The sequence below is a fragment of the Diadema setosum genome, chromosome 8, assembly GCF_964275005.1.
Source record: "Diadema setosum chromosome 8, eeDiaSeto1, whole genome shotgun sequence".
Lineage (NCBI taxonomy): Eukaryota > Metazoa > Echinodermata > Echinoidea > Diadematoida > Diadematidae > Diadema > Diadema setosum.
The window spans coordinates 19,699,151-19,771,239 of record NC_092692.1 but is presented as its reverse complement, the minus strand read 5'-3'; the positions used below and the strand labels follow the sequence as shown (position 1 = coordinate 19,771,239).

At 39.7% G+C, this 72,089-nt stretch overlaps 1 protein-coding gene across 1 annotated transcript; it reads right to left on the bottom strand.

The window, feature by feature from the left end:
* Positions 1 to 14,808: 14,808 nt before the first annotated feature.
* Positions 14,809 to 38,484, bottom strand: LOC140231524 (coiled-coil domain-containing protein 40-like). The gene is made up of 19 exons (XM_072311658.1): positions 38,454 to 38,484; positions 37,606 to 37,685; positions 35,944 to 36,020; positions 34,564 to 34,996; positions 33,953 to 34,098; positions 32,809 to 33,112; positions 31,977 to 32,134; positions 31,135 to 31,275; positions 30,457 to 30,560; positions 29,186 to 29,429; positions 28,203 to 28,385; positions 27,350 to 27,595; positions 26,405 to 26,618; positions 25,679 to 25,848; positions 24,989 to 25,080; positions 22,350 to 22,470; positions 18,778 to 18,966; positions 18,062 to 18,220; positions 14,809 to 16,715 (listed from the first exon to the last, which is right to left on the bottom strand). The coding sequence occupies exons 1-19, from the start codon at positions 38,465 to 38,467 to the stop codon at positions 16,467 to 16,469; spliced, it is 3,324 nt and encodes a 1,107-aa protein (XP_072167759.1). The 5' UTR covers positions 38,468 to 38,484; the 3' UTR covers positions 14,809 to 16,466.
* Between the last annotated feature and the right edge of the window lie 33,605 nt (positions 38,485 to 72,089).

Sequence of the window (72,089 nt, the reverse complement as noted above, 5' to 3'; positions counted from 1 at the left end):
ACAAAACAAAACAAAACAAAACAAAACAAAACAAAAAAAAAAAAAAAAAAACCCTGATTACATCAAACCTTTTGATAATATTCAGGGTATACTGTATGTATTCTGATACTCACTCTCTAAATACTAATTACCAACAACTTTCCTGTCAAATAGGTAAATGCTGTATTCCATTGAGACTATTCACAGTGCTGAAATTGTGCCTATGATGAAGACTTCACGCTTTTGAAGCCCTAATCTTTCACACACCACTAATATGCTGAGAAAGGACTTCTTGCTGAAATCAACCACACAAGTGTCCAACACAGTGAAGGGCATTTATTGTGCAGCCAACCAATATCGTACAGATCTGCATAATTTGCTCATAAAGAACAGTGTCAATGAGCCATTGGAATGCAACAAATGTGGACCAACTATCAGTGGTTTATCAGGGAAGTGGATGAGCCACCTCCCTGCTACATGTATGCACTGTAGATCTCTCAAAAGACACAGAATTGTGGCAATTGCACCTTCTGAGAGTGATACAGGGTACATTAGAGTTCTTGAAAACAATGGCATAGCTTAGTTTCACAGGTAAGAGGTTGCATATAATCTGTAGTATGTTTGACACCCAGAGAACACTAAACTTTTCTAATGACAATTACAACAATTGATAAATAAAACAGCAGCTAATGCAAGACTGCAAAGTTATAATAAAACAACAGAATGTGTGCTACCACATAGAAGACAAGTCAAGACAAAAAATTTTCATAAAATTATTGTTTTCGAATTTCAGCCTTTTATTTTCTAGTTGTCCAAATGACCACTCCATTCTGGATAGTATGTATACGACAGTAAATGTTTGCAAACCTAAAATCAGAAATAGCAGTGGACAAGGTTTGCACGTGTACAGAGTGTCTAAGTAAGAGTATAGGCATGTTGCGAATGAAACACAAATATTCCATTGACACCCTGACTTCTACACTCAGCATAGACATGTCTACACTAGAGAAATAGAGGGGTAAAGCTGGAATGCAATTCAAAGTATTCTATTTACATGTAGATAGACCTATAAAGACATAAATTGATAGTGCCATGTAACGTTAGGCCTAGATTTCTATAGACTTGTGGAATTTATTGCGGTCCTTGAGCAGACAAATGAATAGAAATCTAGCTGTCTAATTAGGCCTACTCTGGAAAAAAAAAAAAAAAAACCCACATACTAGATATCACACTGAACAAGGATAATGACATCTAGGACTCTACGTAGGAGGCTTCACAATAACATCTAGTAATGCAATTCCACAATTACTGTATGGAGTGTATAGAATTTATGCTTTTTTCTTTTGTTCTGCTTCAATGACTCGAATGAGCACCCAATCATCACCTTTGAGTTGACTTGGTCACTGTGATTTATTATGAATTTTGAAACATTCTTTAATAGTACTCCTCATCTGTAGATCTATGCAGCATAGAAAATCTAACATTAACAAGTTAGACTTTACAAGATATTGTAGGCCCTACCTTTTAATGTTAGGCCTATAGGCTATATTGAAATGCAAAAGTCCGACTATCATCCGATGGTCTCCTTTATTCAACATGTAAGATCAGACCTCTCTCCCTCCTTCTTCAGTTCTTGGGACCCGCGTTGACAGTTGTTTTACTTTAATAAACATCATATAGGCCTAACGTTACTACTTAGATCTGTTGTTTGTACTTTTTAGTACGCAAAAGGTATCGTCTGGTGATCTGGCCCGTTTCCGCACGAATTTACATTCAAAATGTTTATTTAGACGTTCTAGTCCACACGTTCTACCCTAGTCCACATGTTCACTGTTTCAAACTCATCTCATGATCTACTAGTATTAGGTGCCTCCAACAAAGACCTTACGAAAATGATCCTGATTATATTACTGAGTGGCGATTACTAGTAACTGTTACTGCGAGAACCTATTTTGCATTGAAAATGGACTTACCGAAAAAAAAAAATTAAGCTTCGAGAGCTACAAAGTGTAGCTCGAGAGTTGAGGTAAGTGTGATCAACAGACAACGATGTTTATGACGATGGTCCATGCGATGCGTACGATGGATGTCAGATGAATCAAAATCCAAGTGCAAGCTTGCGACATCAAAAAATAGTCTTAGCACAAAAAGTCATAATTTCGATCATCACAACGGCAACTACGAGTCGGGCGACATGCGACATCAACGATACATTATTCCAAGTATAAAGTGGCGAACTGTGTGGCGTCCGTGTCGACGATCGAGTAGTCCCTCCCTCTTAGCTCTCTGCCTCGCTCACATGCTGGCCTAGCCTCTCTCCGCCGTGATCCGCCAGATCCGGATCCGCGTACCGTACGGTGGCCGCAGACACCCGGTTGGCGTTTCAATCGAACCTCGATTATTCTACAACAAGCTCGAAACTGATAAAATTCAACTGCGCCCTCTTCGTACAACTCTTGTAGACTGTGGACGAGCCAAACGTCATATAAAATTTTTGTAGTCGGCAAAATACCGACCATGCTTGCTGACGAAAAATTTACTAAATTTACTTAATCTTTCCTCTCCTTGGGTAGAGATCAGTGGAAGGACACTGAAGAGAATCTCTTGTGTGACGCCGAAGAGAGTCTAATTTTGTGCGGTACACGGTTTGGGAAGTTATCATTTTTGTATGGAAATAAGTAAACTATTGATTGAAGTTATGAGAAATATAAGATTGAAACAGAGACGTGAAAACTTCCAATCTCCCCGAGAAATCATTGAAATCATTCGTTCATGTTTCAGTCATGTTTTGAATGGTTTACCATAACTCTTATTAATGTTTCGTGCTTCTCCCCGGCTATTGAATAGTATGTGAATCCTAAACTACACCTTTTTTTGCCCCCTCCCCCCAGGGGGGTCGAATCCCCCCCCCCCCCCCCCTTGAGAACTACCTTGAATTCATACACGTCAATGTGTTAACGCACAGACGAACGCCGACTGACTCAGATCGCATACGGTCTGTGAATTATTATAATGATACTCAATTCTAGTTGAGAGTTCTTTTCCATTTGTATCAATTCTTAAGTACATGTCACAAGAATGAGAATGGCCTTCGGAAAAATTGGTAATAGGCCTAATCTATTTCAAGAAAATAAACATGACTTACAGTTTCTAAACAAACTTTAAATGAATCAAATTCATTTCCTTACCAGTGTTTACAATAATTCAAATTTCAGGTGCTTTACAAATACAGTGTATTTTGATTTGTCTGTTCACCTATCTATCTGTCTACCTCTTTTTTGTCTGCACCGATCTGTCTTTTTATTTAGTTTTTAAAAGCCTTTTAAAAACATCCTATTTCCAAACTCGAGTCATATTTCAACTCGAAAGCTATGTCCTCATTGTTCAGTCTCGCTCGTGGTTGATAATATACAATCGTGTTTTGAAATTTTCTCCTAGCTTTTGATGTTTTCTTTTGTGTTAGGTCTAGATATAATTAACTTCTTATCCACAAGTTTTATTTCAAGATGTTCAAGACATGCATGTCTGTTTCGTCAGGCCTATAACCTATGAGTATACACTGTACTTTTCTACTACGGTACCATTTTATCAGTTCATAACTAACTTTTGAACGCCTAGAGTTGACGAAACCTGTATAAGGATCCCGACGAATTTTTGGTTGTTTTGACAGCGTGCTCACTTTATTATTTTGATCGTCATTGCTTTAACTGCCTTTTTGATTAGACTAGGTTTGTCCAGTAGAATTGGAATTGTCTCATGAAGCAAATGCACGTTGTTGGGTTTCTGATGAACTGACGAGGAATCAACTATCTCGGTCGTGGAGGAATAGTGCGGATGTAGTGTGTTGTGTGTGTGCGTGCGTGTTAAAGTTCGATTAGTTTAATTCATTCCTTCGTGCGTGATTTAACATTCCGTTAAAGTTCGATTAGTTTAATTCATTCCTTGTCATATTTTCATTATAACAATGTTATCAACGATTATATATCAAAAGGATAGAAAAAAAAAACACGTCAAAACTAAATAATTATCAAATTCTGTCAATATAGGGCCAAATATATGTTTACAATAATTCAAATTTCACGTGCTTTACTGATACAGTGCATTTTGATTTATCTGTTCACCTATCTATATCTGTCTATACCTCTTGTCTGTACCGATCTGTCTTTTTATTTTGTTTTTAAAAGCCTTTTAAAAACATCCTATTTCCAAACTCGAGTCATATTTCAACTTGAAAGCTATGTCCTCATCGTTCAGTCTCGCTCGTGGTTGATAATTGTCACAAATGTACACACAAGTAGTTATGTACATGTTTAATGTATCAAGGCTGTATGCAGGGTTGTTTTAATGTGTACATTGTACGTACACAGGTAGACCAGATTAATGGAGAACATTGATGATATAGATATAGTACATACAGGCTGACCAGATCAGTGGAGAATTTTCTACGTGGTATAAAATGTAGCTACAGTACATGTATGCATGTGACAGGAAATACATTATAGCTCACTCAATCTAGAATGATTTAACCCATTCCAGAATATTCTGGGAAGTGCTTATATTTAGCTGAGTGAGGCACTGCCCCTGTAGCCCAATGTGATTGGTAGTTAATTTTGGCAATGATGTTATGCACATAGTTAGGCAGTGAGTCATCCAGGATTCCTGGAATTTGGACTTGCTAGTATGTTCAGGTATGTGGCCCCAGGTTGGAGAAAATTACAGAATGTACTAGAAGGGGGTGAATGGATAGTATATAAGCTGGAGAAATTCTGCAGTAGGCAGAGTACCCAACACCTCTGCTCTGAGAGTTACGTCACTTCTGGCTCTGAAGCGACTTGTTATATAGTCAGTCCTGTGTTACCTGCTGACCTGATACAAACTGTGTTTGTGGAGATAAGGCCTGGGAGACATTTTGCCTGTAGAGAATTAATTTGCCTACATTGGAGATAGACTCCATATTTTAGTGTCAACGGACATTATTACGGCAAAGCTGTGACGGGCTGGATTCTTTGCTGGACATTATAAAGTGAATCATCGTTCAACGCATCAACTGGACGTGGTCGTCATAACATTTGGATTCCGCACATCTCGCCGTGGACATATATCGTGGATTTTACCCCGGATCTATACCGTGGACTATCGTAACCTGTGCCTCTGGAATTACGTCGGAGAAATCATTCATTGGTGCGTCACGGGTCATTCATCTGTGCATCGAACATCAGATCTGAACATTTTCAAAGGATTACTTGATAACAAAATATGTAAGTGACTCCATTACTGATTTGTAATTGTTTTATTGATCATTATTGTACCGATGTAAAAACCAATTACGAGTCTGTACCCACAATATCAGTTAATAAACCGCCTGAACATTAGTTGATTGTTTCTTTTGTGCGATCATTCTCAGAGTGATTTTGGTCGTAACAAAATTGGGGGCTTGTGTCCGAGATGTGAATTTAAGGCCAAAACTTAGAATTTGGAACGTTCCGGAACTTAGAATATTGGTACAGACAAAATACCAGTGAGTTGATTGTTCAATTGTACATTGTGTGTAATACATTGTGACAATCCCAATCAGTACAATGGATGTTCAGGCATTTGTTCAGAGGACAGATTTGTCCCTCAAAGATTTGCAAAGGTTACGCAAATGTGATTTGACCGCTATTGCACAGCATTTAAATGTAGATGTTCCACAAGGTGTAAGAAAGGCAGAGATTCTTGACTTGGTAGCTGGTCACATGGAGCTCAAAGAAGAAATTGACACTCCAGATGAAGCTCAAATTTCAGATCAAACACGGATTGAGCTTGCAAAATTGGAAATAGAGAAAGAGAAGATGAGATTAGAGAGGGAGAAAGAACAAAAAGAACTGGAAATGAAGAAACTTGAAATTGAAGAGAAGAAAATGGAGCAACAATTGAAATTACGTGAGATGGAATTGACTCATGCACAGACTGTTGGAAATCGTGAAAGGGCTCCCTCTGAATTTGATTTGGCCAAGAACATTCGATTGGTGCCAAAGTTTGAGGAAAACAGAGTTGATGCATACTTTGTGTCATTTGAGAAGGTGGCTAACAGTTTGAAATGGCCACAGGAATTTTGGCCCATGCTCCTTCAAAGTGTGTTTGTCGGCAAAGCAGCCGATGTGTACTCATCTCCCTCTGAAGAGCAATCACGTGACTATGCTACAGTCAAGAAGGCAGTGTTGAATGCTTATGAGTTGGTGCCAGAGGCGTACAGACACAAGTTCAGAAAATCGTACCGCAAACCAGGCCAGACACATGTTGAGTTTGCTCGTGAAAAGAAATGATGTTTGATAGGTGGTACAGATCCCTGAAAGTGGATCAGGATTTTGATAACCTACGTGAGGTTGTTCTCTTGGAAGAATTCAAAAAGAGTGTTGCTTTCAGTGTGAGGTCGCATTTGGATGATCACAAAGTGACAAGTTTGCATAAAGCAGCCTTGATGGCTGATGAGTATGAGCTGACCCACAGAAATGACAACAGACCACCTTTCAGGAATTTCTCTGGAAATAAGAGAGACAAAAATCAGTCGAGCAATCCAAAGAATGCTGGTTCTGAAAAAGGCACGAGTTCTGAAACTTCATCGGCACCAAAGCCTCAATCTGACAAAGGGTCCAGTACAAGTGCAAATGTCATCAAATGTTTTCACTGTAACAAGACAGGGCATGTAAAGTCACAGTGTTGGAAGTTGCAAAACAAAACAAAAAAAGGACATGGGATTTATCATGTCAAAAAGTGTCCTACCCGAAAATAGTGTCCCGTTCAGTGAAACACAGGCCATTGAAAGTCAATCTCCCAAATTCAAAGATAGGCTGAAGCAGGTGGATGAGAGCTATCGTAGCTTTTTGTTTGATGGTGAGGTGACCCCATGTACTTCTGGTGAGGCAGGTAAGCCAGTAGTCATCCTGCGGGATACGGGGGCCTCTCAGTCATTGATGGTGGATGGTGGTATGACTTTTCCACCAGATAGTGCAGTGAATGCAAAAGTCTTGATTCAGACTGTTGATGGCAGTTATATGTCAGTACCACTGTATATAGAGTGGATTTGAAGTGTGACCTAGTTTCTGGTCCTGTTACTGTTGGAGTTGTTCCCGAGTTGCCCATGGTAGGCATTGACTTCCTGTTGGGGAATGACTTCCTGTTGGGGAATGACTTGGCTGGGGACAAGGTGGTTGCGTCTCCAGTTGTTTCGGATAAACCAGTGGTGGTTGCTGAAACTGAGCAGTTGCAGGAAGAGTTTCCTGGGATTTTCCCAGATTGTGTTGTGACTAGGTCTCAGGCTCGTAGAGCTGTTCAAGATGATGCGGATTATGTTGATGTGGAGGAGAATTCCGGTGTTTGGTTGGCAGAAACCTTTTTCAAGGATTTGAATGATGGGGTTGCTGTATTAGGCTCCGAGGCTAACAGTGATGGGCTGTTTAGCAAGTCTTCCTTGATTGAAGCACAGCAGGCAGACTCTGAGTTGAAAGGCTTGTCTCAGACGGCGTGTTCTGAGGCTGAGGCTGAAAAGGTCCCTGAGTGCTATTATGTCAAAGATGGCATTTTGATGAGGAAGTGGAGACCTCCCCATAGGCCAGCTGATGAGGATTGGACGGTGGTCCGTCAAGTTATTGTCCCTCCCAGTTACCGCGGTGAGATCTTGAGGATTGCTCACGATCTGGCGGCCATTTAGGCGTCAGAAAAACAAAGGATCGGATCATGAGGCATTTCTATTGGCCAGGGTTGAATGTGGATGTGGCTGAGTTTTGCAAGACTTGTCACACATGTCAGGTGGCTGGTAAACCACAGCATTCAGTGAAGCCGGCGCCATTGATTCCGATACCTGCGTTTGAAGAACCATTCAGTCGGGTTCTAGTTGACTGTGTTGAACCTTTGCCTAGGACTAGGTCGGGTCATAAGTACCTCTTGACAATCATGGATATGTCTACACGGTTTCCAGAGGCTATCCCATTGAGAAATATCACTGCTAAGACTGTGGTAGATGCTCTAGTGCAGTTTTTCACTAGGTATAGGTTGCCCAAGGAAGTGCAGTCTGACCAAGGGTCAAATTTCATGTCAGGCATATTTCAAGAGGTGATGTATCGTTTGGGTGTGAAGCAGCTGAAGTCGTCAGCTTATCATCCCCAATCCCAAGGTGCGTTGGAGCGCTACCACCAGACCCTAAAGACAATGATTAGGGCATTTTGTGAGGAGTATCCCGAGGATTGGGATAAGGGCATCCCTTTCCTGCTGTTCGCAACGAGGGTTTCAGCCCATTTGAGTTGGTGTACGGTCATGAAGTTAGGGGCCCACTGAAGCTCATCAAAGAGAAATTCATGACTGAGGATGATGAGGTCCACCTACTTGACTATGTGTCAAAGTTTCGTGAAAGGCTTTCAAAGGCTTGTGAGGTAGCTAGGGAGCACTTGAAAGTGTCACAAGACTCAATGAAGAGAAAGGCAGACAAAAATGCCAAAGCCCGAACCTTCAAACCAGGTGACAAAGTTCTTGTACTGCTGCCCATACAAGGTGAACCACTGAAAGCCAAGTTCAGTGGCCCATACTGTGTCAAAAAGAAACTCAAAGATGTGAACTATGTGATCAGTACACCAGACAGACACAAAGAAGAGAGAATGTGTCATGTCAACATGTTGAAAGAGTGCTATGACAGAAAGTCAGTTGGTGTGACATAGATAGTGGATAGCACAGTAGAAGTTAAGGGTGAAAAGTTTTCACCGCACCACTTACAGTGTATGTGTTTAGCATATTCATTAATGTATGCAAAACAGTTTGACATGATTGTAGAAGCTCCGAGAATCCAAGCAATATCAATGTAACTGGTATCCATGAAAAGAGAACATGGAAGTAATTATCTATTCAAAAGGCATGTGATAGCATATGATTATTGTTGCTTGATTTGGATTGTACCTCACATTCGTTGTAAATAACAATGAGAAATTGTGAAGGTAAAAGAAACCCTTGCTACGGCAAGGCTTTCTTTTTCCCATGGGGGATGGTGTCACAAAATACACAAGTAGTTATGTACATGTTTAATGTATCAAGGCTGTATGCAGGGTTGTTTTAATGTGTACATTGTACGTACACAGGTAGACCAGATTAATGGAGAACATTAATGTATATGATATAGATATAGTACATACAGGCTGACCAGATCAGTGGAGAATTTTCTACGTGGTATAAAATGTAGCTACAGTACATGTATGCATGTGACAGGAAATACATTATAGCTCACTCAATCTAGAATGATTTAACCCATTCCAGAATATTCTGGGAAGTGCTTATATCTAGCTGAGTGAGGCACTGCCCTTGTAGCCCAATGTGATTGGTAGTTAATTTTGGCAATGATGTTATGCACATAGTTAGGCAGTGAGTCATCCAGGATTCCTGGAATTTGGACTTGCTAGTATGTTCAGGTATGTGGCCCCAGGTTGGAGAAAATTACAGAATGTACTAAAAAGGGGTGAATGGATAGTATATAAGCTGGAGAAATTCTGCAGTAGGCAGAGTACCCAACACCTCTGCTCTGAGAGTTACGTCACTTCTGGCTCTGAAGCGACTTGTTATAGTCAGTCCTGTGTTACCTGCTGACCTGCTATACAAACTGTGTTTGTGGAGATAAGGCCTGGGAGACATTTTGCCTGCAGAGAATTAATTTGCCTACATTGGAGATAGACTCCATATTTTAGTGTCAACGGACATTATTACGGCAAAGCTGTGACGGGCTGGATTCTTTGCTGGACATTATAAAGTGAATCATCATTCAACGCATCAGCTGGACGTGGTCGTCATAACATTTGGATTCCGCACATCTCGCCGTGGCTATATCGTGGATTTTACCCCGGATCTATACCGTGGACTATCGTAACCTGTGCCTCTAGAATTACGTCGGAGAAATCATTCATTGGTGCGTCACGGGTCATTCATCTGTGCATCGAACATCAGATCTGAACATTTTCAAAGGATTACTTGATAACAAAATATGTAAGTGACTCCATTACTGATTTGTAATTGTTTTATTGATCATTATTGTACTGATGTAAAAACCAATTACGAGTCTGTACCCACAATATCACTGTTAATAAACCGCCTGAACATTAGTTGATTGTTTCTTTTGTGCGATCATTCTCAGAGTGATTTTGGTCGTAACATAATATACAATCGTGTTTTGAACTTTTCTCCTAGCTCTTGATGTTTTCTTTTGTGTTAGGTCTAGATATATCTTCTGTCATCCACAAGTTTTATTTCAAGATGTTCAAGACATGTCTATTTCGTCAGGCCTATAACCTATATATGAGTATACACTGTACTTTTGGGAGGCGGAAAAAAAAATGCGTGTATATGCATGCACATGAAGCGGGTCTCCTTTGCAACCTTTCATGAAATAAGATCATTTTTTTTTTTTATATTTCACTCAAAGTGTGCACCAGATCGTTGAATTTCAATTCAAAATATATATGCAAAATCTCTCGTGCTTGGGAGGGGGTATCCCCCTCCTAAAACCCTCCCCCTCTGTGACTCTTTCCCTAGCTTACTATACACTTTTTAGATTTACACAAAATTATGAATAATTCTGAGTTCATAAGAATTATCACTTATATTCCGAAAACTCAAAGTTCCCTCATGTACAAGGGGAATTTCCCCTTTAATCGACCCTTTCCTCCCTTAGTCTCCCCCATCAGTTTTTTTTTTTTTTTTTTTTTTTTTTTGGATTTCCAAAATATTCCATCAAATATGCGTATACGAGATCAACCTTGAAAAGGCAAGAGCTCCATAAGGGAAGGACGGAGATAACACTCGCCCTCGCCTTCTCCCTGCCCGCCCGCCCCTCCCCCCCCCCCCCCCCTGCCATGCATAGAAGTAGACTGTGGCTACACTTTGAACATAAACAGTTTTCCAAATATGACACAAAATGTGCGCACCAAAACGTTAAACTGCATCATTAATCTCCTTCCACAGACTTGCTTCACTTCTCTTCTGATTGACAAATTTCCAGATATTCCAACAAAAGTGTGTGCCAGATTGTTGAATTTCAGTTCTAAAAGCTTAAAACTGAAAAAAAAAAGGCTCCCTTGAATATGGGAGAGGTATCTTGCCACCCATTCATTGCTTGTTACCCACTATAGACTTGGTACATTTTTGGGAATGACAATTTTCGAATTTTCCACAAAAAGTGTGCCCCAGATCGCTTTATTTCAATTCGAAAAACGCAAAAGCTCCGCGAGCGGGAGGAGGAATCCCCTAAGCTCTACCTCACTAGACTTTGTACATACACACAGATGATGCAAATTCGGAATAAGAGCTAAATTCCGTGATTTTAACACTTCGATGAAAAACTATTGCACCGAAAATTTGCACCAGATCGCTGAATTTCAGGTCTGAAAACGCAAAAATCACTTTCGTGTGGGAGGGAATATGCCCCTATCTACACCCTCGTGTGCATGCTTTTTCTGTTTGATGGCTGAACAGACAGCGTTCATGATATTCAGTGTAAGAATTAATACAAGAAGATTACTTAAATAATACCATTTTATAGGCAAATTGTTCAATAATAATATACACTAAAATATGCTGCAACCTTAAACAAGTGGGACTGTTTCAACTCGTTAAAACACGCAAAAACATGCATCAAATTGCACAATTTGCAACATCAAAATGCAAAAAGTTCTCACCGTTGGGGGGGGGGGGCAGCCCCTCCAACACCCTCCCCTCCCCCCTCGCTCGCTCCGCTCGCTCGGGTTCAGTCTCGTTCATGATATTCAGTAAAAAGAATTAATAGAAGAAGTGGATTTAAATTATACCATTTTATAGGCAAATTGTTCAATGATAATTTACATCAAAATATACTGCTACCTTAAACGAGTGGGACTGTTTCACGTCGATAAAACGCGCAAAAACATGCATCAAATTGCACCATTTACAACATCAAAATGCAAAAAGTTCTTAACGTCGGAGGGGGACACCCCCCACACCTTCCCCCCCCCCCCCCCCTCGCTCGCTCCGCTCGCTCGGGTTCAGTCTCGTTCATGATATTTAGTGAAAATAATCAATACAAGAGGTGTATTTAGATTATACCATATTGTAGGCAAATTGTTCAAATGATAATCTAAACTACATCAAAATATACTGCTACCTTAAACAAGTGGGGCTGTTTCACGTCGATAAAACGCTCAAAAACATGCATCAAATTGCACCATTTGCAACATCAAAATGCAAAAAGCTCTCACCGTGGGAGGGGGACACCCCCCTCCAACACCCTCCCCTAGAGATAGAGAAAGAACTCACTAATAATTGAAAAAACATGCAGTGAACATGATATGTGAGTCAGTGTGTGAGTATGTAATTTTGTGAGAGGTTTTTCTTAATCAATGATTTAATTGTGTATAATGTTGTGTATGTATTCAAGATGTATGTTATCATTTACAGGTCACCCCATGCAGTGATTGTTTTGATAAATGACTGTTGATTGCATATTGTGTGTATGCATTCAAGATGGATGTTTGGTTATGTAGAAATCGAGTTAAGATCACTGAAAAACGAAAAAAGTGTGTGTGTGTGTGTGTGTGTGTGCGCGCGCGTGTGCGTGCGTGCGTGCGTGTGTGTGTGTCTGTGTCTGTGTCTGTGTCTGTGTGTGTGTGCGCGCGCGCGCGCCCTATACGTTATTTTGTAAAATGTTACAAAGGCAATCGCCAGCAGCATCTCAAAGCCACCTATAGGCCTCTATCTGCGAGAACTGGGTAAGATGGCGTATTCTGAATTGAGTCTTGTTCCTTTGCTGTCTGTTTCATGAAATCATAGCCTGAGGTATATATTGAACTAAGAATAATAATAATAATAATAATAATAATAATAATAATAATAATAATAATAATAATAATAGTGAGACTCTTATAAAGCGCACAAGTTATGAATTTTTAAAGTTTTGGATGCTTTAATATGAGTGTACAAGTAAATTGTATTTCCTTTCCTATGATTTCCTATCGGGAATATATATGTAAAACTTTGTTTGTTTGTTGTTGTTTTTTTTTCACTCTCATGCTGTCTTCTGCATAGTCATCATTACTCACGGTGTTTTACTTAATAGTAATACATTACCAGATTATGATACTCAGACTTTACAGCTCAACAGCCTATCTTTTCGAATCTAACATTGATCATCTATTCCTTCATTCTTTTCTTTCATCATGAATTAGATACATGTTTATCTTATTGTACTTCAATTTCTTCACTTTCTTTTTATAGGGATGGCAGGAACTATAATTTTGGTTGAGATGGGTGTTCAAGTTTTAACTTCTTGGAGATAATTAGGAACCCCTTTTCTTATATGAAACATTCAAGAGTATGCAATTCTAAGAGGACTTAAATTTCATTTGCTAAAGGTCGGTTTTGAAATAGCCGAGATATCCTAAAACAAAACAAATCAAAAGAAAGTGGCCCTCATAAAAGATGGGTTCCACCTTTTGTTTCTTTCTCTCTCTGGCTCTTTTTTTTTTTTTTTTTTTTTTTTTATCTCGGCCATTTCAAAACCGATTTTCATCAAATAAACCTTGAATTCCTCTGAGAATTTTATGCTCTCTAATATTTCATATAAGTTGTTCCTAATTATCTCGCAAAAAGCCAAAACCTGAATACCCATCTAAACCAAAAATATAGGTCCTTCCATCGCTTAAAAAAAAAAAAACTGAAGTACGAGAAGATAATCCTGTATTTGATACATAACTAAATGAAAGAATGAATGAATATAAGATGATCGATACTAGATGCAAAAAGATAGGATGTAGAGATGTAAAGTCTAAGTATCATATCCATTTTGGATATGCTCGATCACTTGTAACTTTGGAGGACTGATAATGTCGAGTAAAGTCTACTTGGCATTTTATCCACAAGCATCAGTTACTAGAGTGCGACCGAACGCTGGCGGGCGCTAGACAAAAAGGTTCATCAACATCTTTGGTGCTACAGCATTTAAATGATTAAACATCATATTCTGGGTAACATCATTTAAAACAAAATCATAAAAGTGAGTAAACTACTGATGTTTCCCAAAGTATCGTAATTCCTCTGGGTAACATCAAACACTCTTGGAAAATATCTTGTCTTGCTTCGTCTAATGCATACATATCTACTTTTTGTTTTTTGTGCCCTGAACCAATAAATTGACAAATGTCACAAGATAAAGGTATTGATATCAGAAATTTACTTGAACTAACAAAGAAAAAAAGGAGTTAGAAGACAGATGTATGCAATACAACTTTGCATGCATGTTAATGATTAGAAAATGAACATTAGCTAATTTCCTCAGTCATGTGAATATGACAGTCTATCTCTGAACTATTAAAAGGAAACCAAAACCCAAATAGAAATACGGATTGAGTGAAAGCAGCAACATTAGTAGAACACATCAGTGACAGTTTGAGGAAAATCGGACAGTTGAAGCAAAAGTTATGAATTTTTTAAGTTTTGGTGTTGGAACCGCAGGATGAGGAGACTACTCGAGTTCATGACATCCTGTGTGGATGATGATCATAAAGAAAATATAAAGAAAATTCAACATGTTTTCACTTTTCTAGCATAATGAAAAAGCACTTGACTACCCGCCTTCAGAAAGTAGGGGGAGTAATTACTACCCTTGACATATGTCAGTACCTAGTTGATGGAATGTGTAATTTTCATGAAAAATGAATTTTTGTGGAATTCCCTTTATATTTTCTTTGTTGTCCACACATGACATCATAACCTCTAGTAGTCTCCTCATCCAGTGGTTCCAACACCAAAACTTTAAAAAATTCATAACTTTTGCATCAATTGTCCAAGTTTCCTCAAACTTCCACTGATGTGTTCTACTAATGTTGCTGCTTTCACTCAATGCACATTTCTCTTTGGGTTTTGGTTTCCTTCAATGCACAACAATGAAGTGTTGGCTTTGCCAGTAGAGTCTGTCTACTCTCTTGTGAATCTAACCTGCTGGATTTTTTTTTGTGCTTTTTTTCTTCTCCATAAGTGTGTGTAATAGTTGTGGGTGTGAGAGCGAGATTACGGGTGCGTGTACGATTACCTAGTATGCTGATAGTGATAATAAAAACAAAGATATACAGTACATGCCCATTCAAACAAAAGCATAATAAAGTGGCACCTAGCATAACATTAATATATATTCACAAACAAAATGAGGATAACTACATACAATGCTGATCAGAACAACAAATGACCAGATAGGTATGTATTTGTGCTGATATTTATTTACACATCTGAAATACAACATACAAATGTCTGTATATGTACAAATTGATATCTTTCTTGCAAATAATTATTACAAACATATGGAATATCTTTTGACATAAACCACACTTAGAATACATAAACTATGTACATAAAATATCTAGTAAATTAATATATTGGATCTTAAAAACAATACAATCCACAACTTTTTCTCATTGCCTGCTGTATTCAGAAGGGGAAAAAAGGAAAGAAATATTCAACTTCCATTAAACTTTGCTGAAACTATCCCTTTGCACGTGATACGGGATATTTGTCAAGTGTATGGAGCACACAGTACTCCTAAAAACTAGATCAAATAATTTGTGTAATTCTTTGGAATAAGTTTATATGGTAAGAATTGCAAACATTGTAGAATATTGACGGTTTAGCCTCATTGTGTACTTGGAAAAGTATCTAATTAAATGGCAGTGTACACATCTAACTTGCCTTGTGTATGTTGAAACTTTGTGAAAGTTACCAAGGGATCATTCCAATTTTCTTTTTGAAAGCCATAAAGACTCTGGGTGATGATCCATCACTGTATTATCTTTTCTGTTTGTTTGTTTTGCTTACTTTCCTCTTTTAAAGCAATCAAAGATGCATCACCCAACTCAACATTTCCTTTCTTTTTGTCATGTCTAGATGAAACAACCCTTTGCCAAACTAGTGCAAATCTAAGATGTGTAAGTATCACACCTTGCCTGATACAAAATTAGGAGGTAAGGCAACCAGAAAACATTGTAATTGTGACATGGTGCTACTTGATCAGAGACTAATGTGACAGACATCACATCTGTACAATCTGAATAACTTTGGCCCTCTTTTAACCTAGCCCATGTTCTAAAAACCAGATGTTTGAATGAAACGTAAGCAGCTGGAGAATAATGAGGCTAGGATGTTTCTTGATCAAAGACTAAGATGACAGACGTCTTCTTTATATGATCTGACTAAAAATTGGTCCTTTTTCAACTAGCACATAAACTTAAAGAAGAGACTGGAATGAAGATTTAAGAGGAATTGGAGAACAGCAATCGTGCACGGTAGGGTGCAATTTCATCACAGAATAATGTGATAGAAAGTTTACTTGGCTCACACAAGTCCTCCATAAGGGGGCCACATGATAAGTGGGTTCTTTGCAGCTGACCCCTATCCCCCCCCCCCACTCCATCTGTTGCTGGGCCACCACCACTCTGCCCCACTATTCAGCGATTGACCTACAAGTCATCGTCTGCTGCGCCCCTTGAGCTCAAGGTGAGTGTTACGCGGCGCATGGCCGGCTGGATCTGGGGGAACTCGGTGTTGAGCCGGTCGGCGATGGTGGCGATGGTCTGCATCTTGTCCAGCTGCTTCTGGGACTCGGCCGAGAGGGCGCCCTCCGTCTTACACAGCAGCGTGTACTTGCCGTCCTTCAGCGCCTGGTAGTTCTTGACCTTGCGCTGCTTCGACACGATGTCTGCCAGATGCTGGGGAAATATTGTGTTGAGAAAATCAGACGATGAATAAAATATTGCTTCAATCAGTCACAGGTTAATTACACTACAGACATAAAATGGGTCAGGACAAGAGGAACAGCATATTCGTACATCATCTTACAACAGTTCTTACTAACAGCTATTGTAAATGCAGTGCAAATAATTCACTTTGTCACAACCAAAATAAGATGGAAAAGGTTTACCTCTTGACATTTTAGCAGCTACTCTAGATGCTTCTTCAGATTCTACTGAGGAAGCGTCTAGCCTAGCGCAATAGAGAAGAATATCTAAGACTATTTTCAGACCGCATAAATTTGCTTGACATTTACAGGTAATGGCATTCTTTGGCAATCCATTACAAGCTTCATCAACTGTCTTTTTCTCCTTTAAGGTGGTTAAAACTATGAGAAGAGCATGGACTCTAACCAATTTTCTAGTCATGTAATAGTATACAAATAATGACTGCTATGAGGGGCACAGTTGAAATTATGGGCCCAAGGTGATGTGAAAACCGTAACTATGCCCGAAGCGAAGCTGAGGGCATGGTTATGGTTTTCACATCACCGAGGGCCTACATAATTTTAACTGTGCCCCGAATATCAAGCAGTCATTATTTGTTTTATATACCGAAAATATAGATTCCGAAAAAGATACCGAAAATATAGATTCTAGTCTCTTTTACAGCACTCGTAATCAATGCTGATCGACAGCGCGGCGGTCGTATCATTGGTGCGTATGAGTGATCAATGTGTACAGTGTGCAGCGTTCCGACTGTCTCCAAAAACCTATTTACATGACAGGGCACAGTGACCGCTAGTCTCTTTTACAGCACGCTGATTGAATGCGCGGCGGTCGTATCATTGGTGCGTACATATGAACGATCTTTGTGTACGGGGTCGCGACTGTCTCTAAACCTATTTACAGGGCACAGTTGATTTACTGTGCCCCGGTGACGGGCACAGTAAATCAAAAATGGGGCACAGCTATTTTCATGACTCCGCTTTTAACCAATCAGATGAGAGGATTCTATATATGAGGTATATAATGAGCCATGGTGTCTTTCAGTGACCCATGGCTCATTACCACATCACAATCACATGTCCAATCATATGATGTAGGAGTGCACATTTAATAATGTATTACATAACTTTTGGATGAAATGAATTTAATATGGTACAAGAATTATAACTCTTCTCATCTCACAGCATTAAACAGGAGAGGTTTTTTTTTGTTTGTTTGTTTGTTTGTTTTTTTAAACAGGAGAGTTTCTATCTGCCATGAAAGTCCTGACTTTGAATTCTATGGTCTGGTTGAATCTTGACAAAAAGGCCAGTTACCTTCTGCTTGAGTTCAACCAGTCTCTCGATGTCTCCGTCGATGGTGTCAGCCACACTCTGGAGCTCGTGGAAGTCACGTTGCTTGTTGTCAAGCTGCTGGTTGAGAATCTGTTGATGGTTCCGGAGCTCAGCAATGTCATTGTCACAGCTATTAGCATCCTATAGTGGTAAAGACCAAAAATTAAAACAATTAGCATCACGATTACAGAACAGAGAAATGTGTCCTCAAGTGCAAAGATTTTTCTAAATGTAGAAGAAAAAGGCATTGACAACATTGACATGATTATTATCAATATCATAGAACAAATTTATGACAATTAATTGACAATAATCAATGTCGATGAATTTATGAATGAGCAAGTGGGTTTTTTTTTCTTTCAGTTTTTGTTACGTAAAACAGCTAATGGTGACTACTATCCCTTTGTGTGCTTTCAATTATGGAATTGATTATGAATTGATTATGAATTATGAATTATGAAATTTCATCTATTTACATTTTTTAGGACAACACAGCAAAAAAGTATTACAGAGTTCTTTCAGTGCAGTAGGATATATAGATATACAGTAGTTTTTGCGTTCAACAAATTATTTATTATCATCATAATCAATAATGTCGATTGGCACAGAAAATGTCATAGCATTATACAGACTACTGTCCAAAGTCTGTAGCACACAAAGAACAAATCTTTTGAAATCATACATCATGAGTGTCTGACCTGCTGTGTCTCCTTGATCTTCTTCTTGAGTTCAGCCAGCTTCTTGTGGAAGGCCCCCTTGGTCTCCACCTTCTTGTTCATCTTGGACTGCGCGTCGCCCCGGGTCACGATGGTGTCCCGGCGAGAGACCGCCTTCTCCATGTCCTGGATGAGTTTCTCCTGGAGCTTCATCAGCTGGGTGTGGCGCACCTGTTGAGAAAGAGAGATGAATTGAAAAGAGGGGGGGGGGGGGGGCAAGGAGAAAGAGGAATGATTGGCAGAGGAAATGTTACCTTGCAATATGTACAGTACTTCCTCAAAAAAAAGAAAGAAAAAAACTAGAAATGTCGCTACGGCGACTGGTGTATGCCTCCGCCATAATACATGGTTCTCCTAATAGGTCTATAGTACAATGTCTTGACAATGTGTGATGACAGTTTCACACAATTGGCAAAATATTAAAATGACAGGTTTGCCACAAATGTGCTGAATGTTCACTTTCCTAGAACTAGGTTCAATTGGATGAATGATTAAAACATCAAGAGTGCAGGTATTTGGGGGAACTGATGATTTTAACTTGACTTTTGACCCTTTTACAAGTTTATGCATTGAGTAATTTTCAAGGTATTGAGAAAAAGTATAATTTCAGTATCAAATGGTAAAATAGTATTATCGAAACCTGGCCTTTGACCTTTGACCCCACAGTTCCAAAGAGAATCACTGTTAGGTAGAACATGCATAAATATGTAAGTTTCATGACAATACCTTGAGTTATTTTTGAGATATGGAGGAAAAAGTGCAATTTAGCACTTTCACTTGACCTTTGACCTTTTGACCTTTGACCTTTTGGCAAGAAACTTCCCACAGAATATATATTGGGTTATACATGCATACATCAAGTTTTAAAAAAATCCTTCAGGCACTGCATAAATATAAGGAAAGTAGTTATATTTTGAGGAGTTGACCTTAACCTTTGACCCCTGACCTTTGACCCATGACCCCCAACTTCCCTAGATAATCACTGCCCATCGGTACAAGCATATATACTAAGTTCCATGAAGATACCTTGAACCATTTGCGAGATATGGAGAAAAACATGAAATTTCAATTTTTTTTTTCACAAAATAACCTGTGACCTTTGACCTTTGACCCTGTGACCCTAAAATCCACACAAAGTATCATCCCCCAAGGATATACCCTCATACCAAGTTTGATGCAAAACCACCACACGGTTCTTGAGATATCGACAAAAACAAAACGGGACGGACGGACGTACGGACGTACGGATGTACGGAAGTACGGAAGTACGGACGTACGGAAGTACGGACGTACGGACGACCCGAAAACATAATGCCTCCGGCCACTTCGTTGGCGGAGGCATAAAAAAGACCACTAGGAACTAGGATGTCCATCAACCAGCTGGAGAGACCAATTTGAAAGTGGCTTGAGCTATCCCCTGAAAGAGGCTGAACATCAAGCCCAAGACCAAACTGGAAAAGGATCACTCATAGGAGAGCAAAGGGACACACAGTCCTATGCAATAAACTTCAACTTACTAACTTCATGTACAGATGTAATCAGGAAAAGCCTGCATGTTGGTTTTTATTCGTTTTAATATTCTGTCGAGCAAAATTAGTACAGTATGATTATATGTTCTAGGGTTTTCATACTCATTAAACATTTACATATTGAACTGATTTAGAATAGTGAAGCAAAATAGCATAGTTCAGGAGCTCTTGCAGTGCATTAGAATAATATAAAGACATAGTTTCTTCACGAAAAAAAAAAAAAAACCATCATTATTAATATTTTTTGCAAGTATCTCAATTGGCATGGATAGATCATGAACCATTAAAGACTGGAAGGGTTCCAGTGGTCACATATTAACTTACTCACAAAACTCTGGATATGTTGAAAGTGGTGTGAACACATTAAAACAGAAAGAACAAGAGACTGACTTTCCAGAATCCACAAGCAGTTCACACATTTGCTCCAGATTACATCACTTGAAGTGGGAGTATAAAACTAGAAATGTCGCTATGGCGACTGATGCCTCCGCCTTAATGCGTGATTCTCCCAATAGGCGTATAGTACAATGTCTTCACAATGTGTGATCCATGACATTTTCACATAACTGGCAAAATATTGAAATGACAGGTTTGTCAGAAATGTCTTGAACTGTGTTTGCCATAATTTTCTAAGAGTGCAGGTATACATATTTGGGGAATTTTGGGGAAGTTTATGCATTGAGTAATTTCAAAGGTATGAAGAAAGAGTGTAATAACGGTACAAAATATATATTTTTATTGGGGGGGGGGGGGCATTGAAACCTGGCCTTTGACCTTTAACCTTTGACCTTCAGGCTGGAAATTTCCTGGAGAATCTCCATTAGGTAATGCATGTACTAAGTTTTGAAACTAATAATGCAAGCATTGCATATACTAGTATATGGGGGAAATAGTAAAATTTTGAGTTGACCTTGACCTTGACCCCTGACTATTGACCCATGACCCCTAAATTCCATAGAGAATCCCTGCCAGACAGTACATGCGTATGTACCAAGTTCCATGAAAATACATCGAACCATTTGCGAGAAAAGTGATATTGCAACATTTTCACCTAACCTTTGACCTTTTGACCTTTGACCTTATGACATGAAACTCTCATTGGAGAATCTTTATGCAGTAGTACATGTCCACACCAAGTTTCAAGAAAATACCTTTGGGCATTGCATAGATATGGGGAAAATTGCAACATTTGTAGAATTTGACCTTGACCTTTTGACCTTTGACCTCTTGCCAATGTCACTAAAATTTACTCAACTAATTGTCCCATCATACATCATCCTTGGACCAAGTTTGGTGAAAGCTGCTTCATCCAGTTTTGGGTTATCACGTAAACAGATAAATTTTAGGATTTGACCTTGATCTTTGACCTTTGACCTCTGTCTGATTTCACTGAAAAACTAATCAATTAATTGTCCCATCATACATCATCCTCCAACAAAGTTTGGTGAAATTTGCTCCATCCAGTCTTGAGTTATCGCGTAAACGGATAAAATTTCATGATTTGACCTTGACCTTTGACCTTTGACCTTTAGCCGATTTCACCAAAAATCTTATCAACTAATTGCCCCATCATACTTCATACTTGGACCAAGTTTGGTAAAATTCCAGTAAATATTACTCAAGTTATCGCGTAAACGAAAGCGGACGGACGTACGGACGTACGGACGGACGGACAACCTGAAAACATAATGCCTCCGGCACCACTTCGTGGCGGAGGCATAAAAATCCTAGAAGGGGCTATCATAGAATTGACTATTTCAGAGTTGGTTCTGTTTGTAATGATACATCCTGTAATGTTGCTGTATATAAAGTATTTTCAGTATTTTCAAGTTTAACTTCTAAGCAGCACAGTAGAGCTTCTGCTCTTGAATCTGACCAACACACAAAGGAAAGCACTTCACACAGGCAAATTGCCAGATTCCTACAAATCAAGAGTGTGTTTGTGTGTGTGTACATAATAACTCGTGGGGTCAAGGGTCAAAATCGGGGGGGGGGGGGTGGGGACACTGGACACTGGGCACCTACCTCCATGCGGTGGATCTCAGCTGTCATGGCCCTGATCTCCCCCTGGCCCACTTCGGAGTCCACTGTAGCCTTGGCCTCCCTGGCTAGCTGTGTCTTCTTCTCCCAGAGCATGATCTGGCGTCTGTACGAGACAAATCCATCACAAGAGTCTGTTTCAAATCTATCTTTATTTAAAGAACATTACTTGTAAACTGCCTTGGCACATCAATCTTTAACTTGTCTTGTGGCAGCACGCTCCAAAGGAATCTACATAAAGATATTGGCATCAATTAGCATGTGCCACATATTAGGCCAAGTAAAAAAAGATAGTAGTTTCTCGTCCAGGTTTTTTGGGCAAGGCGATGAGGGCGGTCCTTACTATTTGATATCTTACTATTTTTTCGAGGATTGTCAAAATGAAAGTAATATGTGTTTCTCGTCCGGTAATTCTGAGAAAGGTAACGAGAGAGGACTTTACTATTTTCTATATCCAATTTATGAAATGAAATATCACTCTGGTAGCTGTGTTATGAGAGACCAGCTGGGCCCCGTTGCTAGAAACTTTGCGTTTAAACGCAACTTGCAACTGATTGTCACTGGCCAATCAAAATCATTGTTGCATGCATGTCTTCTTAATAGGGCAGACCCTGAGCAAATCAGAATGGTTGTTTCAAAATTAGCAATTTCTTGCCTGCACTCTGTGCATTTTCAAACAAATAGATGATGTACCATACTTGAAATGAAACTTCATGCATGCAGAAATACATTTGCTTTTTCTTTCCACTACAGATGTCAAGGGAAAATGACCATCTTAATACTGGTATTTATAGTGTTGTAATGGCATTTCTGATACCAGTGTACTTGCAATTCTGATGTATTGTACTATTAAATGAAACAGGTATAAAACATATCTTTCAACAACTTTCTTTTCTTCACGTTCTAAAAAGACATTTGATAATCACTCATCATTTGGATGATGAATGACTGTATACCACACTTATTATTCTACAGATGATACGACTCACGGCCGTGACCTTGAATTTACATCGTAAAGAAAAGTATCCCACAGAAATACGAGACAAACCAGAATCCGAGGAAAAGTTATTCATTTTGTAGATACACCCATTTGATAATTCTACATTTGCTGGAAAAGCGCATTCATTTTCTCTTCAAAATAGAACAATACATCGCCGTCAGATGTAACGTTACAGAGCAGAGTGTACGGGCTTCTACATGCACATTCGAATGTGTTCCGATGGTACCTGTGACCGACCCTGGACAGCTACAGACACGCACACTTTGCCAATACGGTGCGGCACGTACGGCCACTGCACCGGCGCCGTACCTTTCGACACTGCACACACATGCACATAGTCACAATGACATGAAAATGTGGGGCCTACAAACTCGATACAATCCTCACAAGCATTTGTACAGTACAATTCATCCGCTTCTACCTTGAAATATGAGAAACAAGGGAAAAATACGAACAATGCGCAAAATATGCGCGGAATATCAGCGATTTCAAGATCGCAAAAATGTTGCCGCTATCGCTATCACGACGTACCGAGTGCGCTGTACATCTCACAGCTAGCCCGCCCAGGCCCGCCCGCGCCCATCCAACTATACAGTTCGACTGCAGCTTTGTGGGTCATTCCTTCTTGCCGAGCTCGCAGTGTGAAATGCACGCGTTATTACATACGCACTACAGAAGCTACAGCTGTACTACAGCTATCATAGTAGAGGACACAAGGCGTAATAAATTACAAATGAGACATTACGATTGGTAGGTGAATTGTCGATTGTCAAAAAAATAGTAAATATCCAAAAAGTCGATGCGGCAACTGAAAATCGATGCGGGCGGAGAGCGGGCTGGGACGAGAATTATGAATTTCTTGGTATTTTCAGCGCCATTTTGAAAATAGTAAATAGTAAAAAAATCGATGCGGCGGCCAAAATCGATGCGCGCGAGGACGAGAAACTGGTTTCTTTTTTTACTTGGCCTTAGTTTAGGTAACAATTTGTTCAGCACATGAGATGCTTGTGACACCTTTGAGTTCTACTTAATGACAGTAGCTCCTAAATTTTCTTTTGATGGCAATTTCTATCTTTTTTAAATCTACAAATCACTTTTTAAAACAAGAGTATGGAATACTGTGGTAAGGTTGTATAATTAGTTTAATGTTGAACAAGACTTAGCATTACGGTGAGGAAACTAATTCACGTATGACATAATCACAAGCAAAACAGTCTCACTAAATAATGTCAATTGAAATCATCTACAGAAGATTGTCGTATGCAGAAGAGCGGGGTGCTCTATACAAATAAAATCATACTATTCAAGGCACAATGCTGCACTATTCATTACATGAAAATCAACAGGAAATGTATAGTATCTGTTCTCCATACACTCAATATCGCACAGTAGGATGCTATAAAAATAACTGAGTGTGGAATTTGGTGAACCAAGTGAACTCTGTGGGGGAAAGTACACTAGCTTGTAACAAGAATGACATTAACCCATTGAGGATGAGCTGATTCTGCTTAACACATATTTCCCATTGACATCAGCCCAGTATACTCAGGACTAGCCTTCAACGGGTTAACACAATGCAGAATCGGCACCCTTCTGCCTTCTTTTTTTAAAACTGCAGACTTACTCTGCCTCAACCAGGCTGTTGAGTAATCTCTCCTTCTCCTCACTCAGTTCATCCAGCCTGGCCTGCATCTCCAGAGATTCTCTCTCTGCCTCCTGATGACCAAAAACAAAACATATTTCCACTGACATCATGGCAAATTACATTTCTTCCATTTTCATAGTAATTTCTACCAAAGACAGGAGGATATCTTTTCCCCGAAAGTAAAGAATTGTATCAAATTTAGCTTTGATGACTACCCAAACGTGTCAATAGTGTCAAACTACTACAGTGTACATAGTGCGGTGAACTAGGGCGAAATATTTCTTAGATGTATTGCACAACAGTGAAACATAAGCTGACTTTAAACTCTACTTTTTACATCCTATCTTCTTCAGATGTTTGCATTCATCGAGTGCTTCCAGTAGCACATTGAATGTCAACCATACTCCACCTTGGAAATTCAAGAATCAGAAGAAATCATTGAAATAAAAAGTGTATTCAATGCATGATGACATGGGACACCTCACATGTCAATTTGTGGGACACCTCATTTGTTGGTTGACATACCAACCTTGAGGGAGACGACCAGGTCTCAAACCCCATCTTTGAAAATTCAAGAATTAAGAAGAAAACAGTGAAATAAACAGTGTATCTATTACATGATGACATGGGACGCCTGGGACACCTCATTTGTCGGTTGACCTAACCCACCTTGAGGGAGAGGACAAAGTCGTTCTCAATGAGGATGTTGTCCTGGTGGAGGTCCTGCCGAATCTTGCCCTCCCTGGTCAGCAGCTGGTTCAGCTTCAGCATGTCGTTCTGCATGTCTCGGATACTCTTGTCCACCGTCCTCCTCTCATGCAGCTGACCCTCGATCTCACCTGGGGGAAGGGATGGGGTGGAGGGAGGGAGGGGTGGAGATTGGAAAAGGGGGAGAGGGGAGAGGGAAGCGAGGGCGAGGGAGAGGGGAGGATGGGAAGCCGAGAGAAACATTGCTTGATTTCAGACTGAATGCTTGGTTGGTGGGGGGAAGTTATGGTGCATGTGGGAAATTACCACAACAGGATACTAATAATCTCTGAGGAAATCTTCTGTTGTTCTTTTATCTTCCTATTTGTTTTAAACAGCATTTACATTCACATCCCCAACTGTTTCAAAAATAGATGAGAACTGATTTTCATGAACTCTCACATCCCGTGAACACAATATATTATCCGCTTTTAGCTTCTGGTCCAACATTCTTGTCCTTTCCTAATTAAAATCTGTCCAGAAATCTTGTCCAACTATCTTGACCAATTATCTTGACCAACAATCATGACCAACAATTTTGACCGACACTCTCGACAAACAACCTGACAACTTCCCTTTTATATACCCACAATGCTCTTCCTGCTTGGCTACTAGTCTCACAATCCCACAGAGACTCCATAGACTCACCCTCAATCCTCATCTTCTTCTGGTGAAGGATGGTCAGTGCTTTCTTCATGGTGTCCACCTCCATCTGTTGGTTGTCCTTCTCCTGGGTCATCTTGACCAACTCTCCCTGCTGCCGCAGCCAGAACTGCTCCAGGTCGGCAATCTCCTGCGTCCTCGTCTCAATGTTCTTGGTCAGGGCGTTGACCTCTTGCTCCAACGGGCCCAGTTCTTCTCCCTACATATCAAAGACAGACACAGACAGAGTAAGAGAAGTAGAAACTGATATACACTAATACTGTAAAAGTGAACATCTTTGCTGTGTGGAAATTTTCAAGCTTTTTGCTCGACGACAAGCTAACACAGGAGTAAAAGTACATGAATATATTTGCATGCCATATGTTCCAGTAATTAATGTCCTGATTTCGCGGAATAAAAAACACACAAAACTCATCTTACCCAACTGAGAGCAAAAAATTACTCATGCAAAAATATCCATTCTTAGAATACTGCTTTTCCATCCCTACAAAAATATATGAAACCGTACAAGCAGTGGCTACCTTTGGATAGAACCCACTACTCCCAATTTCTGAGTTGAAGACTGCACCATCACTTCTAAGCTGGGGATCATTGCCAGGGAAACAGTTACCATGACAACTGCCAGTGATGCCATCACTTCCATAGTCTACAGCACAGAGGTAGAGAAACTGTGCTACACATTGTCATGTGTAGGGACAAAATATATTCTTTCTGGGAGTATGATGCACCATTGTCCATATTGTCCATAGATTACCCCTTATAACGAAGACATATGCACGATACCTGCGATCATGTTGAATCAATGACCTCTCCTCTATTAACTTATTTAAAATTTATCAAAGCTCTGTGCTAGGCAACAAACTGTATCAAATCTTGGCCCCTTATTTCAGGTGAGAAGGAGAGAGATTTTACAATATGGTGTGATCTTACCCCTTGCGAACTTAGGACGGCCTCGATCTTCTTGTTGTACTGGTCGATGAGACCCTGCTTGCGCTCTATGACAGCGTTCCGCTTGACGATCTCGCCCTCGCTGCGGGAGATGATGCCGTTCTTCTCGTGGATCTCCTCGTCCAGCTCCTTCAGCGCCTTGCGCAGCCGCTCCACCCGGGTGGTGGTGTTGGACAGGTCCAGCGTTTGCTGCGAGATCTCATTCTCCACCTTGGCCTTTGCAGCTTCCTGCAGAAGTGAAGTTGTTGAATATATTATATTCAAGATTACTGCCGAGTTACACAGACACACACACACACACAGACACACAAATAAATAGATAAATAAAACCTGCCTGCATGACTGCACAGGAGTATTCAGACTATGGCAGTTATCATGCTGCTTGTGTTTTTTTTTTTCCTGTTTTACAGAGTGACTTACAGAGCAGTAATAACAGTATGAAAGTTGTTCACATACAAAGTCATACTTGTCATTTTGACACAAAAACATAATGCAGTGTATAAAGGCAATATGTCACTTTCTATCACTTTTTAAAATCACTTCACTGCTTGAAAGACTCTGTTTAAAAACTCAACAAACTCCTTGCCAGCATCGGGGGGAAAAAGTATTTGTTCAAAATAATTTTTCGGACAGGAGTACCACTGTTGCAAGTACATGCTCTTTTCTGGGGGAACAAAACAGGCAGGGCCAGTTCATGCTGCCTGTGCATGAGCTAGCTAAGAAAATCTTGTGCTTCCCAGAGTGTGGGCGTCTGCACTGGCAATTTATCTATTCATTTTCGGTTGTTTTTTTTTTCAAAGAGCAGCCAAGAACATTCCCATGGACTGGAACCCACCTGATCAGCGATTTGCTTGCGGACATTGCCAGCCATCTTGGTGGCATAGTGCGAGGCCTTGTCCATGGTGAGCTTGTTGCGCATGGTGTCCATGATAGCTTCCTCTAGCCGTAGCTTCTCCTGGTACTCCCGCTCAATCTGCTTCCTCAGCGCTGTCAGCTCGTTCACTCTAAGGGTGCGGTCCTATGGAAATAATACATACAAAATAGGTCAGACACGTCACACTGAGTGTGGTACATAGTTGCAACTCCTCCAACGTACCACCCTCATTTCTTAATGTACACAAAATCTTAGGTATATGACTGTAAAGAGAAATGACATTGTGAACAACAATTACTCAACCTTTACTTTCCACTTCAGTCACAGCAAAGGATAATGTCAAGCTAGATATTTCTACTCGATGAGAATATCAGTCCTACACAAATCAAGGTGCAATGCTGCTTTGCTCAAAAATAACAACACAATATTTCTGACTTTATGTATGCATTCAAATCAAGAAGCCAATATGCCTTTAGACAATGAAGTTATTGAGTCTTCTTAACAGTAGCAATGAAATGCACATCACAATACATCAGCACGGAAGGTACAGTGTCATATAACTGCTATGTAGAACAATGGGTCAAACCATTGATCCATGAACAGATACTTTCTTCCAATGAACTACTCATTTTATTGGCTTCTCCCATATCAGTATATTTCGCTGGATCTAATACTGAATGTTGTGCACTAAGGTTGTTGCTATAGCAGGCATGTTTTGAGGAAATATGGATTATATTTGTAATGGCAGTATACATAGTATTTTGATAGCATATTTGGGGGATTTAATGTACATGATATCTACTATAGCATCATCTCGATGATAATCTCGTCCTAAAGTCCAACCCTGCATGGATTTTACTGCCTCAAACTGATCAAGAAGAAAATCAGACTTCTTTCCTTCCTTCCCAAAGATGGAATCTATGGGCGGCTGTGGACAAACTTACTGTGGTTGCCCTGTTGAGGGCCTGCTCCGTCTCGTGCAGCATGCGGGAGTAGGTGCTGTACTCCTGCTTGATCTTCTCCTGCCGGTCCTGGCTGGCCTGGATCTGCTTGCGCAGCGAGTTGATGTCGATCTCGTTCTTCTGCAGCAGCAGCGTCAGCGTCTCGTTGTTCTCCTGCTCCTTCTGGATGGACTTCTTGTAGCCCTCGATCTCCGTGGCCAGCGACATGATGTGCTGCTTCTGCTGGCTGTTTTGTGTGTACAGAGGATGGCATATGTTACTTAGGATTAGGACTGGTTTAAAAGCGGGGATCCCTCAATGTAACACTCATTTAAGGGCAAACACACTCGAGAGTAACATCTCTTTACAGGAAAAGATTCCGAGTGTAGCATGGAGGTAAAGTTTCTAAGGTAAGACACTCATAGGCTGAGCGGAGAAAAAGAAGATCCATAAGCATAACACTTGTCTGGGGTAAAGATGCCTGGCTATATTGCTTGTTGGGGATGAGGTTTGAAAGATCTCAATGTGTTACACTTGCTTTGAAGGGATGAAGGGAAACTTTATCAATTGCAGGGGTTCCTTAGCAGAAGACTCATGTAGCAGGAAATATTATTTGTCAGAGGAAGAAATCCCTGAATGTACAGACATTATGAGAGGGAGATTCTTTAGTGTAATAGTTTTGTATCCCTACACTTGGCAGTTATTAACAGAAAGATCCACAAGACCATAATTTATTTAGAGGGAAAGATGACTTGGTGAAACACTCATTCAGAGGAGAAAATTCCCTAGCAGGTGAAGATCCGTACATGCTACAGCTATTGAGAGGGGAAGATTCAAGTGAGTTACACTTATCCTGAGGGATACATCTACCAAAATCAGTGCCGTATATAAAGAGAGTCTGGCCAACCCGGTTTTCGGCTTACGAGTTTTGAAGCCTGTGATTGGTCAAAAGCGGTCCTGTGATCTTCGCGGAGCCATGTCGTTACCAAAGTGCGCTTATATGCAGTGCCCATTGTTCACTACCCCTTATTTAGTAGGTTTTTATTATTACGTCTGAGCGCACATGCTAACCCTGTAACGCGTAATACACAGGGTAACGACATGGCGTCCAATTTACGAGTTGGCCAGACTCTCTTTATATATGGCACTGACCAAAATAAATCAGCAAGAGACAATAAAGAGGACACAGTCTTCTTGGGCAGGACACACAGACAAAAAAACTGTTTGACAAATCAAGTGACAGCCAAGCCAGGGATGGCCAGCCCTTCCCTCACCTGAGGGCCTCCTGCATGGCTGCGTGGGCCTCGTCCCTCCGTCTCATCCCAATCAGACTGCTGTTCCACTGCTGGAAGAGCTGCTTCTTCTCCAAGTTGATGGACTGAAAGTGAAGAGAAAGTTAATACCTTGTAAAAGATAGCAACTGTGATAATGCTGATATGAATGACGATGAAGAAAAAAAGACACAAAATGTATTGTCAGGCCAAACCATTCGTTTCATGGCCAAGTGAGCATGTGTCACACCTAGAAAACACTTTCAGTGGAAAAAGTAAATGCAAATTTAATACATTTAATACACACAAAATAATGCAATACTCTGTATGATTTCGCATTTCACATCAATAGTAAAGGCTTGAATCACTGGCAACTTTATTACTACCAGTATATGTTATGGGTTACATTTTCAAGGACAACATAAGCCAAAGATGATTCCGGGGGTAGGTTTCAGCAGGTGCATTACTATCATATATTACTATATTGTTGTATATTTCTTCCATATCCATGTATGTGTAGCTATGTTTATTGCTATGTATGTATTCATTCTATGTATGTACCAATGTAATATGCATGCATGCAAATAAAACCAATTTCCTAAGTGGAAAATAGAATTGAATTGAATTGAATTAACATAGTTGCTTTAAGGATGAGGATGAGTGTAAGATCAAAGCACATACCTCAATCTCCATCCTGGCCTCTGAGAGAGCCTCCTTGGCTGCCTTGGTCTCATCTGACTGGGCCTGACTCTGTGCCTCATACAGGGCAATCTGCTCCGTCAGCTTGTCCACTGTCTCGGTCAGCCGGTCCACATACAGGTCCTGGGAGAGAGGGGGAGGGAGCGAAAGGGTAGCATTGAAGTATTGTGTAAAACTATACACGGGAATCTCATTACAGCTAGGTCAGATACAAAAAAAAAAAGAAGGAAAACAACAACAGATCTGTGCAGGTACAGCAAAGAAAATTGTTAGCCCTAGACCAAACAGCTGGCAAAATCACTCTCTGCGCTTGTCTGCATTAACCCATTTCAGACTAGTCCCGAGTATGCTCTGGCAGGTGTTTATGGGAAATACGTATTGTAGCAAAATCTGGTCGTCCTAAACGGGTTAACAGTGCCTGCTTATGATATGTGACTTCCCCTAGTGACAAGCACTACATACATGAGTGCTCCGCATTATCCAAGCTCCAGTTGGCTCAGCAGAAAAGAACGCAACAAAACGCAGGTCCCATCTACAACATGGTGATTGTCAAATCTAAAACAATTTGTCATCAAGCATCACAAATGTGTTTTCTTTCATGCTAAAATATCCTCAGCATTTTCAATTCGCATTTACTGTCTTCCTCTTTGTCAATATTGCGTCGTACTGTTCACGAAACCCTATCATTGCAGAACATGCAGAAAATCTGTGAGGAATATCATTAATGGTTCTTGATTTAGAAACGTAGCAATAGCACTGGCTCCAACATACAGCTAATCAGCATTCTCAGTTTGCCAGTAAAGTGGTGGATATTTCTCACTCACCTGCTTTTGTTTGTCTTCCTCGGCCTTTGACACCTCAGAGTCGGCTTTCTCTGCAGCCCTGCGCATGACGGCAATGTCTCCCCGGATGTCCTCCTTAGCGTTGCTCATGTAGTAGAGATGCAGGGCCAGATTCTCCACCTCCGTCTGTAGCGTTGAAGCTGTTGGGGGCCACAAAGCAATCACACATGGATTACAAGACCGACATACAATCACACACATTGAAAGAGAAAAACTTCATAACAGTAAGGTTCTATCACCGTTTTCCTTTAGTTTTAATTCCAGCTTTTCTTTAATTCTGACATTTGAATTTCAACAATAACATATAAAGAGACTTTACAGAAATCATGGCTTATATTCACATTGTGCAGATGAGGAATGATACTCCTTATATGCTGTGTTTACAATCGATAGAGCTGATCACTACGTTAGTCAAAAAGGACTGGCAGTCTTCTAGTCAAGGCTTCAACTTCTGATGAAATCTGTGCATTATTACCAGCTAATATGGTTGCATTAAGATTTTGTCCCTGTTAACAATGTAACACTGACACACTCACTCTACAGGTGATTGGCTGTTGCTTTTAAGCAGGTGCCATAGGAACTGTAGTTGTTGTTTGTCACATTTGATGCAAACTGCTCTATAAAATGAGGCAGCAGTCAGTTTGAATGGCAGATGGATGGTTATAGTTCATAAAAATAGATATGAAATCCTACACTCCTCTTCAACTTCCCATATGTGCATGCACACACACACACACAACCACACCTACACAAAACCACGGCCCATCAAGCAACGTGTGGGCCAGTCATCGTCGTTAGAGGCTAACAGACTCACATTCCTTGCGCTGGTGGTTGACGTTCTGCTGGGTCTTCTTGTACATGTCCTGCACCTCCCGCAGCTGCTCCTCGCACTGGTTGCGCAGCTGGTGGAGCTTGCCGAGGTCGTCATGCCGCTTCTCCAGCATGGTCTGCTGGCGGGCCAGCTCCTGCTGCACCCCGTACAGGTTCACGCCCAGCTCCTCGCGCTCCTGCAGCTTGTTCTTCAGCGCCTCCCGAAGCTCGCGCACCTCCAGCTCCGCCTTCTCCATCTGCTTGGTCAGGTGGCCCTTGAGGGCATCTTGGAAGCGCCTCATCAGGGGCTGGGGTCAAGAAGCAAAAACAAAACAAAAGATGAACCAAAATGATCAACGATAATAACAATACAAGCTGGTGTTTACATAGTGTATTCCAGACTTTCTAAGAATTTCAATGCACTTTACAGATTTATCATTAATCAGGGCAGTTCAGTTTTATTTATTTTCCATCTGACATCCAACAAAAAGTACTACAAAATACAGAGTATGCATTACACCATCACATTTTTTGATCAGTTTGAAAAAGAAAATACATAATGCAATATGAACCGTAAACTGTATGATGGATATGAAATGTAAAACAAAGCAGAATAATCAATGTGTACTTTGAAGGGTTGACTGAAAAGGATGAAAAAGAAAGATCCACTAAAAAGCATGGCTTGTAATACATGGACCACTCGCTATATCAAGCAACACATGATTTTTTTTTTTCCCAAGCCCCTTGAGCAATGAAGCATGTGATGTATAAAATTTAATTCTTGCGACTGGTATTCATGCAATTTTCTCGATGAGCTTAGTCATATCACCAGCCTAAAGACCTTGGCTTTTATGCACGAAATCCTTTAGAACTATCACATGTACAACATTCAAATAATTGTGTTAATACAGTAGGGACACGAAGTCCTAGAAAATTCATCTCAAGACACAAGGCAAAACAGTGCTTTTTAGACAGATGTTAAAAATGAAGGCTTTGATTGCCTTGGATTACTTCAAGTCCTGCGGAGAATTTTTTTAACTTGTCATGATTTGGGCAATAGAGAGAGAGAGAAAAAAGCAAAAACAACAGTGCAGATGAAAATAGAACCACACTTGCCATGCAAGGTTAATCAATTTGCACCAACTTACGTGATCAGGATCCAAGACGACCATCTCACTCTCATCATCGGAGACGTCGGACTCCAAGCCGTAGCCATCTCCCTCTACTCCTCCCTGATTCTCCTCCTCCTCTGCATACTCCTCTTCTTCTTCTGCAACTAGTGTGGTCTCGGCGACTGAAGGACGTGGCATAATGGGAAAAAAATTTCAAAGCCCCCTGGACCTTGGAGAACTTCTAGATTGATTGATTGATTGATATATGCTTAACGACACTATCAACACATTTAGTGTTATTTAAGTGTCGAACAGTTTAGTTTAATCGAAGTTCATACATAGTTTTAACATGCACAGTAAAAATAATGGGCATCTCAATTAATTTCTAGAAACCACATACTGTAAACGCAGAAATGTTTGCGGTACATTGATTTTTTAGCATTTCTCGCTACTTTTAGCTAGGTCAAATTCTAAAACCCGCCAAAATATCTTTACTATTTTCTCTGCAAATTTCGAACAGGTTGAATCATGTGCGTCAATCACAAAAACACAAATTAAAAAACCTCTTTTCATGTTTAGTTTTCTTATTCAATTCTTTCAAGTTGCTATGGATACAAGCACTCTGTCATATGTCCACATATTCTTACCTGGCTCTGGCATTGATGCACCCATTGCTCTCACAGGGGGTAATTCCACAGGTACTGGTTCAGGGGGAGGAGGCTCAACAGTGGGCTGCAAGGGGGATAACCTTTCTTCAGAAGGGGGCCTCCTGTCTGCTGAGCCCGGTCTCTTGGACCCAGACGGAGGTCGGGCCCCTGCTGACGGCGGACGAGCTGCTGAAGAAGGTCTTCCAGCAGATGGTGGTCTTGTCGCAGAGGGTGGCCTAGTAGCAGAGGAGGGCCTTGTGGCCGAGGGGGGCCTGGTAGCCGAGGGCGGCCTCCCAGCAGATGGGGGCCGGTCTGCGGGCGAGGCTTTGCCACCAGAGGGTGGCCTTGTAGCTGAAGGGGGCCGCTGGGTTGCAGATGAGGGCCGCTGTGCACCAGATGAGGGCCTTTCATCTGGAGGGGGAGCATCTACCTCCTACAAAGAAAGAGATTAACTCCACATGGTACTTTTCGATAGAAGAAACACACTGCTTCTTATTTGAAGCCCTATCAAGTTCTGGCAAAGATGTCTGTGCTTCAAAGAATTACCAAAATTGTGATGATAACACTGTTGATGTAAATTTAATGGCACTCTGGAATTATCTACAGTAGATCACTGCTTAGAAAAAAGCCAGAGAGACAGTACAAAAAATAAGATGATTCAATTTTATGCAGAACACATTACATGCACAGACATGGGTATGTGGAGTAGCATAACCACTTTCTTTTCTCCTGCATAGAGGCAGTTTGGTTTCAAGACAAAGAGTAATAATTTGACTATGCTAATTTTTTTTTTTTTTTTTTGAATAAATTGATTGACTACAACAGGGTTTGTTCACAAGCACAACAGAACAGTTCCAAAGGGTTCTGGACAACCATGTATGTTTGAAAGTACACTGAAAGAGTATATGGTGCTAATATGCTGAAACTGATATGTAGGAAATAACATCATCACAGTTTTGTTTCCTTCCCAAGCACCTTCACTTGCACTCTGTATACACAACTTGTACATGTTTTCTCATGATAAGCAGTGCTGTTTTTCATTTCATTTTTTTTTCTCTTTTGAATTCATAGCTCTTCACTCAGGCTGTGACTGTTTCAACAGATGTTATAAAACAGCGAAAACACCTGCAAGTGTTTCTTTGTCAAACCAAAATACAGCCTACCTTTAAATTGTATAAAAACCTCTCAATGAAATGTAAACCTATTACACTTTTGTGGTTGTTTTTGTTGTTGTTGTTGTTGTTGTCGTCGTCATTGTTGTGATGGTGATGGTGGTTGTTGTTGTTGTCTGTATGGTTTCCCAGATCAGTGTGTAACTGACGGAATTGCAGATAATAACATTTATAATCAAAGTACAGACATGCAGACGGAATTTTATACCTCATCTGCTGCTGGCTCGTCCTCTGGTGGAGCAGGAGCCTCTTCCTCCTGGGGTGCATCTTCTGGCTGTTCCTCACCTTTATTGCAGAGAATCAAATAAAAGGAACCCACCTATATTACAAATTAATATGGTGCTTCACTTTCACAATTGATTTCATAATACTGCAAGACAAAAAGAACAAAACAAAAACATCTTTGGAATATTTGGCATTTTCATATTTCCACTGAGGATGTTATTAGGATAAATCCCTAATAGTTATTCAATCATAGATCTATATGATCTATGATTAGCGCCTTGAGTATCTTTTTTTTTTTGAGTATTTTGAGTATTTTTTTTTTAAGTATTTAGTGCCTTGAGTATCTTTTTTTTAGCACCTTAGGTAGAAATGTGTGCTTTATAAGTCTCACTATCATTATTACTATTATTACTATATGCTGGTGATAATGTCAGCTCATTAAACATCACTGGGCTCTTCATATATATTTTGCATACTGTACGAGCTGAAATTTTCGCGGTGGTTTTATTTTCGCGAATTTCGCGAATCGCCTTTGAATCGCGAAAATAACAACACGCGAAAATAACAACGCGCAAATAACTAAGTTCAGTTAGACCCTCGCAACCGCGAAATTAACAACACGCGAAAATGTCCTCAAAGGACCAATTCGCGAAAATATCTGTACGCGAAAATTTCAGCTCGTACAGTACTAAGCTGGGGTACAAGAAGCAGTTATCAATGTCCCCTCTGCTGTATTTGGTGGCCAGCATGTGAGCAGTATACAAATGACGCACAGGTCTGAGTGCGTCAGTCGGAATTGTGTGCATAAGGTAACTATGGAATGCTTAACCCACGAGGCGAAGCCGAGTGGGTTTAGGCTAAATTCCATAGTTACCGCATGCACACTACATTCCGACTGACGCACGAAAAGACATGTGCGTCATTTGATTTATAGAATGGGTAATTTTCTTGTCAAAAACCCAGTTTTCTATCGTGTTACCCGATGACAAAATTACTGGATGCATTTCCTTTTGGCTTGCCGTAAGGGGCATGCATACCCATACTTACCGTTTTTACTGGATGCATGGCCAGCCATGCATCAGTTTTTACTGGATGCATGGCCAAGCTGAGTGCGCGAACACTTGCTTTAGTGCGCGAACCTTTGTTACAAGTACGCGTACTCTTGCTAAGTGCGCGATAACATGTTTACCACTGTGACTCGGCGGTGCGGCCAGTAAAAATGAACACATAGCTCTCGACCAATCAGATCACAGGATTCTCGCTACCCATTCTATAATACATACTATTTGGGTTTAATGGGAAAATTACCTTGAATACATGTGTGTGAATTCCATGAACTAGTAGAACAGATTGACAAAATTTAAGGTAATTTGGATTTGCAGTTCAAATGTTTTAAATTTTTAAAGCTTTGGTTGTGTCCATGTGCCGCAATTGCTGGATGGGAAGGTGATAAAATTACATGATGTCACATTAGATAGAGAATTATATAGAGAATTTCCGAACTGTCATGCTTCAATAAAAAGTATATGTTAACTCTACATGCCACTGAGCAGAGACATACAATGGCCAAGTGTTCTTCATTATGCTAGAAATATTGAAAATATGAAAAGGGGATAGTAAGAACACTCAGGATTTAAAACCTAACCTTGTTCAACAGCTTCTTCCGTCTCCTGGGCTGGAGGCTCCTCCATTTTGTCCAGCTCTTCCTGGTCTCTACTTGAAGGTCTTCACACAAAACAAATATCCAGATGAGACAAAAATGACATTTGCTCTGGAGCAAATAATAAACATGGAATATAAACTTTTGGAAATCACACATTCATACTAGTAAAGACTGATCTTTCGGACATTTAAAGGCAAACATTATATACCCTAGTTATATATGTTGAAGTAGAAATCTACTTGACATCATGTCATTTACTGTAGACTAGTGTCTCCAATTGGTAATGCCGATATAGAACTTCGAGACAACTTCACTGTGAGTGTGAACGGTAACGTTAGAACTCAATAGGTCAAAGCTCTGCCTCTGAATCTCATGATCTAGGCTATCCTTCTGGATTTCTAATGGATAGCAAGAAATGAGGGGTTCATTCTGTTGAAGAAAGTGCCACTCACTGTCAACTAATTAAATTAAACCGATTTCTAATCATGGTTTAGTAATTCTGCGCGCTGCAATGTAACGCCAATTATACACCACCCACCTCCCTGTACGGCTACGTGATATCACACAGTTGCACAGCGCAGTGCCCAGTCGCCCACGAACCAATGTGTTGTACAATCGTACACTAGACGAGTAACAAGGCGCACAAGTTAGCTGTGCTGTGGACTCTCGGTTGTCACGGTGCCTTACAGTTTCGCTTTAGTTTATGACACCTTCCTGATTCAGCTGCGACAGACAAAACCTAGAAAGGCATGTAGACGATATAAACACATAGAAATATCTTTCATGACACAGGGCGCTTTGAAATATTACGAAAATTGTTGGGTACTCACCTCTCATCAGCCATTTTCGATTCGTGAAATGTTGTTGCTATGCGCGGATAAACGACTAGTTATTCTTGGTTCCAGGCGCTTGCATTTTAATCAAATTATCGTACTTGCCCGTTTCAGTGTCTATATGACGAACACTAGCACGGTTTCGCAGTGACAAGATCTCAATCCAGTTTCAAGGCGTGCATCATTGTCAAATTTCTTCCGATTGACTCCAATGCTTTCCTTTGTGACATGTAAAATCCTTGTCATTTGAATTATACCATGTGATTTATCTTTTAAAAGTGTCGAAATCTCTGATTTTTTAGCATCATCAATCACATGTTCACAGGACAGTCAGAAAACATCACATTAGCCTACCGTAGGCCAACAGAAAGGCATGTTGTACAGTGATGCTTACATGTTTACTGTAGGTCAATGCAATATAAAGCTAGTCAATATTTGAATGATAGATTCTACATTGATATGTATATGGAATAGAATTGACTTGTTGATAAAGCAAGTAAAAAACAAACAAATATTACTTCCTATATAAGTTATAATAAACGACACCTCATCATCTCCCTGAAAAGATATATATTTTTCAAACTTGAACTTTGTGCATGATGAAAACAGTGTCAGTGAATATTCGCTCCCTCGACGAGGATCTCACACCATCACATAATATGCCCCGGTATGTTAAGATCATAGTCTTTCCAACTGATTTTTCCAATATGTTAATTCCCTAGAAATTTGCTTTTAAATGTTCTATAAACGCGACTTTTATACTCTGTTTTTACAAGAAGTCCCTACCGTGGGAGAGGGTATCCCCCCTCCCACACCCTCTCCCCGTTCGGTCGCTTCGCTCCCTCGCCGAGGACGAGTCGCACCATCACATTTATTGATATACTCCCGTATGTTATAGTACTTGTTATGATCATAGTCCTTCCAACTGAATTTTTTTTTTCAATATTATGTTAATTCCCTAGAAATTTGCTTTAAATTCCCTATAAACGCGACTTTTATACTCTGTTTTTACAAAAAGTCCCTACCGTGGGAGGGGGTCCTCCCCCCTCCCACACCCTCCCCCCGCTCGGTCGCTTCGCTCCCTCGCCGAGGATCTCACACCATCATATTATTATGTACTCCCTTATGTAATAATCAGTCCTTCGCACTGATTATTTTTCACTATGAAATTTGCTTTTAATAATGGTCTATAAACGCGACTTTTGTACCCTGTTTTACAAAAGCTCCCTACAGTGTGTGTGTGTGTGTGTGTGTGGGGGGGGGGGTATCCCCCTTTCCACCCCCCCCCCCCCCGCTCGCTCGCTTCGCTCCCGCGCCGAGGATCTCACATCGTCACATAAAAATGTGCCCCCGTTGAGATTTTGGCCCCCCCAAAAAAAACAAACAAACAAACAAACAAACAAACAAACAAACAAACAAAACAAAAACAGAAGTGTTCCAGCGCGCTTGTATACGGGAACTGTATGTCATCTTTAAAAATCTTTAAAAATTCAAATTCATGGGTGTTGTGATTTCTTCCCCGATTTCCCCCTTTTTTTTCTTTTATTTTTCAGCCCCCCCCCCCCCCCGTTCCGAAGGCAATATCATCTGCCCCCCCCCCCCCGGTTCCGCGGCCCCTGATCTTCAAACTATAAAGATCCCATGAGATGAAAGCCAGATCTGTCATGGAAACACTGGCGTAGCCAGGGGGGGGGGGCGATGGGGGCGGTCGCCCCCCCCTAAGATTTGGACCGAGGAGTTGGGAGGCGGAAAAAAAAATGCGTGTATACTGTATGCATGCACATGAAGCGGGTCTCCTTTGCAACCTTTCATCAAATAAGATATATTTTTTTGAATATTTCACTCAAAGTGTGCACCAGATCGTTGAATTTCAATTAAAAATATGCAAAATCTCTCGTGCTTGGGAGGGGGATACCCCCTCCCAAACCCTCCCCCTCTTTGCCGCTTTCCCTAGCTAAGTACACTTTTTAGATTAAAAAAAAATTCTGAATAATTCTGAGTGCACAAGACTTTTCACTAATATTCCGAAAACTGAAGGTTCCCTCATGTATAAGGGGAATTTCCCTTTTAATCGACCCTTTCCTCCCTCAGCCCCCCCCCCCCATCATTTTTTTTTTGATTACCCAAATGTTGATTCCATCAAATATGCTTATTATGCGTATACGAGATATCTCAATTTCAGCCTTAAAAAGATACAAGCTCTATCGGAAGGGAAGAGTGGAGATAACACTCGCCAACGCCTTCTTCCTGTCCCCCCCCCCCCCCCGCCATGCAAAGAAGTAGACTGTGGCTATACCAAGATCGCTTTATTTCAATTCTAAAAACGCAAAAGCTCCGCGAGCGGGAGGGGGAATCCCCCTTCCCCTAAGTTCTACCTCACTAGACTTTATACATACGCACAGATGGTGCACATTCGGAATAAGAGCTAAATTCCGTGATTTTAACACTTCGATGAAAAAGTGTTGCACCAAAAATTTGCACCACATCGCTGAATTTCAGGTCTGAAAGCGCAAAATCACCTTCGTGTGGGAGGGGATATGCCCCTATCTACACCCTCGTGTGCATGCTTTTTCTGTTTGATTGCTGAACAGACAGCGTTCATGATATTCAGTGTAAGAATTAATACAAGAAGACTAGTGTGTTTGAATTATACTGTTTTATAGGCAAATTGTTCAATAATAATCTACAATAAAATATACGGCAACCTTAAACAAGTGGGACTGTTTCAACTCGTTAAACACGCAAAAACATGCATCAAATTGCACCATTTGCAACATCAAAATGCAAAAGTTCTCACCGTAGGAGGGGGGACACCCCCTCCCACACCCTCCCCTACCCCCTCGCTCGCTCCGCTCGCTCGGGTTCAGTCGAGTTCGTGATATACAGTGAAAGAATTAATACAAGAAATGTATCTAAATTATACCATTTTATAGGCAAATTGTTCAATAATAATCTACACTAAAATATACTGCTACCTTAAACAAGTGGGACTGTTTCACGTCGATAAAACGCGCAAAAACATGCATCAAACTGCACCATTTGCAAAATCAAAATGCAAAAAGTTCTTACCGTGGGAGGGGGGACACCCCCCTCCCACACCCTCCCCTCCCACCTCGTTTGCTCCGCTCGCTCGGGTTCAGTCGCGTTCATGATATTCAGTGAAAAGAATTAATACAAGAAGTGTATTGGAATTATACCATTTTATAGGCAAATTGTTCAATAATAATCTACACTAAAATATACTGCAATCTAAAACAAGTGGGACTGTTTCACGTCGTTAAAACACGCAAAAACATGCATCAAATTGCACCATTTGCAAAACCAAAATGTAAAAACTTCTCACCGTGGGAGGGGGAAACCCCCTCCCACACCCTCCCCTACCCCTTCGCTCGCTCCGCTCGCTCGGGTTCAGTCGCGTTCATGATATTCAGTGAAAAGAATTAATACAAGAAGTGTATTGGAATTATACCATTTTATAGGCAAATTGTTCAATAATAATCTACACTAAAATATACTGCAATCTTAAACAAGTGGGACTATTTCACGTCGTTAAAACACGCAAATACATGCATCAAATTGCACCATTTGCAAAATCAAAATGTAAAAAGTTCTCACCGTGGGAAGGGGGTTCCCCTCTCACCCTCCCCTACCCCCTCGCTCGCTCCGCTCGCTCCGCTCGCTCGGGTTCAGTCGCGTTCATGATATTCAGTGAAAAGAATTAATACAAGAAGTGTATTTGAATTATACCATTTTATAGGCAAATTGTTCAATAATAATCTACACTAAAATATACTGCTACCTTAAACAAGAGGGACTGTTTCACGTCAATAAAACGCGCAAAACATGCATCAAATTGCACCATTTGCAACATCAAAATGCAAAAAGTTCTTATCGTGGGAGGGGGGACACCCCCCTCCACACCCTCCCCTCCCCCTCGCTCGCTCCGCTCGCTCGGGTTCAGTCGCGTTCATGATATAAAATATACTGCAATCTTAAACAAGTGGGACTGTTTCACGTCGTTAAAACATGCATCAAATTGCACCATTTGCAAAATCAAAATGTAAAAAGTTCTCACCGTGGGAGGGGGGAAACCCCCCTCCCACACCCTCCCCTACCCCCTCGCTCGCTCCGCTCGCTCGGGTTCAGTCGCGTTCATGATATTCAGTGAAAAGAATTAATACAAGAAGACATGTTAGTGTATCTAAATTATACCCTTTTATAGGCAAATTGTTCAATAATAATCTACATCAAAATAAACTGCTACCATAAACAAGTGGGACTGTTTCACGTCGATAAAACGCGCAAAAACATGCATCAAATTGCACCATTTACAACATCCAAATGCAAAAAAAAGTTCTTACCGTGGGAGGGGGGACACCCCCCTCCCACACCCTCCCCCCCCCCAGCTCGCTCCGCTCGCTCGGGCTCGGTCGCTTCGCTCCCTCGCAGACTAACCGCCCCCCCTAAAATGAAATCCTGGCTACGCCGTTGCATGGAAATCCATCTATTAAGGGGGTGGGGGAAATGCCTTATCAACGTCATTTCTGTCCAAATCAGGAAAGCCAAGTTGAGCTTATGGACATAAACAAAACTCCTCTTGGAAGAGATTCATCTGATTGGTAATTCTCTAATTAAGGCGAAATTTCGTTTGTACACAAACTGTAAGACTGCCTACACCCCATCTACGGCGAGTCAACGCCATGGCGTGCCAGTCTGATGAACACTCACGCAAGGTAAATAGTTTTCCTACGTTGTGTACAAACGAAATTTTGCCTTAATCAAACAAAACTCCTCGATAAGAGACTATACACATCCTACTGAGAAGATCGAATGCTTGTCGTGTGTGGAAGTGACATGTGTGTGTGTGATGGAGTAGTGTCCGGCTGTGGCACAGCCATATTATTTCTGTGAACGTTTCTCAACTCAATGACCCCATTTGGGGATATGCGGGTTCAAGCGGTTCAAAATCAATAAGTCCCATAGGCCTGCAAAGTACGAAAAAATATTTAAAAAAATATATTATTAGCGCACAGAAAAGTTGCAGGGACTACCTGCGAGAGCTAAAACACGAACTCATAAATATATTATGCCTAGGCGTATACAAACCTTCCTATACATAGACCTATATACCATAACAACTTAATCATCTTTAATGGTCATATTTACAAATAAACAAATAAATAAATAAATAAATAAATAAATAAATAAATAAATAAATAAATAAATAAATAAATAAATAAATAAATAAATAAATAAATAAATAAAATAAAGAATGAATAAACATAAAAGTCAAATGAATGTAATTATGATTCTGTTTAAATGCATATGATTAATTACCCGGGAATACTGGGCCCTGTTGCATAAAACCCTTACCGCTGGACTTACCGCTCCTTTCTAGCGGTAAGTCTTCAAATTAGCGGTAAATTTTGTAATCCTTGATGCTGATTGGCTGTGACGTCTAATTTTGACGGTAGTTACCATTGAAATTCAATGGTAAGTTTTATGCAACGGGCCACTGAACAATTCTTCACAAAATTTTGCCATCTTTACCAATCTCTATTTAGTAAGTGTCATCCAAAAAATGAATTAATTTTTAGTATGTTTGGATGTTTGCAGAAGCATTTTTATAGCGCTTTTTTTTTGAAATCTTGAAAAAACGGACATTGAAACAAATAATGAAATTCATAACCAATATAACCTAAGTAAGAACAATTTTTAGAAATTCTTTCACTTCTTGGGATGTTTGTGTATACCATCCTGCTAGGTTATTTATTTTTCAAACACCTTAAACGACAGAAAAATTCTATCTACGGGACTTAATTTAACCAAACAATTCTCGAATTCAGATTCATATTTAGATATTCTATAAACTTATAAAGTTACACTATGTGTTAAAAGACAAAACATAATTCCACAGCAACATCATTGCAATCGATGTCGTGTCACGTAGGTAGTCTTCTTCCTAGTCTTCTTCCGTTAATTCTTCTTTTTTTCTTCTCCTTCTTCTTCTTCTCATTGCGTCGTCATATATATATGTAATGAAGAAATAAACTGGTAATACATTTTTTCAAAATTCAATTTACTCTCATGGCATTGCATTATAATCACAATGACCGATTTTACGTTCATTCTATACCCAATTCACTTCGTCGTGATGTTGGGTAAGAAACAAGAAAGGTAAAGGATTCTGAAGTTACGCATGTTCACATTACAGTTAATTCTTTGGCAAAAACGCTTGATGAATTAAAAGAAGTGACGTCATCGCCTCAGCATTGAATGGAATCGTTTCTGCCATGACGAGGGTAAAACCGGAAACGTATACATCATAGTAGAACGTAGCATTAAATATAGCACAATGTACAAACATTATAAAAGTTATGTACTGTATACACATTTTATTGAATAGTCGATTCAACCATCATGAGTGTTAGTGCCTTATTTATAAATATGATTTTTACCTAAATAATGTGACTATGAGATATCATTTAAAGTGCTTGCATCAGGACAAATAAAAGATCCAAGATAGACACACGTTAATATCTTTCAGGCATGTCGTGCATGCTTAGAACTGCTCTAAAAGTCTTTCAAAGTCATGATAGTTAAAGTGTTTACATCACAAAATGACAATTTAAGATAATAGCTAACATGATTATACACTAAATATCTACAAAACTTCTCTCCTGAGAAAACACACACATTGCATGGTATGTATGTTTATACACACGACACATTACATTATACACTCGTATAAAAACCTTTGCATGTGTCTACATAATTATAGCTATATACAATTCATGTCAAAATGAAATGTATTTTAAACACCCCCACAGCATTGTCTCATGACAAATACATTGCTTTCATTCTGTATGTATAGTTGAGCCTATTTAGATGCATGATTTATAGTTTGTAGGAAGAAAGGAAACTAAAAAAAAAAAGAAGAGGAAGGCAAGAAGAAAACATGACAAGGACAAGAGCCGCATATTTTACTTCTCGTATTCCAAGCACTTTAAACACATTATACACAATGTTTTATGTGTATTTAGTTATGTACTATAAACTCCACGCTCTCTGACCGACTATAGCAACGTGCGGTGGGTTCATTCACGGGCTACAGGTGTATATAACTATCCAAAGCACGAAAAGTGAAGCAGAATGCGTGGATGGGCTCTGGAATGTATAATTGCTCATACAATACTAGTACTCTTCCTTGGAATAAACAAGAGTCGATTCAGAGACAATGCCCATCTCCCTCCACTCATTTCAAGCCAATGGAAAAACACGAGTCAAGATTAACGAATACATTGTATTACACAATGTTTGATGTTTTATCTATAAAGGGTAATATCTGATTCTGTATGGGCAATCAAAACTCGCACGTGCTTATTCTTACAATGTTGCAAACTTCGTTTGTTACTAATATTAGATTCTCCATGTCCAGTGTTCATGTTTCATGATAAGCCGAACTATCGATGCTGAAGTTTCTTCTGATTACACCTCCGCTCATCTTTTTTTAAAATTCTTGTATGTTATTTCGTGAATATTTCATATCCTATCTCACATTCATCAACATCTGACTTATACATGACTTTATAAACATAATACATTTTAGCCCCTAATGACTTTTGGTGTCTTCTTAAAAATATATAGGGCCTATGTCGTTCGTGTGATCGGAAAGCATTAAAAAGATTAGTGTAAGTCGTCTACTAAGTACAAACAAGTGAAAAAAAGAGGTCTAATTTCTAGAAGTGAATGACAATATACGAACTTTGTTAGTGGCTTACTGTTTTGTGAAAGGAATATTACAGTTCTAGAAGAAACATAAACATGACATAATAATTACTGTGATAAGAAATGTGCATAATGTATAATGGTTGTTTCTTTGTTTGTTTGTTTTTGCCTTGTGGTTCTAGGAACAGTACCCCCTGGAAAACCACCCTCCGGATAACTACCACCCGGATAATTACCCCCCAGGAAAATTCCCCCCTAGGGCAACTACCCCCCGGACAGCTACCCTCCAAGGGCAATTACCCTCCAGGGTAATTACCCCCTAGGACAACTACCCCCCGGACAACTACCCTCCTAGGGCAATCACCCCCCAGGGCTATTCCCCCTTAGGAAAACTACCCCCTGGATAACTACCCCTCGGATAACTACCCCTGGATAACTACCCCCTCGGATAACTACCCCCTGGATAACTACCCCCCGGAGAACTACCCCCTGGGTAACTACCCCTCGGAGAACTACCCCCTGGATAACTACCCCCCGGAGTACTACCCCTGGGTAACTACCCCCCGGCGGATAACTACCCCCCGGATAACTACCCTCCGGATAATTACCCCCCGGATAATTACCCTCCGGATAACTACCCCCCAGATGATTACCACCAGTATAATTATCCCCAGGTTAACTACCCCTTCCTCCGATAACTAGACCCCATATAACTTCCACCCGATAGCTACCCCCTCCTATAACTTCCCGTCGATGATTACCCCGGATAAGTAGGCCTATAACTCCCCCTCCCCTATATAACTATCAAAAGGAAAATTACCCCCAGGACAGTGCACCAATCAATTACCCCCTGGATAACTACCTCCCGGGTCATTGCCCCCCCCCCCCCCCCAACTGTTACTTTTAATAAAAAGAATATTATTACTACAGGAAACGAAGTTCTTTGTATCATTTGCCAGGAATCACGGAGATGCCATACTGATACTTCATCTTATGAAAACAACATCTTAAGGATTTACGATATGTATCGTTTGCATTTAGGACGATTTATGTACAAGCTTAATTCCTCCCTTCTGTATTTTGACTCTATGTTCATCAAAAACGAAACTGTCCCTGCATATCCTACCCGGTAATCCAGTGAATGTCAGTGCCTTTAACCAAAACTATTTTCGCTAAATCTGTATTTTCTTTTACTGTTCCGAAATTTCGGATTTCTATTGATAGTAGTATAAAAGAAGTTTTAAGTTTGAATGCCTTTACCATTGAACTAAAGACATTTTGAAGAAATGTTACACTTCACTTTTAGCATTTTTTTTAAACCACAATCGTCTATCGTTTAACACAACTCCATGTAACACTTCTTTATTTTGAGAAGCTTATATCTCATGCCTCACGTGCCCTGGTTTTGACCCATCATCTTCCTCTTCCCTCTCGCTTTTCTCTGTCCATGTACCGTGAAGGTAGTCTATTCCTGTCATTCATTACTCACCTTTCCTCTTTCTCTCATTACAAGGGATTTATCTTGTGTGTGTTCATGTGCAGTGCACTCCCGTTAGGACGAAATGCCCAGGACCGACAGTTGTTTGTTTGTTTGTTTGTTTGTTTTTTCGTTTTAGCGAAATATCATTATAATAATATGCAATGTATAACGAAACCACGCATAAAAATAAATTTCTGTTTGTTGAATCCTCATCATACGCTGGAAAGCTATGTGAAATGGGAGAGTACCTTTTTAATTTCGTTTAAATATTACATTTTAAAAAGAGCATAAAGTTGTTTGTGTTGTCACACATGTGTAGAAAATGACGGTGTAGGATTTGGTTACAGTTCGATATTCCAAAGGTTATTTTTTTTTTTTTTTTTTTTTTTTTTTTTACTTAACTACGTTACTCCGAAGGCTCCTTATTCCGAAGTTTTGCCATTCCCGGGATTCCGATGGTTTGTTTATCTGAAGGTTCGCATTTCCGAAGAATCATTATTCCGAAAGTTTATAATTTAAATTAAAATGATATATTGTTCATTTTCCGAAGGTTCGTTGATCTGAAAATGAAATGAGGTTCGTCATTCTGAAGGTTAACTATAAATCAAAAAAAAAAAATGAGAAAGGTTCACTATTCAGAAAGTTCGTTGTTCCGAAGGCTTTTTCATCCGAAATGAAATAAGGTTCGTTATTCCGAAGAAAGTTTGTTAATGAAAAAAAAAAATAGACAGGTTAGTTATTTCGAAGATGTATTTATCTTAAGACGATTATAAGGATTGCAATTCTTAAGTTTTGTTAGTGTACTCACCTTTTTCCACCATGGATTAACGATTCTTTTTGTACTGTTCCGATTAACGAACATTTTGAATTCCTATCATTTTCGGACTAACGAACCGTATAAGAATAAGAATAAGAACCATATTTTATCATGGGATTAACGAACCTTTGGAATAACGCCAAAATGTGCTTAATATTTCATTTCCGAACTATTACGGACATTTAGTTGTATCAAAATCTGTGTGTTTTGTATCAAAGGACTTCGGAACAATGAAACAAATCTTATCTGAATTCAGATTATTGTATTACAATAACGCAAGTTCCCCTCGGAAACCTGTGCGTGAGACACGGAGTGAACATACAATGATGTGAAGCGTTCGCTCATGCATGCAGAGACGCTATAAAAATGCTTGTTTCGCTACGCATTTTCGAATGCCATCCGCATTTCGTTGTAAAGGAGCACATTTCTTTTGTTTTTCTTTGTCAGTGGCGCTCAGAAAAGACTGCGTGGTAACGAAAATTTTGTTATAACCGTCTTCGTTATAAGCGAATTTTGTACCATAGACTTTAATGGCGATAATTTTGGGACCAGAAGTTTTGCTTTGTTATAACGAAATTTCGTTATAACCGTGTTCGTTGTAACGGGAGTTCACTGTATCTTTATTTGTGTACTTCGTCTCTGTCTTAATTTGCTTTCTTTGCATTGTTTCATCAATTTTGTAACTATTTTACTGTTATACCGTTAACGCTCATTTCAGAATTGCCCTACTGCATCATTGGGCATTAACAACTAGTACTTATCAAGGATGTGGGAAGAGATTGTCACCTCTTTGGTATGATCACCGCGGAGCATTACCTCCCTTGACAATTACTCCTTATTAAAATTAGGCTCCAACCAATCACCCCTCTTACAGTAACTCTCCCCCAGAAAATTATGTCTCTCATTTTTATTTTCGAACAACGTTTGCTATTTGAATTGGAAAAAAAAAAAACCCAACATTTTTTCATATCGTCTGGTTTTAGTCGAGACCTAACTTCAGGTTTTAAACATCTTTTGGGTGAGATAATTAGAAACCCCTTACGAAATATTAAAGAGCATGTTATTCCAAGAAGGTTTCAAATTTTTGTGAAAAAAAAAAATACTCTTGAAATGGCCGGGATAAAACAGAGCAGCCCTATAATGCAAAAAGGATTCTGTCAACTACAACTCTCTGTAGATCTATTCAAAAAGAGGGTGCAGGACAAAAGACTTCGTTAACAACTAGGGGTGTTTTGTAAAAAAAAAAAAAAAAAAAAAAAAAAATACCGTTAAACTCGTAATATTTTACTCTTTCTAATCAGACTAACTTATATTTGAACTTGATTTCAGTGTCGAGAACATTTAATTTGAAAACTAGCACAATTCTACTTGTATGTAAAACAAGCTGTAATTTTACTCTTATGACAGATTAGGGCACCGTTTGATAAAAGTTGCCAGTTATGACATCTTGTTAGTCTCTAATAATTTCAATAAAACCATGGGTTCTGCTTGATTGATAAGCTCGAGTCACTGACTTGTTACCATGGACCTGCTTTGATCGACCTACAACGATTGGTAATTGTGTGGAACTGACAGCTTATCAGGACTGATAACTTTTATAAAACCGTGCCCGGATCCTATCAGAAATTATGGCTTTAATCGAAGGGCCCCTCGCTAATGTTAAGGGAATATGAATTGCAGTGCAATCAACTCTCCTTTTCTTATGTTTATCGTCTAATGTGTTATAACGGTAGAAAATGACAAGCCAAAAGAGTAAATGATGACAGTGTAAGAGAAAGGTGCATCTTCTGATATGGTGTTATGAACTTATGGAAAAATTACAACGGGTGGTAACTTTCAGGGGCGGGGGGTTCGGGGTATGGTTAAGGGGGGGGGGGGGTAGTAATCCGGGTGGTAGTTATCCTGGGGGTAGTTATCCGGGGAGTAATTATCCGGGTGGTAGTTATCCGGGGGGTAGTTATCCGGGTGGTAGTTATCCAGGGGGTAGTTATCCGGGGGGTAGTTATCCAGGGGGTAGTTATCCGGGGGGTAGTTATCCGGGGGGTAGTTATCCAGGGGGTAGTTATCCGGGGGTAGTTATCCAGGGGGTAGCTATCCGGGTGGTAGTTATCTGGGGGGTAGTTATCCGGGGGGTAGTCATCCAGGGGGTAGTTACCAAGGGGGTAATTATCTGGGGGGTAGATGTCCTAGGGGTAATTGCCATTGGGGGTAGTTGCCCTAGGAGGGTAGATGACCGGGTGGTAGTTGTCCTAGGGGGTAATGGCCCTGGAGGGTGATTGCCCTAGGAGGGTAGTTGTCCGGGGGGTAGTTGCCCTAAGGGGGAATAGACCTGGTGGGTAATTATCCGGGTGGTAGTTATCCGGAGGGTGGTTGCCCAGGGGGTAAGTGCCCGGATACGGTGCAATATCTTATCATATCTACGTTATATTTTTCTTAAAAGATCCCTCTTAACACAAAAAAGAAAAAAAAATCATGCTGTTCGGAATCTCATCGTAATGTACTTTTATTTATTTATTTATTTTTTTTTTTGGGGGGGGGGGGGTTACAATGTTCTTTTCATTCAAATATTACACCTTTTGACAATTCGCATATTCACAAAGCGCGTATTCGTTTGAATTTGAACGAAGGTGCGCCTTTCTCCCTCGCGGAGCCATAACGAATTGATTTTCGTAAACCTGATCTGGAGGATCGTTGGATTTCGACTCTGCCTTCACTCTCAATCCTTGGTAGACTGAATCGGGGCCAGACACAGGTTGCAACCCTGCATACGTGTCTCGATTATCGGAAGAGTCCCGACTAAGACCATTTCGTTTACCTCTTTTCCTGGCAAAAACGGAAGAGAAGAAGGAGAAGGAGAAGACGGGGTAGTATTATGAGAAGAACACTTTTTAAGACAGTTAGAGGGAGAAATGAAAAATCAAACTATCATATTATCATCGAAGTCATTCTAAATGTATAAAGCAATTAATTTCCTGATCAAGGTAAATTTGAGCAGCCGAACGATTGGGTATTAAGGATCTCTACAGGTATTGGAGTAGAAGCTCCTCTGTATTGGAAATTCATCTGAAATTGGTGTTAAACTTCCGAAAGTTTATGACCTGCTTATTAACCGTCAAGTCTTCAGCAGAGAAGACGGGTCATTCTGCTGATGAAAGCTGCGTTGATGACAGATGAAAATTTCGGAGGTAAATATTTGGTATTGAGATTAAAAGTTAGAAACACCAATTTCAAATCTCATTAGGTGTTGTAAGATAAGAAGATGACATTATTTCACGTGAAGAACAAGGTATCATCAGGGAGAATAGTTTATTTTTAAATAGCTTAAAGTATGACGAAAAAAAAAAATCATCCAAACTATAGATGACATGCAGTAACGTCACTCATGCATTTTTGATTTTATGTTATCAGGCATGATTCTTCTCTTGAAGGACAAGCTCCCCTTATATTAATGTTCATGTGGATTGAGAGAATACAGCAAAATTAATAGAAAATAATAGAAAATTTGACAATCCATTCACAAGTTTTGCATTTTTGAAGTTTCTGCGCTGTCACTGCTGGATGAGAAGACTACTACAGCTCGTGATGTCACATAATGTACAACGAAATAATTCAACATATTTTCGCTAAAAGAGAACTTGACATCCTCTTACAGAAGGCAGGCTGAAATAACCAAAAAAGTAAGTTTCCCCCTAGCATTCTTTGATATATCTCAAAAAGTATTTTACCGATTTTCATAATTCAAACGGGAATGGATAGGGAATTTTATTACTCATAACATGAATGGCATATCATGCCACCAGATATCATTATTGGTGTGAAAAAAAAAATGCATTTTATGTCAAAATGCATGGAAAAAGTTGCTTCAGGTTATAATAAGTATATTGTGTACATTTCCTATGCAAGCTAGCAAATTGTAGATCAGTTTGTTGAGGGAAATGCTATCGACCGTATGGAGTGGCCTACAAGATCCCCTGACTGTAATCCAATAGAGAATCTTTGGGATATCATTAAGCGGAAAGCGAGCAAGAAGGTGAAAGATGACACTTCACTGCAAGAATTTCAGCGCATCTTGCAGAGAGCATGGGCCAACATTGAGCAGCGCTAAGTACAAACTTTAGTTAACAGTATGAGGAAGAGATACCGGCTGGTCATTGAAGCGGATGAAGGACATATCAATTATTAAATACTTCACTGTATGCTCATGAAAAGAAAGAGATAGAGAAATATTCAATAAACCATGCTTAAAGGGACTGTACAGTACTGGTTGAGGTAGGGATTCATGTTTTGAACATTCCTAACTGAGATAATGAAAAGCCTCTTATGAAATATGAAAGAGCATGTAATTTTAAGAAGGATTCAATGTTTATTTGATGAAAATTGGTTTTCAAATGGCTGAGATATCCAAAAAAGTGCTAATAATAAAAGGCGACATGCCCCAACTTTATTACTATCTCTTTGTTTCACCTTGTTTTTGGATATCTCAGCCATTTCAAAACCGATTTTCATCTAATAAACTTTTGATACCCCTTAGCACCGCATGCGCTTTGACATCTCATAGAGTGGTTTCTGAATATCTCACAAAACGTTAAAAGCTAAACCTTCACCTCGACCAGAACTGTACACACCCTTTAAAAGTTTAGAATCATTAGTGATTGTTTGATTATTTGTGTAAAAGTCAATAAAAATCACTAAAGTGCAACTTTTTTTCCATGCATTTTGACATAAAATGCATTTTTTCACACCAATAATGATATCTGGTGGCAATGATATGCCATTCATGTTATGAGTAATAAAATTCCCTATTCATTCCCGTTTGAATTATGAAAATCGGTAAAATACTTTTTGAGATATATCCAAAAATGCTAGGGGGAGGAACTTACTTTTTTGGTTGAGTATAATATATATATATATATATATATATATATATATATATATGGGAAAGAGAAAACATGAGGGCGCAGCTTTGAAATTATTATTTCTCTTACTGTTTCTCCTTATCCTTTTTTTTTTCTTTGGTGGGGATATGTATGTACATGTATATGATAATACATATATATATATATATATATATATATATATATATATATTTATATATATTTATTTATTTATTTATAATATGTTATCCCCATGAAGACCTTTTAATTCTCACAGGAGTAACGCTTTTCATTTCAGCAAGTGTTCATGTGTTCTTGGAAAATCCTTGTGGCAAACAAGGGGAAAAAAAAGAAAAAGAGGAAGAAAGTAAGTGACATTCGTGGTCATCTCAGTTAGCAGTTTCAAATGCCAAGGAAACTGGACTTACTTTACATATACGAGAAATATGATTGATAACACCGCAAACGCAAAACAGGCAATCACGGCCACAGTTAGGGCTCCAGTATGGACCACATTCCTAATGCTAGTACATGCTGCAATTGGGAAAAAAGAAGGAAACCAAACATTATATACACAAGTAGTAATCAGGGGTTATCGAGATTAATTTTCGTGTAGACAACTCTCACAAGACAATTCAGCTTGGATTTTCTGTTATTTTCTATTAAAGATAATTGCATTCAAGAATTGGCGACAAATTGCCCCTGTCTATACACGTTTGATTTTTATGTCTTTTTTTTTTCTTCTGCTTCTTCATCTTCTTCTATTACGGTGATGTACTTATATCTTCAGTCTTTTTGCTTCGATGTAAAGCGCCTTGAGCATTCAATTAAAGTGGAGAATGGCGCTATAGAAATTGTATGTATGTATGTATTATTATTATTATTTATTAGACTGCTTCCAACAATGAGTTTATTTCTAAATACATCCTTCTCCCACTATATTCACCGAAATTTGAAGCAGTGCAGCATCTCCATTGGGAAAGTGTGACTATAAGCAGCGGGTGATGTTGTAATTATCTTCCTCGTTACTAAATTGCCCAATTTTGTTTTCAGTCTCTATGTTTTTTCTTATTTCATTCAAGCTTTTGAATTCTTGAAATTCTACCTGAAGAGTACTTCAAAACGACATCTTTTGGTTTCCTGCGTTGCTCTTCATTCCTGAACATCATCAATTACGATTCTTGCATCGTGGGCAACAATGTATACAGTACAGGTCACTTGGTCTTATAGGTCTACGCTTGTTGGAGTGATTGGTGAAAGTTCTGGTTCTTTTTCTCTCGTTCTTTTTCAGGAGGGATGGAGGAGGGCGAAGGTTAATCATATCTGTTTCATTATTTTCTTTTTTTTTCTTTATTGCTCTTGCTAATCAATACTAATATTCAAAGGGCTTAGTGGTTACACCGACGTTGCACAGAGTATATTGAACATTTCATCGGATAGAACAGTCGCCTTTTCCATAGCCCTCCTTTCTCTCAAATTGACGTGTACGAGCAGAGCACAAAAGAAATGCACATGACAAAATAAACGTATTTTTATGCGTTGATGTTACTACGCGTTCTCATAACCCTTAAATTGTACTGAGGAGTCTGAAGGGCGCGTATACTCCTAGAACACTCATGAAAAAAAGTGAACAAAAAGTTTTATACATTATCCAATAATCACTACGTTTGCGTATTTATAACAAATTCCTGAAATTTAAAGAATTAATTATTTGTCCTTTATTTGTTTGCTTTTTGTTTTTGTTTTTGATCAGTCAAGGAGCAGCGATGTAACTTGAAATTATATCAGCAACTACAGTGTACGACTAATATCATTTTTTTTTTCATAATATGACCATTAGCCATTAGCAGCCATTTCTATACAAGTGAGAAGACACTCAAATCAAACGATGGTTTCAATGTTCGTTTTACATTGCAAACCTACGGAAAACGAAAGTTACAATGTTGACTGTATCATTGCCTGTCAAGTTAGCCCCATAAAAAAGGGGGAATTTTAGAATACAACCAATAATACTCACCTCGAGGCGTCGATGCTGCTTCTGCTACTGCTGCTGAAATAGGATTGGACGGCTGCGAGGATGAGGTGGTTAAGATTCGGGGGCGACGGGAAGATGGAATATGCGTCCCACTGATTGTACGTGGAACTGAAGGATTTGGAAATGAATTTTGTAAAATATTGAAATCTGAATTTTATTGAAAGTTGAATGATAGGTAAAATACTACGCGCATTAGGTTTATATTCACATGAAGTTGCAAACTGACTGATACTATCTAGTATCGCACAAACAATATTCACCTGTATATGTATCCACGTGCGAAATTATATACAGTATATATATATATGTATATATATATATATATACTGAAGCGAAAACATTTGAAATTCTCCGAGTAGAATAATTAAAACATGAACATGGGACGCAATGGATCAATCACTAAATTGACGGAAATCAGACATTTTCGAGTACAAGCATACCTTCAAAGACTGCCATTGACGAAGAGCCCCCACAGCTCGAATATCGATCACCGCTACACTCGGCTTGGCAGAGACTATCGTCAAACCGAGACCCTGCGACGACGCCAGATTGACAATGACACCGGTCTCCGTTTACCAGTCCGTAGTATCGGTAGTCTCTCATCCGACAAAAGCTTTGGCAGAAATCGATAGTCATGTTATCGGCCTGCAACCGTTCATGATCTTCCAACGGGTTGATGTCCGCATGGTACACGAAACAACCTCGGTAGCCACTTTCTTGAGTTAGAGAATGTCCAGGGATGCGTGAATAGAAATTGCGCCAAATAAAAAAAAAAAAAAGAAAGAAAAAAAAAAGATTGAATTAAGACGAAAATTACTCGACTTGACATGCTTAAAAGGGATCTATAGTTTTGGTTGAGACCTAATTTCAGGTTTCTAACATTTTTTGGTGAGATAACGAGAAACCTCTTATGAAATATGAAAGAGCATGTAATTCCATGAGGAATTCAACGTTTATTTGATGAAATTCGGTTTTGAAATGGCTGAGATATTGTCACAAAATACACTAGTAGTTATGTACATGTATGATGTACTGTATGCATGGTTGTTTTAATGTGTATGTACACAGGTGGACCAGATTAATGGAGAACATGCTATATGATATAGATATAGTACATACAGGCTGACTAGATCAGTGGAGAATTTTCTAGGTGGTATACAATGTAGCTACAGTACATGCATGTGACAGGAAATACATTATAGCTCACTCAAACTAGAATGATTTCTCACCCAGTCTAAAATGTTCTAGGAAGTGCTAACATATTTGGCTGAGTGAGGCACTGTCCTTGTAGCCCAATGTGATTGGTAGTTATTTTTGGCAGGATGTTATGCACATAGTTAGGCAGTGAGTCATCCAGGATTCCTGGAACAGTCTTGGACTTGCTAGAATATTCAAGTGTGTGGCCCCAGGTTGGAGAGAGTTACAGAATGTACTAGAAAGGGGTGAATGGATATAAAAGCCGGAGAAATTCTGCAGTAGGCAGAGTACCTAACACCACTGCTCTGAGAGTTACGTCACTTCTGGCTCTGAAGCGGCTCTTTATAGTCAGTCCTGTGTTACCTGCTGACCTGTTATGTTTGTGGAGATAAGGCCTGGGAGACATTTTGCCTGCAGAGAATTAATTTGCCTACATTGGAGATAGACTCCATATTTTAATGTCAACGGACATTGCTACGGCAAAGCTGTGACGGGCTGGATTCCTAGCTGAACATTATAAAGTGAATCGTCATTCAACGCATCGACTGGACGTGGTCGTCATAACGTTGGATTCTGCACATTTCGCCGTGGACGTATATCCTGGATCTTTACCCCGGATTTATACCGAGGATTATCGCAACCTGCGCCTCTGGAGTTACGTCGGAGGTATCATTCATCGGTGCATCGCGGATCATTCATCTGTGCATCGAACATCGTATCTGGACACTACCATGCAGGGAACTGTAGGGACTTTGTGATTAAGATTTGGGCTGTAATGCGTGTGATTCCATTACCGATTTATAATTGTTTCTCTTGATCATTATTGTACTGATGTGAAAACCGATTACGAGTCTGCACCCACAATATCACTGTTAATAAACCCCCTGAACATTAGTTGATTGTTTCTTTTGTGCGATAATTCTCAGAGTGATTTTGGTCGTAACAATATCCAAAACAGAGCGATTCTAATAAAGTGTGGGACCCACCTTTTATAACGATCGCTTTGTTTTACTTTGTTTTTGGATGTTTCAGTTATTTCCAACCCGATTTTCATCAACCAAACATTGAATTCCTCTTAAAATGACATGCTCTGCACTATTTCATAAATGTTTTCTTGGTATCTCGCAAAAAGCTAAAAGCCCAATTCTCAGCTCCACCAGTACTGTAGCCTACTATCCCTGTACTAATTTGATTTATCTTTAAATAAAAAAAAATACTTTAAGATTATTCCATATCAGTTTTATTTGTCGGAATGCGGAAAGGTGATAAAACTGGCTGTCCGGGAGGGTACAGTTTTAAACATTTTGACATGTTACAGCTCTGATCTACACTTTTGAACATTTTCTGGACGGGACTGACTTTTGTTTTATATGCACTTATTATAAGTGATATTTGACTTCATTTAAAGAATATGCAAATGAAATATAGCCAACATTATAATTATAAACGTTCAAAACGATTCTTCAGATTGCTCAGCAGGACGGCGGCATCGAACCGCGATCATCAAAACCACCAAGATGCACCTATGGGAAGTCTTTTGTACATCAATAGAAAACTGATAACTGTTTGAATAATTACAGCCAGTTGAAACTCAATCTCTTGAACCTCCTTGGTTTTGAGCGCCCAAAGACGAATTTGAACTCTGATTCTTTTATCGCGATCGCATTTCGGACGAAACTTTAAATTGATTGGAGAAAGTTTGAAATTGACCAGGAAATCCTATACCATTCATCACTTTTTGTAGTTCTAAAGCTACACAGTTGTGGAAAATGTACAGGGTGGCAGAGTAGCTATAAATCCTACGATTTCGAGTATTATCAAGAATATCATATAATGATATTGAACATTCAATTCTATCCCCTGAATTTTCCTTCAAACCTCTCTGTAACTGGGATTCGTTGCGGGATCAAAATATCCACCGTAACCATCGGCATTTATAAGATCGCAGAATTATGGAAACAGTACATACTTAAAGTCCAAATATAATCTTAGGCCACTGTAGGCCAGTCAGAGCAGGTGAAATTATGTTTGGTCAGAGATTAGACCAAACTAAGAAATGTCCAAATCCTTTCAAGACCTTGTATAGTTGTTTTACACAGCAAATATGCATTTCATTTTCTTCAAATGGCATGCAACATTATAGCAATAAGCTTTAGGAGGTATATTTATTGGCTCCTACGAATTGAATCATTCTGAATTTCCAGATGAAGAGCATTTCCAATGTCAGGATTAGATTTGCGGACTTACATGATATAATATCTTGTGACATGAGATTGCTCATTATCTTAATACCCGAACGACCAAACCGTTGTCGTTGACGTTAGACTGTCGAAATCGTTAACTCTTAAACTCTTTAAAAAAAAAAGATATTGCTCAGTGGCGGATCCAGAGGGGGCGCGCCGGGAGCGCATCCCCCTTTATTTTTTGTAAAAACATAACGAATGAAAATAATAAATGGGGGGGGGGGGCGTGCGCCCACCTTTGATTATGTAAATGCGACCCTCCCCCCCCCCCCTCCCTCCTTTTACGGAATTCCTGGATCCGCCCCTGTTGCTGGATCCAGGCAGTGATCTCACGGGCTCCCAATAGGCCTACTTGCTGTAGTGGCAAACAATGTCATGATATTACTTGCAGAAAGAATTTCTTTTCCTGATTGACTGTTTCGACAAGAAGCTGCTATATTCTGAAATATTTGAAGGCTTCCGTGGTGGTAGAAGGTTGGGTGGTGCACCATGTCAGGCCAGTCAGGGTATGTATGAAACAAGTGGCCCTTAAAAAAAAGGGCCTACACCCACATTCCTAGCACCCTGGTGTATGAATGAGATTTGTCTCCACTAGAAGGTAATCATTAGTTCCTTGGCCAATGTCTTCGCTGATGACCTTGGAAATTTTGTCCAAATTAATCCAAGCATGGTTGTAAAGTCAATTAAGTAGCTAAACAGCCAAAGAAGGAAACAAACGCATGTTTGAACATGCGCGTATGTGCGGGGTTTTTTTTTTTCTTTGTTGTTGTTATTATTATTATTATTATTATTATTATTATTATTATTATTATTGTTGTATTTGCTAAACTGAAGTTAGATTTTATTTCTGAAGGTTTTTCGGTTTTTAATAGTCTGTTTATAGCGAAAAAAAGAAAATAAAAGAGAAATCCTTATGTTACACCCGTCCCGATGTGGCAAGGGGTGTTTAAAAACTGTGTACTGAAGGAAGGGAAAAATTCCACGTCTAGTCACAATGGATGCAGGGATGAAAGTGTCTCTTTATTCTGGTATAAATCATACCGAGTTTCAATGATCATATTAATCACAATCAAATTAATTATCAAACACTTCTTCTCATCAACACAATGTGAATGACACATGCCAGTTTGCTGATATGAATACGTAATTCTTCATCAGTGTTGATAATTTACCTTGCTCAATATGATGCCTTTTTGTACCTCAAAGAGTCTCTAAAGTCAAAGGTTAATAACACTTTACTCATAACAATCACTCTTATTATTCCTCTGTAGTAAGCATAATTAACTGTAAGATTCTCCTTTAATAAAGCAATCTAACTTTACCTTAATCAGTCATTTAAAATATTAATGATTTAATCAAATAAACGCAACTACATATCATTTGATTAATCTCTGTTTGTATCGATGAATTGAAACGCAAATGATTGAATAAACCTAAACCTGGGATGAATTCATTTCTTTGGCAAGAATGGTTTTAAAAGCAAGCGGAAAAACTAGCCATCTTAATACACTGCAAAACAAATCTGACTTTATTCCTTTATTTCTCTAAAAGCCAGGTTTTCTCTCTCTTTCCTGCTCGTTTCTATATTTTATTCTTCTGATGTAAAACAAAACGCTTCTGTAAAATCTTTTGCAATATACTTTTTCAACATTTGAGATGATCCCTGCCGTCAGGCAAAAGCGAAGGTATTTCAAGAATTTCTCGACAGTCGTTCTGAACACCAAACTTTGGGGACGATCCTTGAATAATTCCTTTTTAGTTTCTTCATACCAGACTGAGGAACTGGCCAAAGTGAGGAACTGAGGAGCTGGGAAAGTGAGAGAGACACTGACCACAACTATAAACACTCCGTCCAGAGAGCTAGTAGTCTGGGCTCCGTCCCCTTTTCCTTGGTGCGATAAACCAAGAGAGGGCGCACATTTTCTGATTGCGATAATCGAGAGACTGCGCGCCCAATCGCAGTTCTCGGCGTATCGCAATCCTCGGGTGTCACGCCCTCATACGGCTCGTCGCGTACACCGACTACGAGTAAAAAGAGTCCAGAAGCTAGACTAGAGAGCTAGTGGTCAGAGCTCTGGCCGATAAAGTGCGGAGGTTGGCGTGAGTCATCCAAACTGTGTTCACACCGACCCTCCATCTCTATCTCTATTCTACATATCTACAAATGTACACTAATGCCCCCTGGCGGGGCCGTTCAAGAATAAAATTCATTGTCATTGTCATTGTCATTGTCATTGTCATTGTCATTGTCATTGTCATTGTCATCATCATCCGTCACTGTGTTACACTACTATTCCATAAGCATCATACCAATAAGTATCCACGTAATTACAATTAGTACACTCGTTATGGCTTTTGGGCTTTCAGTCAGAATAACATATACAGCGGTATATCAGTTACTTTACAGTCATTCCCAAGATAGCCTAAAGGTCAACGGACTCTTGTGCGGCGCACCACGAGGAGAGTGTTTACACTGGCTGCTCTACTCGTCCTTCTACACTGGATATCACAGCCTATCGCTTGTTCACACTCACACTAGCGGAACTTAATCCGAAACTAAATCAGCTTAAGTAGCAATTTTACAAACCACATCCATCGTGATGAAGGCATTTTTCTTAGAATTTGAAGAGACTGGGTAAACTCCACTCTGATTTCAGGGGTGGGTGAAATAAACTTGTGAGGGTAAATTTCCCTATTTATACAAATGCATGTATCTAGAAACTTCCAAAAAATTTAGGGGGGTCTATTTTCTTGAGGCCTTTACACTTATTTTTCGAGAAACAAGACAGTGGTAAAATGTGCCCAGATGCCTTGAGCAAATTATCGTGTCCCCAGTTTTGGGCACTTTGAGAGAATATATGTGCGTTAAAAAAGATTTCGTTTTGTTTTTTTAATAAATGAGTCATAATGTTAAGATCTGTTAGATTGACCTAAAGGATTTGTCTATACAGTGTTTGTATATAATGTTGTTTGTCTTCGTACATTGTTTTGTTTTGATTTTTGTGAATGTGAATTTTGTGGCACTGAACGAAATTCGAATGAAAAGAATTAAACAAGTGTATATATGTGTGTCTATCATAAATAGCCAGGCTTACCTTTGCTGTAGCATTCGGCCCTTACGGTATGTGGGCTGTAACACGGGCCATCAAAGACTTCACAATTATTCAGCTGAGCCTCTACAAGTAAGATGAAATCAACTCAAATTATTATTTTTGTGGTGACGGCAGCAGATATTGATTCAACCACTCTGTTGACATTTTGAGTTGCTATACATTTGATAATTCTTCGAAAGAAGTCATCTATATTCACAACAAAAGTTAATGAAGATGTTCCATGATTCCATAATGAGATCATAGCAGAAAACAACGTAAATCTGCACGATATGCAATAGGCGAGGTAACATCAAAGGTCGCATAATCTGCAATCCCTGCCATACTGTTATACAGCAAGCTAGATCAGCCATCCTATGTCAACCCTTGATGGCGCAATTAATTCACTCGACGATAATGTGGGATGAGCATAGTAAAAAAAAAAAAAAAAAAAAAAAAAACCTGATAATCATTACAGTAACTGGTAATGAATATGCTACACAATCTTTTCATGTTTTATGCTTTTTGATGAAAAAAAAATCATTATTTTCTTTAAAAAAAAATAGCTGTTACCATGGCAACCGTCATTGCTATGAGGTATAGCCGTGACATTCGGAAATTGTGATTTTTTATTTGATCAAACAAATATGTTTATATTGACATTAGTTGGAAATTACAGCATATTTTCATAATGTCTTATGAAAAATACGTGTTTTTTTAAAGAAAAATTGTTGCCATGGCAACGGCTAAAGATGTCATTTAGAAATATGGCAACAGGTGGATATATGTTTAACTCTCCCAAAATAGGGGAAATAGCACCAAAAAATCTAACTCTACAGAAATTTGTTATCAACCGATTTATTTCATTCTTGCTTTCCTTTTAATTGAAATGTTTATTTTTTCTTTAAAAGGCAGCTTTTGTCATGTTGTTGCTATATCAATGAAAATGATGTGAAATGACCATAGTGAAAAAAGTTGATAATCATGATAATAATTTGTAATCAATATTCCACTCGATCTTGTCATATTTTTTTGGCTTTTTCATGAAAATATATTTTTCTTTAAAAGATAGTTGTTACCATGGAAACCGTCATTGCCTTCAGGAAACTATGACATTATAAGAATTGTGATTTTTCATTTGAATAAAGAGATATGTTTATATTGACTTATTTTGGTGTTTACAGCATGTTTTATGATGTTTAATGAAGAATACATGTTCTTTTAGAGAAAATGATTCATTGCCATCGTATACGACTGAAGACGTCATTTACAAAAATGGCAACAGGTGGATTCGTGTTCAGCACCCCCAAAACAGGGGAAATAGCACAAAAAATCAAAATCTACAGAAAATTTTAAGAACACCGGAATAAATATTGTGACAACTCGCCGTCTACTAATTATCGAATATTTGACAATCATTTTTGTAGAATGCCTGACTCCCGGAATAGCTAGGTGAGGCAGATTTCATACTTAAAAATTGCATGATTCATAGACCTACAAAACTCTATATCATTTGCAAGAGCAGTAAATTTGGTCTTCACCATTTCCTTGACACCTGAAACCAAACGCTCGTTCGTGAAATATACTAGTACGAGGTCGCGCGAGTACAACATTTGCACGGTTAGCCCCAGGAAATCCCAGTTGTCTGCAAAGGACGATAAGTTCCGTGGTGGTGAAGTCAAACTCAAAAAAGCGGAAACCTCTGTCGACACATATTGGAGTCCACTGGCCGTCAAGTATCACTTCAACTTCACCCTCCGATGATCCTTCCTCTCCACCCAATCTGACAGCTTGGAAGATAAGAAGAAAACGTAGCGGCATTGTCATCCTTATTAAAGGAGACCTCCGGGTGATTTTCAGACTTTCACATTTGAACAACCATAAATTAGTTATACCGAGTACAGAGTCTCAGAATTTATAGTGATTGGGTTGAGGAAGAAGAATGTTTTCAAAATTTACAACAAATTGCAGTGAACAAGGATGATGACATGGCAGCCTCACCATAAGAATGCAAGAGTTGGGGCTCAAAGAAGCAGAATAAAAGAAGTTGATAATAAATTATGCATGCATTCTACACAAGTGGAATTACACGGCTACATTGCTGAAATATGTGAGGCTCCTATGTCATCAACACTGCTCAGTTTAATTTGTTTAAGATTTTTCAGAGTATTGTTTCTCTGCTCAAGGACCACAATAAATTCCACAAATCTATACACGGAGCTGTTGATTTATGTACTACATGATGTGAAATTATGAAAATCATAACCTTTAATCACAAACGTGTATTGCCCTTTATAGAGTTGGTGAGATAGACACCTACCTTCCAAACTACAGTATAAAATGCATTGTCTTCCAGTTTATACAAACAATATTCATTCAGCAACAAAGTTAGGTCACGTGTGTATTTCGTATAGTTTTACTTGTGGAGTGAAGTGGAAATGGAAATACTGTGATTGGGGACGTTACAGTTCATTTCGGGGTCATCCCATTGACACCCACGAGTTATACAGCCCACGAGCTTGACATTGAATACGAGATTCATGAGCCATACAGCCAACGAGTCATAAGAGCCCGAGAGATCGACACTAGGCAAAAAGGGCTTACCAGCTAGACACTAGACAAAAAAGGTCCATAGGACGATATCGACACTAGAGGCAGTATAGGCCCGAGAAACTAATTTTAACAAAAACCGACACGTCGTACATTAGACCCGTGATGTAATGCCGGTCTCATGGGCATTCGTTTGCCTGGTGTCGGACTCATGGCCCTTATTTGACAAGTGACGTCCATCCCTTGTTACTCCTGCTTAAATGGGTCATGCAACGATCCCGACACCCACGTGTCACATACGGTCCACGAGTTCGACATTGAAAGAAAGGTCCATGAGTCACACATCCCACGATCGAGTTAAACAGCGCATGAGTCCGACAGCATGCAGACAAACAAGACCCACAAGTCCGACTCTAGATAATAAAGGCCCATGAGTCCGACACTAGGCAAAAAAGGCCAACGAGACCGACAATAAGTAAAAAAAAAAATGCGTACATTAAGCCCCGTGATGCAATGTCTGTCTCGTGGGCATGTTTATTACCTAGTGCCGGACTCATGAAACTTTTTTTTTTTTTTTTTTTTTTTGGGGGGGGGGGGGGTGGGGGTGTCGGACTCATGAGGGTGGTGATTTGGCTCATAGCTCGTCTGCATCCAGGTCCAAAGGACCCTGGTTCTATTCCCGAGTCTGAATCATCTGAACACTGTTGTTCTGATCATCCCGTCCCCCCCCCCCCCCCCCCGAGGCAAAATATTCTGTCCTCCGGGTAGGACATTAAAATGGAGGTCCCGTGTGTGAGGGACAACTTATAACGTGAAGGATCCCCCTTTATTCATTCATCGCAAAGAGCATGGTGCATAGCCCGGTGAAGTGGTCCCGCCTCATCCAGCTGGACCCCATGGAAGACCGCAGCTAGTGCAGCTGAATATGGGCTATCCAGCCGTCTTATCAGATGGAAAATGAAGCAAGCAAGCAAGCCATAGTTGCCCAGTGTCGAGCTCGTGGGCTGTATGACTCATGGACTGTATGCCTCATGGGTGTCGGACTCGTGATATGCACCCGTTTTATTCTGGATGACGACTCCTATACATGGCGACATTCCCTTATTTCGGGTTTCGTTATTCCGATGGTATCTCATGTCTTATTTCAGTTCAATGCTCTCAGAGGTGTCGATCGGGGGAAGGATGGGTGGGGGAGGAGAGAAAATGCTTAGGGGCAAGCATATAACTTTGTCCGCCCCCCCCCCTCTTCCCGAGATATTTTGGTCAATTTACTTGCCTTTTATATTTGAAAATTGTTTACATATTAAACCCAAAGATAAATTTTCAGTTTAATCTATACAGCGGTGGGAAGAGGATTCCCCCTCCAATAACACTTTCTTCCGCTTGGTTCCTTTCCATAGATTTAGTACACTTTCAGGGGATATTTGTGCTAAGTGAGACACTTGAATTGCAAGACATTGGTCTCCTTTTATTTCTGAACTTCTTTATTTTACGTACTCTTAATTTCACGTATTTCGTAGCAAAATCTAGTCTTCTACTCTCATAAGGCTATCTGCACTATAAAAAAAAACCGAAGTAAATGTTGGTACATGGAAATACAGTAACGAAAAAACGCTCACACTAAACCCAGCCGTATTTAGAGAGGTTCCACTATACCCTTCATTACTAAGATGCAACCTCCTGCTGGGTTTCACATGCTATATTAAATAGAACGTGTATTATAGAAAGCAACCGATGCCTTTATACTTGCACAGACACTCTCGATTTTATTGTACATGATATAGAGAAATTCACAATCTTGCCACTTCTGCACCTCCATCTGCACGTGACATGATTTGCATCCCGGTTATAGCTTCCAAGGAGCTGTGAGTGGAATTACTGCAACCAGTATAGCAAGAGTAAGACAGTATGCGATGTTCAATATCTTGCCACGTATCCGAGAAGTGAGAAATTTTCTTGCCATTGCCATAACTGCAGACGAAATTCATAAATGAACAGGCTCTTATTCCTCCGCTAATACAACAATCATTTTGATATCGGATATTGTCTGTCTTTTTCAAAACGGAAAGATGAAAGGTATCGTAATTCATATAATTGATTTGATAAAGGTATTGAAACTATATATACACTCTAACAGTGATGGTTTATCAATGCTTATCGAGTCCGCAAGATGACATGAAGTTATCAATCGCTACTCCTTGCGTGAGCACACTGCTTTAATATGGTTACTCTTCACAAAGTTTTACGCAACTCTTAATACTCACTGACATTCACCGAACCAGAAGAAAGAGTGACCAAACCAACCAGTATGATTACTTGGCTTGTCAGAGTAGCGAGACGATGTCCTCTCTTCTCATTCACCATGGTTAACTTTTTTGATGGCATCCCAGTGAAAACAATGTACGATCTGCCTTACAAGCCACTTTCACCGTTTACTTGTCTTTATGTGACCGTTTCTTTATTTCAACTTCCTTATTATGTGGTGTGCACAATTTGTCAATAGAACACAAAAACACGTGAGTTGATCACGCGCTTTTTCTACATTGCTTTATTTCATGAAATAATAATTGCTCGTGTAAATGAAAAGTGAAAGAGTACAACATGTAAGGAAATTTTATCCTGTTAGGGAAAGGAAGTTCTTGTGAAATACGGCCGGAAATATACACTACCAGTAATGGTTGCCTTTGGTGAGAACGGTGTGTAACGTCAATGGGTAGAGAAACTGCTTTACATGTAGGCCTATGTCCAGGAAATATAAGGTCTTTGATTACCAAAATGTGTGGTATTTCTGCCACACTTCGTCAAACTCTATATAGGCACACGACCAGCCAAGTTATTACGGTATTTGAGCCTGACTGATCCTGTACATTCTTAACGTTGTAAGCCTCTTGGGAAGGCTTGAGGGAATTCATATGTTTGACGGAAAGGAAACTGCAAGTAGAAAAGGAATACAAATACCAAAGAAATACAAAACACCCATAATATATTGATGATAACGATAAATGATATTCAAGAAAATGCTATCGTCATTGTTGCTATAGTTACGGTGCAAGAGAATGTTGGAAAGTAATTATACAGGAAATATATTCGTCACATAATAATAAATTACCGTTATTGGAAAACTTGGTTATTATTGTGGCTGCGATGATCCTCTCTCCTTCCCACAAAAGTAATTTTGATTTGTCATGATTAATCTAATGCTGATAGGCCTACTTGTCATTGAGCTTTTACGATGGAGATGCTGAGGTCATTGTTTTGTTTTGTTTTTTTCTCTCTTCATATTATTGATGACCTATCGATGTAACAAAATGTTCGGGGCCGTGGAAACAAAGGTCATTTTCACCATCATCAGCAACCATGGCATTGAATAACCTTTACTGTTACCTCGCCCCGTTTTAGGCATATATTATGCAGACCCAAACGACGTGTTTCTCGCAATCACAGATTTCGTCCCTCGATGTGTATTATATATATATATATATATAAGTATATTAAAGCCCAAACAAAGTTCTGGTACGCCTGCAAAAGTTGTCAAATTTTGCTCCAAAATGTGAACGTATGCCCAGGAAATGTGCGGAATAACGCTGTAATGACAAGATATTCGATGGGTAACGACGAAAATGGGAAATATTACCGTAACCAAAAACGTTCAGTCTCAGAACTTACCCGAACGGGGTCAGGCTAGACTCGGACTCGGGGGTAACTCGGCCTCGCTTTGCTTGACGGCGGGATGAGTTGTATTGGTTGTCCCTCTGGATTGTACAGTATGGTGTATGGTAGGTGTCCAACCCACCGACCGGGTCCATAACGACCGACAGCGCATTATAATGGCATTGCGCGTACAGAAAGAAAATGTACGCATGGGACTACGCCCAACGGTGTTCGATTCTTCACTGGGCTACGCTACCGAGTAAAATGTGGCGAAAACAACTAAGCATTCCCTCTAAATTACCGAAATTTAGCAAAATCGAATAAGGTTTATCGTGTAACTACATATAACTAGGCCTACCTTTGCTGACTCGTTGTTAGATGTAGAGTATCCTTCCGTAATAAATTTGACGATTTTGACCGCAAAATTGACACCGCCGCTTGTACGATCGTGCACACACGTTACACATACACATGACATAAACATTTTGTCGCCCGCTACAACCGTACGAGTTGATGCAGAAACGAGAAATGAATGTGAAAAAACAAACCGACTCATCTAATTTATTTCAATTACGATGAAAAGTTTCCTAATGAAAATCAAGTCAAATTCATCAAACAGTCCTTCAAAAGTACTATCGAAGGATTCAAAATATATTCAAATATTATTGGGGAAAAAATTACGACTAGAAAAAAACAGCAGCTTGTCGAAAAAAAAAAAACGCGTTTAAGTACGCTTTATACGTATTGTCAATAGAGGGCGGGGTGGTCGGTCGATATGAGCCGGGCAACTGAGTGCGGAAAAAATGACACCCCACGCGTACCGCGTTCGAAGCCGCCATCTAGAGCGCGTACCTCAGATCGCATTTTCAGTGCGCGCTTGTGAATCCGCAGTATTTTCTCCACACGTGAGTAAAATTTCAGGCAAATTGTGAGATTTTTCACGTTTCTATTGATAGAAAAACGTTAGGGGTCCGATATTATGAACACCCAACCATACTATGCACATGGGAGCGGCCTGTACATTGTAGCGTTCTGGCTACACGCAGTAATGGTCCGAGTTGTTACAACGCGCGCATCAAAAACCTCTTTGGCGCGCATGCAAAATTAGTGTGCGCCTCTCAAGCACCTCTAGAAAAAACAATCAAAGACGCTTGATAAACAACAACAAAAACTTCAAAGACCGCGCGTCTCAGCAACTGAGGTGATGTGCGTGTACTAGTAGGCTTGAGGACCGCGCGCTGTCCATTTGTTTTGTACAGGATTAGCACGCACTTTCCTGTCTGCTCAGTAAGGCCTCGTTTGGTACCCACAGTATTATAGAATACTGATGAACATGGCGATCACGAACTGTGGATAAATTGTCTGAAATAGGGTCGAGTTTTCCCTGAGACCGAGTTAGTCTGGAGCCTTCTGGAATAAAAGTCGGTCTACCGACTTTTATTATTTTTCTCAAAATACTCCACTGACGACTCATCATTCCGGCAAACCGCGTCAGCCAGGTAAGTTTCTTTGTAGACTCTTTCGATATATTGCAAGCAAATATGAAATGGTGCCAGACGGGTTCTCAAGCCCTTACCAGAACTTTGTTTTCACTTTAACTCGTGTGTGTGCATGGGGGGGGGGGGGGGGGGGGGGTGAAGGGAGGGGAGCTGAATGGTTGCTGCCAGTGCCGTATATTAAGAGAGTCTGGCCAACTCGGTTTTCGGCTTAGGTGTTTTGAAGCCTGTGATTGGTCAAAAGCTGGTCCCGTGACCTACAGGCGCCATGTCGTTACCAAAGTCAATCACGCGGGCGCGAGCAGAGCTCATACGCAGTGCCCATTGTTCATTACGCGCAGCTACGCGCTAATATTGCTTGCCTTGGGGACTTCCCCTGAATATCAGTCATGGTGCAGTGGGGATATGTCATTGCCGTAAGGTTGTCAACTTATATATAGAAGTATATAGAAGGTACAACACGAAAGATATTTTGATATCTTATTGCCATAAACTGAAGATTAGTCATGCCTTCCTGCGCAGCATGGCGTTGCGCGAACCGACCTGGCTCTTAGTGTAATGATGCACCGCTTTCCGACAGATCCAAAACAAAGGAAAAAGCGGGAAATCAGAGTGCGACGAGAAAAATATATCTGATTTGTTTTCTTTGGATTCCTCGCGGTGTCTTTCAGACTATCCAAGTTTTGATTCACATTTGTATGTCTCCGCCATAACATACGAAAGTGTCGCCTGAGGCATTTGTTTTGGTCGTCCGTCCGTCCTTCCGTCTGTCCTTCATATCGCAATCAATATTGTGGACACCGTTTGAGGTAATGAAACTTGACATGTATGCTTGTGTGAGTGGACGAAGTTTTGTTTTTAGCTTAAAGGGCTTATAGGACCGTGATTTTCTCGTGATTTTATTTATTTATTTATTTTTTTTTTTTTGGGGGGGGGGGTATGGGAGGGGGTAAGGGTCAAGGATCAATGTCAGGTATAATGTAATATTAAAATTCTACTCTCTATTGTTGAAATACTATTACCCATGCAGTTCCTAAATACCTTGGAAATTACCCAATTCACAAACTTAAAACCAAATATGGTACACGTATTTGCATGCCATCATTACTACACAATGACGCGTGATAGGGAAAGATTTTGGCCATGATGGTCAAAGGTAGGTGAAAATACTAAAATGACAGAATTTTCTATATACTTTTAAAATAACCGTTGAAAGTATTGCCATGAAAATAGTAGTAAGTAAAAAGTAGTGAGAAGAAGTAAGCAAAAGTAAAAATGCTCAAATTCCTTAATACTTGCTCTCTTAAACAATAAAAGACATCCATTCATACCTAGTTCAATGAAAGTAAACATTCGACGCACTAAATTTAGTGACAAATTTGCCATTTTTTCTGCCAATTATGTGAAACTGTCGTGTAACATTGTCAAGACGTACTCTACACCTGCTAAGAGAACAATGTAATATGGCGGAGGAATACCGGTCGCCATTAGGACATCTTTATTTGTGTGGTTTTTTTTTTTAATCATTTGGTACAGATGTCACTGAGGATATCCCTCATATTATGTTATCCAGGTAAAGTACTTGTGCTTTCGTTCAACATGTCTTTTTTAGATATTATGTTTAAACAATTTTAGATCATTTTACATATACCTTAATATCGGTGACGTCACTTTTTCATGTTGTACATTGTACATAGGTGTATTCCTTTTGAATTACATACTAATCGGCCTTCATGTCAGTTTCATACATATATGGGACTATGGTAATTGATGATTACAATGTATTTACGTGGGAAACAGTAATGACTGTGGAATTCGTCTATCCTCTGCACAGCTAGAATTGTAAATTTATATAATACATCATGTTGTTATACAATATTCTTGTTCCCTGGACAACTTGCTAAATACAATATACATAGCATACAGTCTAGTGAAAGTTTACGATACGACTTACTGTGAATTCTTCTTTTATTTTAACAGCAATAATTCATCATTTTTTATATTCAGGAATTATGTCCTTTAGACAGCTTCCCTATTATTTATACGGTATACCTGTGTGCTTGTGTCTATTTGAATGTGTAAAAATGATTGATTGTTGGCTTTGTTCAACATGGATGGAATGAAAGAATGTCCCTCCCTCAACCTACCCCCTTTCTCCCCCCCCCCCCCCCCCTCTCTCTCTCCCTCTCTGGGCAAGAGAAAGAAAAGTCAAGCAACACCGTGCCTTTGGGACGCCTGCGCGTACACACTTAAAGCCCAAACAAAGTTCTGGTACGCCTGCAAAAGTTGTCAAATTCTGCTCCAAAATGTGAACGTATGCCTAGGAAATGTGCAGAATAACGCTGTAATAACAAGATATTCGATGGGTAACGACGAAAATGGGAAATATTAACCAAAAACGTTCAGTCTTAGAACTTACCCGAACGGGGTCAGGCTAGACTCGGACTCGGGGATAACTCGGCCTCGCTTTGCT

Coding starts and splice junctions, on each gene's coding strand:
- LOC140231524 (XM_072311658.1), bottom strand. Junction 33,113..33,952: donor TCGTCTTGGATCCTGATCAC/GTAAGTTGGTGC, acceptor TCTTGACCCCAG/CCCCTGATGAGGCGCTTCCA. Junction 18,221..18,777: donor AGATCAAGGAGACACAGCAG/GTCAGACACTCA, acceptor TTACCACTATAG/GATGCTAATAGCTGTGACAA.